We start from the raw sequence: 56,353 nt of genomic DNA, 5'->3' as shown, positions 1-56,353 counted from the left end.
GCTGGGAGTGGGTACCAGGCTAGGGGGCGTTGTCTGGTTATTTGCAAGTTGACAGGAAAAGCCTCTACCGGTGGGTTTTGGGGGTCCTGAGACCACTGAGGCTGGAAATTTTGAGGCTGGCAGCTTTCATTGTCTCTAAGGTTACACAGCTGCTCTGTGGCTGTAAGGCGTGTCTCCACAGGGGGTGGAAGTGCTGCAGGGCTTGGAGGCAGCTGAGGTGGAGGGGGAGGGGAATTTACCTGAGAATTTTTGGAAGCTGTTGAATCTGTTACTGGGCAGTCTGCAGGGTTTTTTTTATCGCTTAAAACCTCTCCTTTATTATTTTCTGGTGTTTGTAAGCTTTCCTCAATCTTAGGTGGGTTTTCTAAGCATTGCTGGATGGCTGGGCGCCAGATATGGGGGCGCAGGGATCTCAGGGTGCCAGCTGCTAGCGTGGCGCCGGTCTCCTGCGCGCACCTGGGAAGCAGCGGGTCCCGCAGCTCATCTGCTCCGTGTTGCTGGTGGGTCCCTGCTTCTCCGCATCTCTGTGGGTCTCTGCTACCGGGGCTGGCCCAGTCGAGTTCCGCTCCAATTTCACCCGTGCACTCTCTCTCTAAGTTCGGGACCCGTCAGCTGCCGGGTCACGAGGAGAGGTGCAGGACGGCTAAAGCTGGATTTCCATGAGTCGATGACGGAAGGATAGCACCCCCCGGGGAGGCTGGATCGTAGGCAGTAAGACACAGAACTCAGCTCAGTCAGTGGTACAGCCCCTTTATTCAGTGACTTAGCTCGGCTCCAAGTCTCGGTGATCCAGCTCCGAGTATTGAGGAAAAACCAGGATACTTTATACTGTGGGGGTGGTAGTAAAAACCTTAGCTGCTAGGTACTTTGTGGGAGACCCTATTTACATGTAGAGGTGGGCTCCTGCCAGGCTGCCAGACTGTCTGAAAATCACACAGGAAAGGCTGGCAGTTTCCAGAGCCGGAGGCCATGTTTCTGTGATGGCTGCTTCCAAAGATGAGTCAGGAAGATGCCGGGAAGGCACCCTGCTGAAAAAGGAATCTCTGTAGATGAGGCCGAGCCCGGGGGCTATCCAGACATGAAGAGACTGCTACTTTACACAACAGGGGTCCCCAACAGGGTGCAGTGTATCTGGAGACACAGTGACCTCGGTGCCATAGTAGGTGGACTTCAGATTACAGCTTCAGTAAGTTGCACTGTCCTCTGTGCAGCCTACCTGGATCCCTTTGTATAGGCAATAGGCTCATCATGGTCCTTTCCAACAAAAGCCATTTCCCACAGTTGTCATCCTCTGTTTCTCCTTAGCTCCTCCCCTTCTGTGTCAGAGGAAAGAATTCTCCTCCTTCCTTCCCAAGCAAATCCCCTCATCCATGCCCTTGTGCTCATGGATGAACTGATTCAATTCTTCAATGTTGTTCTTCCCCAGCCAAAAGTATGTTCAAATCTCCTAGTTAAAATGGGGTTCCCACCTGCTGTGTGAGTGCTCCTTTATTGTTCTCTAGGGGGAAAAAAGTGAGGTTCATTATACCACTCGACTTTCTCATGCTTTTCTGCATCCTGTGCTTCTAATTATCCACCAAGTCCCGTAAATGAATGAAAGGTGTATAAATGCTGCCTGTGTTATGCAATGCTGGGAGGGAGTCTTTTGGGTTAATTCTAGAAACCTCTGTAATTGAGACCTCCTAACTTCACTGAAGCCTTGCCTAAAGTGAAGGTGGTAAGTCGCCTCTAAAATATTAAAACAAGGGGGCACCTGGATTTGAACCAGGGACCTCTTGATCTGCAGTCAAATGCTCTACCCCTGAGCTATACCCCCACTTATGTATAACCTCTCATTAGTACCTTTTCATGCCTGGCACCACACCCAACCTACCTGTGCACTTTTAATCTACTCTACATGTTCCAGGAACTGACAAGTTTTCTCCATTGCAGGCTTTCCTCTTCTGTCCTATTCTCCTCTCCAGCCTTAACAGTTCCCCTTGCCCTCCAACCCCCACCCCAGGTATGATGAGGTAATCAGCCTTTGCACATAGAATGGACACTGAACAGTGATGATTCCTCCAAGCCCATACCTAATTGTTAAGGTAAGAGTTGCTCATCCTAGATGCTCAGTAAAGCTCACACTCGGTCCAGGGAGTCTCCTCCATATGCCAAGCCCTCAGAAAGATGTTCATTTTTTCACTCCACCACTCACCCACTCAACAAACACTCATGGAACTTGTTGGGAGCTAGGCCCTGTCATCCATGTTAAGGACACAGAAACAGCTAAGACATGGTCCTTATTTCTCAAGAGTCTTAGTGTAAATAAGAGACACAACCATGAACCAAAATATTTTTACAAAAGTGGCAGGAGGCTAAGCAGAGGCCTGTGGGAGAGGCTTCAAAAGGGTATTCATCCTGAGGGGGTCAGGAGGGGCTTCCTGAGAGATGACAAGGAAGAGTTCCTAGAGAAAGAAGCTGGTTTCTCGGGCTTCCAGGCTTCCTATGGGATAGATTTCCTGCAGTGAGTAAGCCTCATGGTCATTGCTCAAAGTTCAGTCTGTGCCACAGCATGAGTGACTTGGTGGGCTTTCTCTGCTGGCTACTTCCAGAGAGGACAGTGATGGGCCTGAGCAGACCCCAGAGTACAAGAGAACACAGTTCAGCACATACCTGGAGCACTGTTGGAGGGTAAGGTCAATATGAGAGACAAGGTTATTACTTTGCACTCTGTCTTTGGCTCTTTCAGATGTTTCACTGTCTAGTATCTAAAAGAGACTCTAGCAAGGGGGCACCTGGATTTGAACCAGGGACCTCTTGATCTGCAGTCAAATGCTCTACCCCTGAGCTATACCCCCACTTGTTCATGTGTGCCTAATAAGCATTCTAAACCTGTGTGGCGACTCCCTGACTGTCACAATCCTAACATGTATATTTGCCAGTGCTCTGTCATCATCTGCTTCCTCCTATGACAACCAGTCCTGAGCTACCTCTTCATGCCTGACTGCAACTTCCTTGTGACCAGCACCCTCCTGCCTTAGTTCCCAGCTGAGACAAAGGCATTATCCTGGAGGTATATACTAGTACATCCTTCAGACCCACCCAGAAGAATCAGATTCAAAGGATTGGTGGTTAATTGATGTTTGAGTTAAGTAGGGGGTAAGTCTGGGCAAAAGAAAAAAGAAAAAAAAATGTTCTTACCTGACAATTCCTAAACTAGACACTCAGGAATAGGGACCTAGAAAAGCTATGTGCCTCTGTCAATGTCCATAGACCATCCTGACTGCTGAAAGTTAATGATTTAGAATAGGCCTATGGCCATGTCTCTGAGGCATTTTCTAGATTGTTGAGGGATGTGGGAGGGTTCAGCTCACTGTGGGCAGTGTTCCTCCTGGGTCTGTGCTTCAGTTCCTGCCTTGAGGTTCCTGCCTTGAGCTACTGCCTTGGCTTCCTTCAGTGATGGACTATGGTCAGGACACATAAACCAAGTAAAGCCCTTCGTCCCCAAATTGGTTTTGGCCAGTGTTTTATCACAGCAACAGAGAAGCAAACTAGAACAGTATCCCTCTGTATGTCGGAAAGCAAAAGAAAGCAGAAGATAGGATCCAATCCACAGAGGTTCAGAGAGCTCTGTGGTCCCTGAGCATGACATAGGACAGCAATTGCCAACCTTTGGTCAGCAAGTGACAGAGTCTGCTTGACATGCAGGCAAATGCTCTACCCTGAATGACGTCCTTATAGCTCTATGGAGCATTGCAACTCACACCAGTCTGCTGCTGTTGCCTCACCCAAGGATCCAGGATGTCTGTATGTCTCCTCACTCCTAGGGCACTAGTGGGAATGGACTAAGCTCACAGATAATATCTAGCCTTGAACTTAACTATCCCTCATGTGAAATTGTTTGGTTGCTGCATCTCTGCATCCACTCCTTTGGCACAGGTGAGGCAGGACACCTGGCTGGGCAGATGTGACAGGGATAAGGGACAAAAGCACTTTACTTTGGCTTCTGATACTATAAGTGTTAGGGTCCGTGACTCGGTGGGTCTCTTCTGGAGAACAAATGCACGAGTATTGAGATGCAAAAATCAAGCAGAGTTTTATTAAACCAACTAGCTGGGGCCGACTGTCCTTCCAAGACACGCAGGTCTGGTTAGAGCGATCGACCCTGAGGCAATTTCAGGTAAAGATTATATAGGCTCCCACAACCGTTACACAAAAGCCCGTGTTTATACAACCAATAGTTTCAAAGCAAGCATTTCACAAACCAACAACTTCAAGAAAAATGTTACAACTCCCTTCAGGTGTCCCAATCGGGGAGGGATGAGTGGTATGTGCCTGGCACAGCCCTTCCTTGTTATCTTGTGTAAGCAGACATGGCTACAGACATGACGCAGACCAGACAGGTCAGGTTACGGGGGCTGTAGCACTTGCCCCTATCTCCGGATGCCTGTGTCTCCAGTTGAGTTAATTGGTAAACTCAGACAAGCAGTAAATTCAAACAAGCAGTAAAATTTCTCTTTCCCTAACAATAAGTAAAGTCATTTCTTCATAAGGATCACACCACCAGGGATTCTCAAAATGTGGGCAGAAGATTGATAGGCTAGGGACAAAATAAGAGTCTAAACCTGGGAATTTCCCAACCAAGAAAAATATGACAAGATTCAACAGGACTGAAGAGCTGGTACGTGGAGGTCATGTGGGCAGAAGGACCATGAGGAGGAGGGTATGACTAAGGTACTTTCTTATGATTTCTCTCCTTGCGGGAAGATTCTGAATTTGGGGGCACAGGAGGCAAAGGGCGTCTCTTCTCAAATGCCATGTTCTGTGGGAAAAGCAAGTGTAGCCAGGGAGTGTGGGAATTAGAATCAGGGACTGTGACTATCACCAAAGGCTTTATTCAGAGGCCAATGTTGCTTGATAAGCCCGTGTCCATTCTGAGCTTATTGTAGGGAGTCGAGTCCTTGCCTATGGCTTGCCACCACCCCAGGAGTGCTGTGCTATTGCACCTGGTCATCCTCCTCCCAGCCCACAGCTTCACCATGGCCCTTCTCATGATCTCCCACCTCCCCATTCCTGTACTTTGTCTATGCCAAGGCCCAGCCTCCTGTGTTCCTCCACAGACTAGCATAGTGTTGTACATTCCAGCATGGTTTTACTGATACTTGGAATCATTGGATGTTAAGATGGATGTTAGCAGGGGATTATGGTCCCTATAATCAAAGTTCCAAGATTCCTCTTAAGTTCTGATCAGAATTGAAGAGTTTGCCTGTATTTTTCTAAGTCCAGCCAGTTAGCTTGATACAAATTGGGGTTGTGTAAACCTCAGATTTGGTGCATTCCTCCAAAGTATAGACATTAATGACCAATTAATTAAAAACTTCTGAAATACACACAGGTTATTAATAACAGAACCCTGACTTGTGCCAGATATCCAATGTCACCAGGAGACAATAACACAAGACCTCAGAAGAGTGGCAGTGAGGGTGATAATAATCAAAACACTGAATCCAGGAAGTGTTACTAATGGTTTGGCAACAAAATGAGAGACCAACAGGGAATACCCAGATTTGAATCAGGGACCACTTGAGCTGCAGTCAAATGTTTTACCCCTAAGCTATAGCTCCTTGCCTGATTGGATTTCTTCTTTATCACATTTCACCTGTGTTAGCACTAAAATTCTAGTCATTTTTGGTCTATGCAAACTGTTTTACCCTCCACCAACTGACTAGAGACCTTCCTTCAGGTCATAAACCCACCCTTCTATCCATTACAGGTTCCTCATTTGTCTGATCACCTCTTTTGTATCCTACAGTCACAATCTGAATTTGTTCAATAAACCAAATTCTCCAACTAGTGCTGCAGCTCAGGGGTAAGGCACTTGCCTAGCCTGGTGTGGGAGTCATGGCAGACGTAGTCAGTCACTTCTACAATAATCCACCAGCCAATCATCCAGAAGTTCAAGGGCTTGCAACAATAAACAGTCATTCTCAGTGCTCAGATTTCAGCAGTGTAGGTGTTATCACAGGGATCTGGGCTGAGCTTAGATGACTCTCCTTCAAGCTGTGAGTTCACCTCTGCTTAGGTCCTTCCTGTCAAGTGGGCTTGGCCTGCTCTTTGTATTTTCATCCTGGGGCCCCTGCTGAAGGACAGTGGCTGGCAGGGGGCAACCTCCTTAGCAATGGCAGAAATGCAAACGGACCAGGCCAAGCAGCCATCAGGTTTCTAGCCTCAGTTTGTATCACTATCTCATTGGTTAAATCAAGTCACAGGACAGAGTCCTAACTAAGGGCAGGAAAACACCTTGTGTGTCTAATGGGGAGAGCTGAACAGTCTTGTCCCCAAAAGCCCACACCCAGGAATAAGTAAAGACCTGACTATGATCAACCATGGTCTGCCTGCCCTCTAGGTCAGACCCACATGCAAATACTAGCCTTTACTCCGAGGCTTCTAAAGCCTCATTCTATAAAATCTAGGATAATCCACCTTCAATCTTGATGAAGCTTGTCTTGATTCTGAGATCTACGAACTTAAAAGACAAGATTTCTGTTTCTGTGATACTCCAAATACAGTGCAAGTACAGGAACTGATCGACTGAAAAGAAAGAAGTTGACACTCCGAGATTGGACAACACAGGGAGCAGTCATAGAAACTGGCTCCTAGAAATCCAAAAGCTGGGCAGGCTGCCTGCACTGTACTGTCCTGTCACCTTGTATTACAGCACAAGCCCTTCTAGGTGCCAACTTCAGAAACTTCCAGGCTGTTTGCAATCATATCCCATTAAAAAAAAAAAACAACCTAAACTAAACTAAACTAAGGGCTGGAGAGATGGCTCAACAGTTTAGAGCACTGGTTGTTCTTGCAGAGGACCCAGGTTCAAAACCCAGCACCCACATGGTAACTAACAACCATCCTAACTCCAATTCCAGGGGATCTGCTACCCTCTTCTGACCTTCTCCAGCATTGCATGGCACAGTACACTTACATACATGCAGGCAACACACTCATACACATAAAAAATAATAAATAAAATATTTTTTAAAACCCTAAACTAAAACTCAGCACCACAGAACAGTGGGCACCCCAGGGTTCAGGAGTCCCCTGAGCAGGCTCTGGCTCTGTTGCCTGGGAATAGTCCCATCACTGTTTTGCTCGGCTCTTGGCTCTGCCCTCTGAGAATCTTCCTTTTCTGTCATCGTTTTTTTGTAATTTCTGAAAAAAGTCGTGGTTTCTGGAGGCTGAGCAGCCTCCTCTCCTGCCACCCACCTGTAGAATGTGAGCAAATCAGAGGACTTTATGCTTTATACTTGTGCACAAGTGTCATTTTCAATGCCAGTTTAAGTTTCCTTTTGTCTCAAGATGTGGGTTTCCTATGAATTTGATTTCACCTTCCAAAGGCCATGTTCACAGTCTTCTCACACGGCTTTTTCCCTAGTTCACGAACAAGTCTCGAGCACTTCAGGTTCCTATGGAATCACACTTCATTTTCCCAGAGCACTACTGTCCCATGGACAGGGTTTATTGTCACCACCTTAATTATATTAGTGCCCTCACAAAGGGCATCCAAGTCACACACTTACTGTGGTTTATTCTCCGAGGTCATGAAGGCTTTGGATTTTTTCCTTCTCCTTAAAATGATGTGGTTATAACATCCCTTTTTAAAATTTTTCCATTTGTGTGGTATGTGAGTGTGTGTGTGTGTGTTGTGCATGTGTATATATACATGTTTGTATGTGTGTGGACACATGTGTGTATACACACGCGCCGGAGTGTGTGTGTGTGTGTGTGTGTGTAGAAGCCTGAGGTTGATGTCTAGCATCATTCTCCATGGTTCTTCTACCTTTTTCAATGAGGCAGGATCTCTCAATCGAACCTAAAGTGAGCACTGTCACAGAAGTACTATGTATATAAGACTGTGGGGGGCTTGTGTAACAGAGCAAGCTAGCTGGTGAGACTAGCTACATTGGTGAGCTCTAGGTTTGATTGAAAGATTCTGCTTTGAGTCAGATTCCTGGAGCCAGGAGTCACTGCCAGACCCTGCTGGGAATAGACCTGTCTTGGGGACCATCTCTGTTGTGTCTACAGGATCAGTCTCCCTGAACATTCATCAGGATGAACGTCCAGGCTCCATCCACAGTCTGAGACCTGGCAGTGCAGAGTCTGCGAGGGGTGAGGCCTTGGACATCTCTGACCTGGAGTACTTGCCCAAGAAGTTCTTTCCTCCACTGCTCAAGGAAGCCTTCGCCGGCAGTTACACAGAGCATGAGGGTGATGGTGGCAATCTGGCCCTTCCCCTGCCTCCCCTTGGGAGACCTAATGAAGACTCCTCCCAACATGGAGACCTTCCAGGCTGTGTTGGATGGACTGGATTTATAACTCAGAAGGTTATAACTGATAACTCAGAAGGTTCAACCAAGGAGGTGTAAACTGAAATGCTAGATTTGTGGAATGTGTGGACTAGACTCGTGGATGAGGACTGGTCTCCACAGTTGCTGAATAACACACAAACAGGGGAGGCTCATGAAGAAGCTGGAGCGAAGCAGCCTTTGACGGTGTTGTTTCACTACTACCTACAGTACAAGGGGATACGGATGAGAGACAAGAGTGCTTCGTCAGTAGGCGCAGCATCCATGCTGTCAGAAGCTACAGATTTCTTATGAAATTGACTACAATTTCCTGAGGCTCCTGAGATTATTTGAGCCAGACTGTATAAAGGAGGTGGAAGTGATTATATTCTTGGACCTGAAAATCCTGGCCAGATTTGCCCCTGTCCTGGGCCAGATGAGAAATCTTCGCAAACTCATCCTTAAAGGAATTTGCAAGTCATGGAGGGATGAGTTTGAAGATGAGTATAAGGATCTGGTGAACATGTGGTTCAACATGTTCATTTCTCAGTTCCGCAAACTCCACATTCTTCAGCATCTCTATATGCATAACGCGTCTTTTCTTGAAGGCCACCTGGACCAGGCGCTTAGGTACTTGAAAAAGCCTTTGGAGACCGTCTCACTTTCTTGGTGCAATCTTTCAGTCAGACTGGTGTTATCTTTCCTATTGCCCTAGCATCTGTCAGCTCAAACACCTGAATCTGAGTGCTGTCCGACTTTTTTATTGGCCCCTCCGAGTTCTACTAGAAAGACTGACAACCACCCTGCAGACCATAGAATTGGAAGGCTGTGTTTTGCAGCCCCCCGACTTCAGGGGCCTCCTGCCTGTTCTGAGCCATTGTTCCCAGCTCACCATGGTCACTTCCTATGGGACTTCTATCTCTGTGCATGACCTGAAGAACCTGCCACTACACACCGCCAGTCTGAGCCAGCTGACACTGGAGCTATACTCTGCCTCTCGAGTGTTACGGAGAAGGATGTGATGTCCTCATAGAGAGCGCTAACGGAGTTTGTACTGAGCTCATGGACACACTGAGGGCCTTTAGGCAGCCCAAGACAGTATTCTTTGCATCCTGTATCTGCCCTAGATGTAAATTTGAATGTTTCCTCTATGACCTGGGGTTCAGTCACTGTCGCTGTTTGCAGTAAATAATGAAAGGTTAGTTCTACACACTAAGAAATGAAAGCACTCAGATGTATCATGAGAAGACAGAGCATGTGGATTCAAACAGTATTCAATGTATGCGAGGAAAAATGTTTCCGTGGGAACAGATTAGATGGGGGACAGTTGAGATGGAGAACAACAGGACCCATGGGGACATTTTTACCTGTAGAATTAGACAATTCTGAATTTCCAGATGTGACTCCTGGTAAGACAGGTGAATGATGGGAATCTGCAATGGCAGTGATTGTGTAGAGTCAAATCCTGTACCTGGATGGCCTCACTCTGTTCCCTCTGTGGCCCATTAACCTGCACTCAGCATTCAGAAAGCAATACAGCTTTTCTTGAGAGCGACTTGCAAAGTCTTCATTTTTATTAGTTCTTTGAAGCTTCTTACATGCCTGATGCATTGTGGTTACCCTCTCCCTTTGCAGAAGATATAGAAAAGGAAAAGAAAAGAAAAAAATACAGAAAAAAGAGAGAAAGATCCTGCGCATTGAATAAGGTAATTGCAATGTTGTGGTGTTGAGAATTCTTGCAGCAGTTTTAACCATAGGGGTGTGAGTGTGTGTGTAGGTCTGTCTGCCTGTCTGTGTCTGTGTGTCTCTGTGTCTCTGTGCATCGGTGTGAATGCTTCCTTCATGGCTTCCTCAGTCTACTTTGTTAAGGGTTTAATCTAAGTGACTCTATTTTGGCTCAGACTACTTTTACATTTTCAAGCTGTTAGCCCAGGCTCCTCACTGCCAGATGGATTCAGGTGTGGCCGTGTGTGCTCATTCTGAGGCCAGATTGAAAGGGCCACTAGTGGCTTGACAAATGTGTCTCATGTTGCTGGTGCTGGCAGAAGTGCCAGACTTCAGGTCCTGCCTGCCTGACATTGTCTACTATCCCACTGGCCAGGACAGACATGTACCAGTTATCAGTTTATTGGCCCTCACCTCCAAACAACCCTTCCATTACTGCTTGGCCATGGTACACTGGGTTGGTTGAGTTGCTCCTTCAAGTGAGCAGGGTATTGAAAGTTCTCAGTAGGGGGAGCTGCAGGGATGGTCTGGAGAAGGCCCCCACCTCTAGTTCCCCCAAGTGTACCTGCTTTCCTGTCTCCTGCTGCTGATTGCTCAGTGGTACACACACACACACCTGCTCAGGGCAGGCAAGCACAGGGATAGCTCAGCAAACCAGACACAGCATTCGGCTTTGGCTCTGTGCACACCCTTCTCCTAACAACCTAGGATGCTCATCTGCATCAAACTGCACGTCTGCTCAGCTTCAAGCAACGGACTGAGTCTCTTCTTCCCTAACGACCTTTAGTGTCTCCCCTTTTGGGGTCAGTTCCATTCAAACACGCTCCTGGATATATGAGTGTGGGAGACAAGGAGCCAATCAGGCATGGACTAGTTTGGGGTACAAACTGTGTTTGAATGAATATTTAGAGAAAAACTCCTATTTACCATCTTATGCCTATGCACGATTGGGTGTGTGCATGATTAAAATCAAATGCATCATGGGAAAGGACATTCACATCAAGCAAAGGCTTACATAATCCAAGTCTGTCATTCAAAACCAAAGACCACTACACTCTGCCCCTAACAACCCTAAGCTCTTCCTCTTGGATCATAAAGGGAAGCTCCAAACAGTAGCTGATGCCTTTGGCACCTCTAACTCAAGGCACACTATCATTTCATTTCTGAATAAAGTTTCCTTAGTACTTTGCAATCTGTGTATGCTTTTTTAATTCTTTGAACAAGACACCAAGAAGCTGTTCTAGATGGTGACCCCCCAGTAATGTGTTGGTGCTCTGCCTAAGCATACTCACAGAGAAGGAAGTCCCTTGTGACCTCACAGCCCCAGTCTGTCCTGGGACCACCCCTTGCCTACCAGCCTCAGCCTGTCTCTACCTAGAAGCATGGTTCTCACACCCTTCAGGAGAGAGCCTGCAGACCAGACCTCAATTCCACATGGCTCACCTGAGTCCCTCAGGACTGCTTTCTGCTTAGGTGATGGCTGTGATCAGGTGTGACCAAGGCAAGCTAGTGCGTGGGCTGCAACCACGTGTTCCTCAATGAAGGCTGAACCTTCCCTCTAGAGAGGAGCTGCCTTCCGCAGTTCTCCTCGCCTAGGATCCTCACCTACACAATCCTTTGTTGTTTTACTTGCACTGTTACAGCTACTCTCCTGATACTAGTTCTGTTAGAGGTCTCCTTCACAGTGGGTTCCGCCTCCTGTTTGGCTGGGGAGCTGGCAATTCTGGGCAAGCAAGTAGCTGAGAGGGAATGGAAAGCATGCCTTTGGTGCAGGAAGGGTGGAAATGTGAAGGTGAAGAACTGGGCAGGAGAGTGAACCTGCTCCTCGGTGAGGGCTGAAGGGACTGAAGGCATTTCTACTAAGGAAAACTTGAGTCAGGAAAGCAGAAGAGAAACCAACAGGGGCCCCTGGATTTGAACCAGGGACCTCTTGATCTTCAGGCAAATGCTCTACCTGAGCTGCACCTTAAAAGTGAGGCCATTTGGTTTCTTTCACCTATGTTGTCACATCCAGGACTTCTGTGATCTGTGAATTCCATCCATTCCTTCTTAGTCTGTAGAAACAGACAGGCCCAGAAATGGCAGGCCCACTATCAGTTGCTTAGAGGCCATTCTGGCCATAGGCTCACTCTTCCACAGTCTGAATGCCTCTCCCTCTTGCCTACAACTCCAGTCCTGAGGGATCCTATGGTCTCTTCTGACCTCTGTGGGCAGTAGGCATGCATGCTGTGCACATACATATATGCAAGCAAAACACTCATACACATAAAATAAGAATAAATAGATCTCTAAACAGGTTTTGGAAGGGAAGGGAAGGGAATGAGGGTGAATAAAGACGTGGAAACCTTTGGGAATGGGGGCTTCAAGGGAGCTGAGGCTAAGACAGGGTTTGTTGCCGTGGGTGTGCGTGTGCATGTCTGTGTGTGTGTGTGTGGGTGTGCGTGTGTGGGTGTGTGTGTATAGGCCCAAGGTACTAAACCTTGGGAGTCATTCCTCAGGCACTGCCCATATTATTTTTTAGGACATGCTTTCTCATTCCCCCGGAGCTTGCTGAGTGAGTAGGCTAGGCTGGCTGGCCATCCAGCTCCAAGGACCTGTCTGTCTCAGCCTCTCCAGCACTGGGATTACAAGTGTGCACCACCACTCCTGGATTTCTTACGCGAGCTGTGGGGCCTGAACTTGGGAGGGTCTGACTTACTGCTCTATCCCACTATACAGCACAACAGACGCTTCAACACCAGGCAAAGAAATGAAGGCGATAAACATAAGCCTTATCACTCTGTTTTTCTGGAGAAGGTGAAGTCAGGTGTGGCTTCCACGGGAGAGTGAGAGAGGAAAGGGGAGGGGATTAGAGGAAAGAAGACTGTGAATGCCCCCACCCTTTTATAAAAGATAACAATGACTTTCGCTTTCCTACAGTAATGTGGATGAGAAACAGGAAGTGGCCTCTAAGGAGCAACACTACTGTGCCTGGTAGGTGACTGGCCTCTTCAACTACAATGTCCCACATAATTCCCATCACAACCCAGTAAGGTAGGCTCATGTGGAAATAAACTGAGGTAGAAAAGTGCCTGCTAAGTGAGGCAGCCTCCCTGTGCCAGAGCTCACTCAGCTTGATCTAGATTCTGTGTTCTCTAAGCCATGCCACTCTCCCTTGCCACGACCCACCCGGAACCCAGCAACTCCTTCATCCAGAGCAACCTCCTGTCTTTGGACGTGCTTCTTCCTGGCTGAGTGGGTTTTATTCTTCCTTAGAGGCCAATCTCTCTTCCAGTTCCTAGAGATAGCCTCTTGTCATTACTTTCACTCTAAAAACAATGGAAAGGATTCCAGAGTCTGGTGTGTGGACTCTGGGTCTGGCTGGAGGGTGAGGGTCATTTTGGATCAAGGCCATCCTATTCCAACATGACTCATCTTAACTTGATTACATCTGAGTGACGCTAATTCTAACGAGGTCACATTCACTGGGGGTAGATTTTAATACAGACAGAGATTCAAGACACAACTCAACCCATACCTATGGCTGGGCCTACTCCCCCTTGGATCTGCAGAACCAGCAATAAGTTACTGGACTGTTGGATGTGCTGCCAAGTGTGTTGAAAGTGCCAATTAGTGCATGCTTAATACATAGGGTTATAACTTAGGGCAGCATTTAGCCAGTCAGGAGGTCCTTGGTTCAAAGCCATATCCACTTAGTTTACTTTTTTTTTTTCTCACAAGAAAGTAAAGACCAGCTCAGCAGGTGTAAGTGAAAACTTGCTCAGATTAACACAAGGCAGGAAGAAAGTTAAACCATAAAGTTAACAAGAAAGGCTCTTTCTTCCAAAGACACTCCAAAGTTCTAAAACATCAAAACACTCAAAATCTGTGCTATCAAGCCAAGATCAGAGTATAAAAAGGATTATGCTCCCTCCACAGGCTCCACAGGCTCCGCAGGCTCCACAGGACAATGGTGTCCTTTTGCCTGGAGGATCCAAGTCACTTTGGCAGAGAGCAATACTGTTTCCACCCCTGTGCCAAACCTCAAACAAGGGGTTTCTGTATCATTTATAGTGACCAAGGACACAAAAGCTTGGGTTGGTGGTGCAGCCCACATTTGAGGTGGATCTGTGTTGGCGCTGGCAATGTCACTTCCCCAGGTCCCCAACCAGCCCCCTGGGAGTGAACCCAGCCCACCCTCAGCTCTCATCTCCCCTGTCACCAAGTCAGGTACCGCCTCAGTGCTGCCTGCAGATGTGGGCTTGCACCGTGCCAGCCCCTCCCCTCCAGTACAATCCTGACCTCTCTGTGGAACTGTCTCCTTTCTCACCAGACCCACTCTCTGAGCCTCAGCTTCTGGTGCCCTGCTGCGCTCTAAATTTAGAAGCCATGTAACCATGGTCCTTGGTTACATCCTGCCACTTCACTTGGGCTCTGGATGCTGCTAGAGGATTCTCAGCCTAGTTCCTTCTCACATGTTGCAGACCTCACTTCTTCCTGCAGGGGCCAAAGACAGCTGCTCTAGAGCTGCCACAGGTGTTCCCCCAGGGGGTCTACTGACCATCAGGAGTTTATTCCTGACCTCAGGTGACATCTGTAGCAAAGTCCCAAGGTGGTTCCTAGGGCATGAAATCTGAGGACCGGCCCCTGAGGTGCAATCCAGCACCTGTCAAATCCCCGTCCCCATCAGTCATCCTGACATCTTTGAATTGTGTGGCAGGTTTCCCAAGTATGTGCTCAATCTGCCTTGAGAATGTGTAAATCTTCTCAGACGGCTCCAGGTAGGAAGTCTTTGCACTGCCTGAACTGATAAAAGACTGGGGCAAGAGGAAGATATGAGAGTCATTGGCTTCTCCCAGAGTCCTGAACCCAGTCAGGAGGAATGAACTTAAGTGGTAATGCTGTGTGTGTTGAGAAGAATGTTCATTTTGAATCTCTGTTGTCAGATGCCTGCTGTGAAGGGCACAGACTACTGATGCTGAAGGCCCTTTCAGCTATAAGTGGCTGCATCAGTCCTGTTCAGGAAAGGAAGATGCTACTACAGGGAGGGGAAAGTATTGCTTGTTTTGTACCACAGATGTAAAATTGTAGTGAGGCAGGCTTGGCAGGTTCTAAGACCCACAGCTGAATGAACGCCTGTAAGAACATTTTATAGGCATGTTGGGCATAGCTACACTGCTAAAAGGCAATATTTAGAGCTCTTTGGTCATCAGGGGGTATAGCTCAGCGGTAGAGCATTTGACTGCAGATCAAGAGGTCCCTGGTTCAAATCCAGGTGCCCCCTGCTGACCTACTATTTTGCTTATTAAGGTTAGTGCTGAAAATTCCTTCCCCTTCTCTAAAAAAAAAAATGAAGAACTCAGGGTCTTGCGCTTCCTAAACTCTCAGGGAAAGACAGGGGTGATCTAAAAACTGCGTTATTTAGTACCACGGGCCCAGACTGGCAAGTTCCTCCAATTCTGACTTTTTATTTCACTTACCAAAGATTGTGTTCTACATAGCTTGGTTTGCTTTCACTTTTTCTACATGTTTTCATGACCCCAGATCAGCAGTGCACTGGTAAATATTAGCAACCAGCTGCCTAGGGTAGTACATGATTTGTAGTGTTTTCTAATTTCACAATGGAAGAAATCCTACGACAGCCGATTTTCACCTACGAATATGAGTTCTCTGACCACAGAGTCAGGAAGATATGCTACAAAGAGATCTCTGCTGCTGGGCAGCTTCAGCACACCGTCCCTGACCCATCTCCCCTGTACAGGCATGGTCTCTTCAAAGCACACCGTCCCTGACCCATCTCCCCTGTACAGGCATGGTCTCTTCAAAGCACACCGTCCCTGACCCATCTCCCCTGTACAGCTGTGGTCTCTTCAAAGCACACCGTCCCTGACCCATCTCCCCTGTACAGCCGTGGTCTCTTCAAAGCACACCGTCCCTGACCCATCTCCCCTGTACAGCCGTGGTCTCTTCAGCCTTGCTCTGTCTTCTCAGTGCTTCCTAACAACATAGCAGTGGCTTTCATTCATCCTTGAATCCATGAAATCATTCATTCATTCAGGACATATTTGATTCCTACTCAATACTAGACATAGGAAAGACAGGTGAAGAAAACCAGTATATGGTGAGTATACAGTTAAATGAAGCGGTGATCAAGCAACGGTAAGGACAGTCACAGAAAAAGAAGTGATGTTGATTTTAAAATGAAAAGATTTTTGTTGGCAGCAATGTGCTAGATAATCTAATACTTCCCCTACCTCAAAATAGGCAGAGGAGATATCTCGAGAGGAAATGGGGTGATGAACTAACATCTGAGAGGGGAACTGGGCATGCCTGGGGAGTGGTGACATAGCCTAGTGCTCAAGCTTATACAGCCACGTGGGCCCAGACGTGGACTTCTCCTTTCATAGAAAGCCAGATTCTGAGAGCTACACTGTTAGTAAAAGGATTAGAAAAAAATACATCCACCAGCACATGAAGACATCTTCCTCTTCCCAGAGCAGAGGAGAGCATTCCTCTGAGAATTCATAACCACAGATTTGCTCTTACATCAGAACTATGAGTTTACACTGCCTGCATGGTTCAAACACTCCTCAGCTTGAATGCCAACATTACAGGTGCTCAGGAGGAGACACGGATTCTGAGGCACCAGGAAGAAACAGACAGCTAGACTGCCCTGGATCCCCACTGATCAAACCTGGCTTGAGGTGGGCTTACAATTCAAAATACATGTGGCCCTGCAGGCTCTGCATTTGTGCATTTAACCAACCACAAATAAAAACATTTTCAGAAACGTCTGTGCTGGGCATGTATAGATGTTTTTCATTCCCTCTACATCATACATTATAATAGAGGCTAGAGAGATGGTTCAGCGGTTAAGAGCGCTGGCTGCTCTCTTGCAGAGGACCTGGGTTTGATTCCTAGCACCCACATGGTGGCTAACAACCATCCATAACTCCAATTCCAGGAGAATCCGATGCCCTCTTCTGACCTCTGCAGACATTGCATGACAAAGGTACACTTATGTACATGCAGGCAACACACTCATACACATAAAATAAAAATAATAAAATATTTTTTAAAATACAGTATAATGAATATTTATAGAACATGTATATTATATTAGCTATTATGAATAATGTGGAGACAATTTAAAGTATACAGGAGAATGCATGCAGGTCCTATGAAAATACTACTTCATATAAGGGGCTTGAACTGAACATTGTTGCATTTTTAAGGAGATCTGCCTGCCTCAGCCTCCAGACTTCTGGGGAGTAAAGGGGTGTGCCACCAAGTCCAGCAAGAATATATGACTTTTAAAGGATAAAGGAGATTAATCTAAAATGAAAACATAATCAGAAAAATTGATCATTTAATTAACAAAATAAACAAAGATTATACAAAGGTAAAGAGAAATTTAATAGTGACATGCACACAAATATTTTTATTTGTTTGTTTGTTTGTTTGTTTTGGTCTTTTTGAGACAGGGTCTCCCTGTAGCCTGGAATTCTCAACTCCTCTACACCCTCACACAAGAAAGAAAAGTAAGACATCTGCATATAACTAAAAGTATTTATTTCTAGCAGACTTTGGCTGAAAGAACTTTCAAAAGTTGTGCTTTAGGAAACAGACACTGAACCCTCAAGAAAGGAGAAAAAGACAAAAAAAAAAGAAAAGAAAAAGGATATTGGTGAGCACATTGGCAAATCTAAACAGATAATTGCAAAAAGCAAAAACTTGTGGTTAATAATCACAATGAATACAAATGGACTATTTGACAATTAAAATAAAGGTTGTCATACCGAATTTTACAACAATAACAAAATGTAACTGTTCTTTTTATATGACAAACACCTAAAACAAGTCTATAGACAGTCTGAAAATAAAGGCTGAGAAAAGATGTCAGGAATATATTAACTCAAAAAAAATCTAGCCGGCAATAGCAAGATCAGACAAAAAATAATATAGACAAAAAGTATTTTTAGGGACAGTGTTACTTCCTAAAAATCAAATTAACAATTCTCTGGGAAAATATTACAGTTCTAAATTTTTATGCGCAGAGCCTCCAAATATATAAAACAAAAGAAAACAAATGCATAATCTTGATGTGAGATTTTTAACACAGCTCAATAGCTGATAGTTCAAAAAGGCAAATAAATGATAATATATAAAAGAAAGAAGCATGATCAACATGCTGGATTTAGTATCTCTAAGTAGATCTCTACAACCCACATATGAATATGAATACTCTGTTGAAGCAAACATGAAACATTTCAATGTTTCTTGCATAATTGGCCACAATGTACACGTTGGAAAATTCTAGCAGGTATGTCCAACCCCGACCGACAATAGGTACAAAACACTCAACACAAAATTGTAAACTTACTTAAAACATTATATATATATTTTTTTTTGCAATATTTTTTGTAACTTAATTGTATGGTGAACTTTCTAGATGGCAACATTCTGTCACAATGTCAAAAATTTGACTACAGCTGTTAACACCACAGTCTCTGGCTGTAGGACCAAACTGAAAACCAAACTGATAACTTCACAACTGGAAATTCTCATGTCTTTTTCAAAAATATATTTATTATTTCTATTTTATGTGTGTGAGTGTATTGTCTGCACGTGTGTAAGTGCAGTGCCCACGGAGGTCAGAGGAGGGCACTGGATCTCCTGGAACTGGAGTTATGGATGGTTGTCAGCTGCCATGTGGGTGCTGGGAATCGAACCCAAGTCTTCTGCAAGAGCAGCCAATGCTCTTAACTACTGAGCCATCCCTCCAGCCCCTCAAAAGTCCTTTTAAATAACCTCATGCATGGATGGCAAAAAACATAAATGAAAATCAGAAAGTGTTTTATATTCCATTCATTTTCATAGGAAGGAATGCACCATACAGCTTACCACTGCCAGAAGCTAACTGATCCATTTGGGAAAAACATCTGGCTAGTCTACCAAAAGTCAATTCAGAAAATGGCCAGGTAGCCAACTGCCAAATGTGCAGAAAGCTAGGCATCTGAATATCAATTTTCTGAACAACCAACTGGAATTACTGAGACTTTTGTTTTGCTTTTGTGTTTTGTTTTTTTTGAGATAGGGTCTCCTTATAGCCCCATTTGTCCTGGAACTCGTTACATGGACGACTCTGGCCTTGATTGCACAGAGATCGGCCTGCCTCTGCCTTGAGTGCTGGGATTAAAGGCATTCACCATACACCCTCAAGACTTCTTTTTTAAAAAATGAGTTCCGACGCTCTAATGAGATACGATTTCTTTGGCACCCAACTCAGATGTATTTTGTAAGATGGATGGGGTTTTTCATTTGTTAATAGAGGGCATGAAGTTGGGAAAGGAGGATGGGGTGTGAGGGTGGAGATGGGGGGACGGAGGTCTGAAAACAATAAAAATTCATTGTATGAAATTCTTGAATCAATACAATTTCTCTTAAACTTAAAAAAAATTAAAAATGAGTTACACTTTCACTCCAGCCATTGCCTATATCCAGAGCAGAGCATGAAGCTGTCAGGATCACACTGTAGTCACTTATGTTAGACTCTAAGGGTCACTCAAGTCAATCCCTAACAAAATGGAAGTCAAAAGCCATGGGGGCAGGGGGTGGGGATTTTCTTACACATATTTACTTACAACAAGAACTGTCACAAAAGACAGCCAAGATCACAACCTTGCACAAAGGCCAGATAACCTTGTAGAAAAACAGTATTTCTACCAAGGATTCCCCTACCCAGCAAGGGCCTGTTCAGAGCTGTTCAGAGCAGGATTAACAACACCTTTGTTACTGATGTTTATAGGCAAGGACTATTGTTTCAAAACAACTCTGCAACCTTGCTCATTTTATCTTTAAAAAACCTTTGTTTTCTTTTGCCTCCCTGAGCGTGATGATGGTTTCACCTGGCAGATATATCCCAGATTGCAACCCCTGCCATCTGGAATAAAATTTTGTAGTGTAGAAATGCAAGTCCTGGAGTAGCTCCAGTGACAAAGGGGAATGGGGATGGAAACAGTTTTCTCCATAACTTGGACAACTGACCATTCAGCAAGTTTGAGATGCTAAGTTATTCTTAGTGACAGATGACCCAGTCTACAAAGCTGCACCAAACCTGGGCAGGAGGGTTGCTTGAGGCCAAAAAGACCTAAGACGCTGTATATACTGGAATGTGTCTCTGTTTTGAGTTTTTAAATTGAGAGGCCTTTAAGGTTTGGGGGGAACTGATTCCAACATGGGTCCCTAGCACTGGCTAGCACTTACCCTGAGTCACTTCTGGAGATGAGACTGAACTTTAAGTTCCCTCCACCGAGGGAAACCCTTGGGATAGCTTCTGTTCCAGTCCTGTGCTGAAGGTGTCTTGGGTAGAAGGAAGTAATTCACCCAGTTGTGCTGGGCGGTAATGGAGAGTACTCTCTGCTCCCTTGTTTGCTCAGAGACCACAGTCTTAATTTCTAGCATAACCAGATGGAAAGCTAGTGGACCCAGGGTGGGCCAGTACTGCTAGAGCTGTGCTGGGGTGGTTCAGGAAGCAACTGGCTTTCTTCCAATATTGCAGATAAGGGGCCTTGCTGCAGGCATCTCGACTAGTGTTCCAAGTCCAGGGCATCCTGGCCTCTGCTTCTGCTGTGCATCCACGCTTCTGTTTCAAAAAGCAGTTTAAGCTCCACAGCCTCTCCCCTGAGTTGTTCCAACATGACGGAGTTGGGGAGGCACTCCTCCAGGCAGGAAATTGAGACTCATTGTGCTCAACCCACAGCCTGCACTTGAGCCTCGCCACCACCAGCGACTTAGGAGCATGGGTAGGGCCCACACTTAGTTCATACATCACACATTTATTTAAAGTCTACTGTTTGTCGAGAATTACTGGGGCTAGACCAGGATAGATCAGCAAATAGTCACACAATATAGAATGTGCCACAGGTCAGTGATGCGGTGGGGGATGCGGTCCCTTTTCATCCACGGGAGGATGACGGGTCCCTTTTCATCCACGTATCCCCACCAGGCACCTGCACAGGATGCGCCCACAAAGCGTTAGATGCTGGAGTGGAATGCACAAATGGATGGGTGGATGGATGATGGATGATGGGTTGACAGATGATGGATGATGGGTGGAAGGATGAAAGATAGGTTGCACTTGGGCATGCGCAGCTCCAAGCCTGACCATCTACCTGACGCCAAGCCTGGACCCGCAGCTGAATGAGGTCAAAGTGCGAGGGGTGGTGCAGTAAGGAGCCCCTCCCTCAGCTCCACCATGACGTTGCGAAGCCCTCTGGGAAATGTAGTCCGCGCCTGCGCCGTCCAGGCCTTGAGGCCGGGGGCTGCGGGCGGAAGCGGGACCGCCCCTCCCGGGATGAGAGGTGCGGGGCGGGCTCGCGCGCGCCTCTCCCGGCGCTCCGCGCGCGTCCCGGATCCCCGGCCCCGCCTCCTGCCGCACGCCGCCGGCCGCAGTCGCCGAGGGTCTCGACGGTCTCGGTATAGCCTCCTGCTGGAGCCGCGCCGGAAGCTGGGTGGGCCGAGGAGTGGCGAGGCTGAGTTCCGCCATGGCGCGCCAGGTAAGGCGAACGGTTACCGACCGACGGGCGCCTCGGCGGGGCTGCTCGGTCTGCGGGGCAGCAGGGCCGGGAAGAGCTGGCACCGCCAACTTTGGACCGGACTGAGCCCAGCCAGGCCAGCCCGATGCCCAGGATTCCATGCCCTGAAGTCGAGGTCCCTCCCCTTCTCCCCGGACACTTGGTCCTGGAGCTTTTCTCCACCTGGGGGAACTCATCCCCTTAGCCTTTTCAAGTACAAGTTATCCCCAGAGGTTGAGTACATAGGCCTCAGGGGATTCGGGGAATAACTAAGTCTGACACTTATTTTTGGTAGTATCCGGAATCCTGGGAAGTGGGGAGAAAGAAAACAGGATCCAAGTTTTTATGCTGGTAAGAGGTGACCATCCCTGAGCTGGAAAGGGAACCCATCTGCTGTTGTGGCCTGGGCACAGTGGGCTAGGTTGTGGGCTGCGAAGATGCCAGGGGGGAATTGCTGCGCCGCCTTCTGGGTGGACACTCGGGGTCAGCTGTGCAATTAAATTGTGCCCACGAGCGTTGGCCAGACTCAGGCAGCTGTGTTGGGGTAGTGGCTGTGACAGCATGCGGCTAGGCATCACTAGGAACCCACAAACATCTTGGGGACAAGGATAAGCCAGGTAAATGCGATGTGGTCTGGCCCTGGCAGTGTCCTATGCAGATCTGGCTGACAAGCAGGGACACTTTTGACTCAGATATACTTAGGGCCCCATCCTAAGGCCTTTTATGGGTTTCTTGTTCTGTATATGAGGGAGCTGGACCATGGATCGTTCAGACCTGATGTTCACACTGTGTATTTGCGTGGAGAAGATGGTCAGGAATGGTCTCCTGGAGTGCAAGAGCACAGTCTGATGGAGACGGGTAGAAAAGGCCTGCAGTCTTTGTGTCCAGTGTGACTACCAGAAGCTCAGGGCTCTGTGAGTGCAATCTGTACGATGGGGACAGTGAGCATGGTACAGGGTCTGATCCTGTAGCCTGAGGCATGCCAGGGAAATAGAGCGAGGCTGACAAAGACCATGAGAGACAGACCAGTCTTATGAGGACTGGAACTGCAGTTTCATTCTGGGACTGTGACACAGTAGAAGCAGGGTTGTAGGAGGCCCAGCAGGACAGCCGTGAGCAAGGAGGTTCCCCAGCTACAGCCGTCCTGCTCAGCCCCAGAAGCTTTTCTTCTGTTGGTTGGGGTCAGAGGTCTAGCTGACAAACCAGTGGTGGCTTTCCTCCTCCTGAAGAGGAGCATTTGTGTTCTCACTTGTTTACTCTCTCTCCTTCCCTCCCGCCCCACTCTTCCTCCACTTTCTTCCTCATGTAGCACAAACTGGTTTTGAATTCACTATGTAGCCAAGGATGACCTTGAGCTTCTGATGCTCCTGCTTCCACCCGGGACTACAGGCATGTACAACCATACCTGGGTTATATGGTGCTGAGGATCAAACTCGGGCCTTCATGCATGCCAGGCAAGTGTTTTACCACCTGAGCGAAATCCTCAGTCCTGTTCCCTCCATGGGAAGCCTCTGACAGGAGCACCGACCCTGCCACAGCAAGTTCCCATCCATGTTTTATAAAACCTTGTTGCTGGAGTTCCTTCAGAGGCTAAGATGGTGAGGGGCCTGGAAAGCATTACACACAATGGCCTGAAAGAGCTAGATATATTTAGCCTCGAGATAAAGAGGCCTCCAGAAGTCAGGAGTAGTGTGTGGAAGGGCCTGGGGTGACAGCAGTGCTCTGTAGGTGGGTATTAGGCAGACAGACCAGTCATAACACTAAATATGTCCCAGCATTTATTCTCAGAATTTCCTGTATTAATTCATTTTGTCTTTTCAGCATTCCTATGAAGTATGTTGTGATCCAGTATGATAGATGACTTTGCTAAGGCTCAGATGGATCAGCCATTTGGCTGAAGCCTCGTAACTAATGTGGTATTGTTCAGTGCACCCTTTATGTTACAGTTCTCAGGAGGACCAACTTATACTAAGCAGACTCACAACAAATGAATAAAGTGCTGTGAATTGACATTCCCCCAAATGTCAACTGTTAGAAACTTAATTCCCAGTCATGTGTTAATGCGACCCAGGGAAGGTTATTGGAACATGAGGACTCTATCCTCATGAATGGATTAGTAGATTGACTTGTTGAAGGAGTAACCTCATTTACAGAGTCTTTCTAGCTTGCTTACTTTGTTTTGCTTATGATGCCCTCCATGAAACTGTGATGTAGTACGAGATATAACAAGAAGGTCCTCAGCAAACATGGCCCCTTGACCTTGGACTTCCCAGCATCTGCAGCTGTAAGAAGTCAATTTATTTCCTTTATAAATCATCTTGTCTTGGGTATTCTCCTACAGCAATAGAAATGACTAAGACATAGAGAAAGCCAGTTGCTTTCTTTACAAAGAAAAATAGAGCTGACAAACTGAAAATACATGGTGATATAGCTTTTGAAATTGATGGCCACTCATATTGTTTGTATGCTACTATACTAAAATACCTGAGATGGATAATTTATAAAGAAGAGAGAAGGGGGCTGGAGAGTTGGCTCAGCAGTTAAAAGCATTGGCTGTTTTTGCAGAGGACGCGGGTTCAAATTCCGGCACCCACATGACTAAAAACCATCTTTAATTCCATGGAGTTCCAGGGGATCTGACCGCTTCTGTCCTCTGTGGACATTGCATGACACGGGTGCACTTACACACATGCAGGTATAACACTCAAGTACATAAAATAAAAAATTAGAATAAAAAGATCAGAGATTTCTCTTTCACAGTTCTAGATGCTGAGAAATCCAAGATCAAGGGATCAGCTTCTGGCAAGGTTGCCTTGCTGGGTGGATTGGCTACTTTTCTGCCACTGTGACCAGTGCTTGGCAGAAACGACCTAAGGGAGGATAGATTTGTTTGGGCTCATGGTCATTTGGCCCCTGTGCTTGGACAGAGAATCATAGCAGCAAAGTATCTGTTTTCATCTCTTGAGAGGCAGTGTGACAGGAAGGGCCAGGGATAATACACCCCAAGGACTTTCCTCCAGGTGAGTCCACCTTCTAAAGCTTCTATATCCCCCAAAATAGCTCCACCAGCTGGAGTGCAAGCTTTTAAAACATGAGCCTATGAGAGACATTTCAGATTCGAACCATAATGCTGTCCTCCCATAATGGAAGGCAGAAGGGCAAACGAGCACTAGAGAGAGAGAGAGGAAGAAAGCCGAGCCCATCCTTTAATCGAAAACTACTCCCCAGATACTCATCCACTCCCTTGATAATGGCCTTAATCCATTCTTGACCTCATTACTTCTCAGCACTGTTGTATTGGGGATTAAGTTTCCAGCACATGAACTCTAGGGCACATTTGATCCTAAAGTGAACCCTGTGTGGGAAGCCAGATGTTAATGCAGAGCTATCTCATAAACATAGAGGTTTGCTTGACAGCTGGCAGCATAGAGCTGTGGTAGCCTGAGCCATCACTGAGTTAGAAAGAGCTCTGCAGTGCAGGACCACTCATGTGGTCACAGCCAGGGACATGCAAACCAGTCCTCACGTTCCTGGTGTTCTTTATTGGGCTCAGTAGATTGATGCAGTCTGTGGAAGCACGTTCTCTTTAAACAGGGTAATAGCATAGATAAAGCTCTTCAGGTTCCAGGCCCTGCTGGGTGTGCCTTTCTGTGCCATGGCTCTGGTCACTCTGGTGACTGCATTCCCATGTTCCTTAACTATCACAGTGAGAGGGATGGATTATCAATAGGGGCTTCTATTCTGTTAGTTCTGTGATCCCCCCTTTAGTGTTCTCCAGTTCCACACATAGTTGTCTACTTAGTACATTAGGTAGTAGTTTGTTCACGTATTGTAAATTCATATTACTTTTAAAGGACATATATGTTGCTCATCACAAGAGCATCTGTACATGTTTAAACATAGTAATTAAAATGTGTAAGTAAAACATATGCCCATATGGATTCTGAGCCTGTTATCACAAGCCTGAAGATCTTGGAGATCTACAGCCTACACATGGTTTCTTCCCACTTGGTCAGCCTACATGGTTCCCAGGCCTTGGTTGGTAAGATACCAGAAGGGAGAAAGGAAAGGGGGTGTGGCAGCAGGGAGGACCACAGGGCAGACTTGGGGTAGGGGGGGTGCCCATGGAGAGACTGGGAAGTGACTTGGTCACATGCATTGGGGCATAAGGTGGCTGAGTATAATGGGCTTCTGTGTTGGGGTGTGGGGTCCCCAAGGGCACCTAAAGCTCAGGGGCTCCTATGAGGAGCCTGGGACCACCTGGCCACCAGGTATTTTGAAGGGCAGCAGTGTCAGGCCTGCCCTATTCTTGGTTCAGAACTTAAGATTGACCACATTAATTTTTATGACCAGTTGACTTTTTTTTTTTTTTTTTTTTGAGATAGGGTCTCCCTGTAGACACAGCTGGCCTGGAACTCACTATGTAGACCAGCCTGGTCTCTATCTCACTGAGATCCACCTGCTCTGCCTCTCAAATGCTGGGATTAAAGGTGTGCACCACTGTGCCTGACACAATTGACTTTTTTTTTTTTAAGATTTATTTTGTGTGTGTGTGTGTGTGTGTGTGTGTGTGTATGTATATGCATGCAGGTCCCTGTGGAGACCAGAAGAGGGCATCAGATCCCTTGGAACTAGAGTTACAGGTAGTCGTGAGCCACTTGATGGTGTGTACTAGGAGTCAAACCCAGGTCCTCTACAAGAGCAACAAGTGCTCTCAACCACAGAGCCATCTCTCTCATCACAGTTGGCTACCTTTTGTCTGTCCAAAAGCCAACAAGAAATGCAAATGGATCCCTGGGATGTTTACAGGGGGAGGATCTGAGATGTTCCTGATGGAGAATGGCCATAGGGGATTGGCTCTACAAGTTGAGCTTGGGGAAAGAGGCTTCTAGACTGCCTAGCAGACCCTAGATATGTTTGGAGCTGCTCAGTGAGCCACGAGGCAAAGGGCGCTGCCTCTGCTCTCTTGTGGGCCCCTAGACAGCTGGATGGCAGCAGACAGTACTAGAGATGCTTTAGCCAGATGTGTGACTGGAGCCTAACCACTTCAAAACGTCAGAGCTCTGGGTGTGTGACTACACAGTGGTAGCTGTCAGGGTGGTAGGCAGAGAATGGATGACAAGGCCACCAGTGAGTAGCCGTGACAGCTTTTAAAATCACTGAATTGAGTGGGCGAAGCACATAGTCGACTCTGCTTCACTGGGAGTCGTCATTCCCTTCACAGCTTCTTGCACAGTGTTTGTTTCTAAACCAGAAGGATCCTTCCCATCATTTCATTCTGTTGGTGAAATTTGTGCAAAGTTAGTTTTTGCCATAACTTAAATTCAAGCTTATCACATGCTGGTCACGTCTGGCTTCTCATGACTCTCTTAAAGTGCACTGAATGACGACTTTTAAAGAAACTAGGAGATGTTGCTTTTCTCTTACCACAGAGAGGTGATCATAGAAGGTAAATGTGTGGCGTTGCGGAGGTGAAGAACTTGGGTTCCCAAACTCCCTGGTTTTCTGAGTGTCTTCTGAGATCTCTCAGAACCATACCCCCAGTCTCTCAGTGCTAAAGGATCTGGGAGGAGTGGAGTAGGGAGCATGGTGAGATGGGACGGCTAGACTGCAGCGAGCAGGGCTTTGTGGACATCACCAGCTGCTTGAGCCTCGTGGTGGGTCCACAGCTCACCACAATTGAAGTGATGACACCTGGCCCTTGCTTTGTGGAGAGTTGCAGTCTTTTGAAGGGTGGGCATGACTGGGAAAGTGAAGGTAGGTTCTGCCCAGTAGCTGGGAACTTCCAGAAGTCTGGTAGTGCTGGGCTCACATTGGAGTTTGAAGATCAAGGGCCCTAGGCACAGGGCACAGGTCAAGCCTCTAAGCGCCTGGCTCACCTGCTGCCTGGCCAGTGAGTGAAAAAGGCTCAGACTCTAGGCTTGCAAGGCTGTGTGAGTTGTTCATTCCCCCCACACCCTTTGCTGTTGGGAGCCTACAACATAAAAATTGTGTATGCTTAATTCCTGACCATTATATTTCCCTGCTGAAAAGTATTAAGTGGTATTTTTCTTTGTTACACAGGTTGAACATCCCTAATCCAAAAATCTGAAATGAAAAATGCTCCAAAATCTAAAACTTTTGAGCACCATGATGCCACACGTGGAAGAGTCCACATCTGAGCTCCTGTGAATGATTGCAAAGTGCAGGCGCATTAAAAATACTGTATGAAGCTACCATCAGATTATCCATATAAAGGGCAAAATATAAGTGAATTTTGGTTTAGACTTGGGTCCCATTTATAAAATAGAACTCACTATGTGTATGCAAATATTTCAAAATCAAATATACAAAACACATCCGGTCCCAAGGATTTGGGATAATAGACCTTAGTAACTAGCTGGTTCTCCCTCCCTCCCTCCCTTGAGCGCTCTCTCTCTCTCTCTCTCTCTCTCTCTCTCTCGCTCTCTCGCTCTCTCGCTCTCTCGCTCTCTTGCTCTCTCGCTCTCTCCTATAATGCTAGTGTCCCAGGTCTTCATATATTCACAGGAAGTTTGCTTCTTAACTCAAGTGAATCTAAACTGGCCAAGTTTAGGGCTGGCTGGGCACTTAGGAATGGAGCCTCATTTTTCCTAGTTACATCTACAGTGACATTGTTTCCAAAAAGGTCATATTTACCAGGCGGGCAGTGAGGGCTTCAGCACATCTTCCTGGGCATCCAGCTAACCCTGGGGCTGTCTCTTTAGCCAATACCACTGTGTCCAGAGTCAGGTCCCACTCATGTCTCCACTGCGCCTGCCCGCAGTGCCCACCAAGAGACACATGTGGCTCACTGAGCTGAGGGCCTGCTGGGTGGGCCTTGCTGGCGTGGACGCAGCCAACCTTTCCGGAGACTGTGCCCACAGGTGCCCATCAGCTTCAAGGACCTGGCTGTGCGGTTCTCGGAAGAGGAGTGGCGGCTCCTGCAAGAGGGGCAGCGGGAGTTCTACCGAGACGTGATGAGGGAGAACTACGAGACCTTGGTCTCTGTGGGTGAGGGCCTGAGGACTCTGGAGTATGGGCAACAGGGGCAGGTAGAGGGGAAGGAAAGGGAGGTTGGAGACCATGGCAGGGGGCTCCAGAGTCTCAGTGGGACCCTAGGCCCTTCCAGGACCTGGCTTCCTCATCTGTGACTTGAGAAGTCTCAAGTGTGGAGAGGTTGAGGGCCTCCATTTCTTTTGTTCCCTTGTTTGTTCTGTGAACCAGAATTGTGGTCTAAGTACAGGGCTTTGGTGGGGGGCGGGGAGGGGGTCTGGTTTTCTGAGTTGGATGACTACAGGAACATGCATGGAAAGCCATACATAGATGAGCAGGGATCTGGGCCCTTTTCTGACTGGGGCCCAGGGGCAGGGGAGCTGAAGGAGGCAAAGGATCCCTGGTACTCAGAGTAACTGCCCCCTCTCTCCCCAGGAACAGCTGAACTGCTCCCCCTCTCTGCTTTCCTGTCACCCACAGAGCCTGGAGGAGCCACAGCAGGAGAAAGTCGTCAAGATGAGGGACAAGAACCCCCTTCAGGATATGGTCGCCAAGGTAAGTTCTCCCAGCAGACTTTGGGTACCTCCTCCCAGTTACCCCTCGCTTTGACTTCAGCTGACGCAATCCGGCCTCCCTCTGAGCTAGGGGCATGCAAAGAAAAAACCTGAGGTGTCACCCTCTGCCCCAGGCCCCTCCTGCGACCACTCTGAACCTGCCTGCAGTTCAGATGCTGGAGGTGACCCACAGGGCCCAGAGTGGGCGAGACCAGGGGCTTAGGTGATTTCAGGAAAGGCAGAGGGCCAGATGGTAGATACAGTACGCTTCATTATTGCCCTTGATGGAAAGGAGACGGGATGAACTACTGAGTAACCATGTGGAAGAACCATTCTGTTCCACACCTGCCTGAGCCCAGCCCTCCATGGGCCGTTTGCGTTCTCTGAGGGGTTAGGTGTGAGCCGACAACAAGTGCAGTGCATCCATCCACAGGACAGCCCCAGCATAGCCTGCACCTCACCGCCTTAGTGCAGCTGGTGAAGGAGATCCCAGAGTTCTTGTTTGGAGAAGTCAAAGGCACTGAAGATTGCCCTGAGAGTGGGGGCACTAGTCTGGATGGGGAGCGAGCCAGCCCTAGGGGTAAGTCACACAAGCTGCCAGAGCAGCCTCACTACAGTCTGCAGCGCTGTGTGTGGCTCGATTCTTAACCTCCTTGCTATGTGCCCATTCCCTGAGCTCTTGGGTATAGTGTGGAGCAGCTCATGCCTACTCATGACTGGTGCCCAGGGTTTAGCCACATGACAGTTATTTTCTGTTGCCTTGCACCTTACATGGCGGTGAGCAGCACGTTTGCCCCTACTAGGGGCCTGGAGGGAAGCTGAGCTTTATGGTGCTGGGGACAACTTACCATGTGGTGTCTTCTCCATATCCTTCAGTAGTTGTGGCAGAGGATACTCGCCCTCCCCAAGGCCTACTCAGTTGTCTTCCAGAGAGTCCTGCGAGCCAGCCCAGCCTGACCACCACACCCATGGGCAGCTCATCTTCCAGTGGTTTTCCTGGAGACTGGCCACAGGGGAGCCCTCTGCCTACCAGTGAGTCTGCCCCAGGGAGACCCAGCATTGAAAAGGCCTGGTCCTGGAATCAGGCCTTGGACTCTACACCCTTCTCATGTTCTCTCGAACTTCGTTTCCTCTGTAGCTAAATGGACTCAAAGGTCCCTGAGTAGGGAGAAAGCACACTTGGCCTCTGGTATACAGGCCAGAAGGTGATGCTCAGTGGCCATTCACCCACCCTGATCATTGAGGACTGTGTGTACACACAGAGGGAGGCTTGGACAGTTCCTAATGCATAGGCCTGGCAGGTAACTTACCTGCATACAGCTGGTCTGGTTCTCAGACACTCTCAGCCAAGCAAATAGCAGAACAAGGCTAGCCACTGGAGTTCTCTGGAAGGCTCAATTGTCTGTTCACATTTTTCAGAAGTTTGCACTTGCCTGAATGTCTGTTTGTTTTTAATTAAACATATTTAAAGGAGTACAGATTAAAATGGACATTCCCCAAATCTGAACCCCATGTAGCCTTGTGGTTTCAGGGGCCATCTGTTCACCGGCCCCACGTTAGGAGCATGAGTGGGAGACTAACCTGTGTTGAGGCTGCAGACTTCATTGGCTGAGCCAGGTTCAGAGGTAGGGCCAGGGGAAGGGTCTGGCAACATTCAGGGTCAACAAGTCTTAGTATTTACAGCTAAACCAGAAGGAAACAGGGAAAGGCCTCCAGACCTGCTAGAGCAAGCAAGCCCTCCATATCCAGCCCCCAGCACAAGACCAAGCCTCCAGGATTTAGCTGCCCCTCAAAGAGTTGGGAAGCTAGAAAAGTCTGTCCTCATGGGCACCAGAACTGGGGTGATCCTAGAGTCCAGAGTCCCCACTAAAATGGCCTTCTTTGTTTCCTGCAGTAGTAACTACTGACAAACCACAGCCTACAGAGAAGGAAGGCTCAGGTGCTCCAGGCCAGGATTCCAACTCTCCAACTCATAGCCTGGACCAGATCAAGAACCACCAGAGACAGGATAGGGGGACCATGGGATCAGGTGAAAAGCTTTCCTAAGGGTGGGGTAGCCTGGAGCTGAGCAGGGTCGGTGAAGGTCATAGTGCTCTCTGGTCTAGCCTCATGACAACCCTACAGGACTGGCCATGTCTGTTTGCATGGGTGAGTCTCAGCTGCCCAGAGACGGCAGGGATGGCTGAGGGTCTCCTGCCTGTCAGGACTACACTGACCTTGGCTGCCTTGTACGTGCACAGGAGCCTCTTCTGAGAACAGCCCCTTGCAAGGCCTCATCAACTGTCTGAAGGAAATCCTTGTACCTGGGCCCCAGCACCCTGAAGCAGCTCCAAAGAACTTGCCTCCTCCTCTCCCTGGCTTGAGTGTGTTGAGGCAGACCAGAGTTGAGGTGGAGCTGGGGAGCCTGCCCTGCTCAGGTGAGTCCCTGCTCAGGCCAAGGTCTTCAAAGTCCCTGGAAAGCTCAGGTTGCCATTTGTGGCTGTTTCTGTGCTCTGCACTGAATCATTACTTGAGATCATTACTGACTTGGGTGTGCCCGTGTCCCTAGAGTTGGGTGCCTGAAGCCCAGTAGCTCCTTCAAGGATAGGGACCGCAGGCTTTACCCTGGTTTCCTCACTATTATTTATTCCTCCTGATACGGGACTCCAAGAGAAGGACCGCAGTACTCAAACGTCACTTCCTGTTGGCATGGATGAGGCGTCAGAGTGCACACTGAGGTCTAGGCAGTACAGTGAAGCAGGAACACCACCTGGGGTCACCCTCAAAAAGCTGCTGAAGCTTTCAGCCTTCGTCTTACATCTGTAAAGAGGATAGCTGTTCACCCTTGGGGTTGGAGTGAGCTTAATTACAGAATTCCACTCACATGCATGAATACTGCATGTGTCTGTCACGGCCTGACCCACTTCAAAGTTAAGTTGTACTCAGTCACGGGAACTGCCTAGTGTAGTGATGAGCCAGCCCACTCCCTTTGGTTCGCAACCTATGTGATGCCATGTTCTGATGATGCCTGTAACTGGAAGGTTCACGTGCCCTGGTTTCCGGCCTTGTGGTCTTCTCACTGTACCCCAGGATGGTCTTTGTCTGTCCATCAGGGGGCTAATGATAAGGACTTCAGTGACACCTGTACCTTTTCCTTTAGTGAAGACCGAGGCAGCACTGGGGGATTGTCCCCTCCAGGGCCTGCTGAACTGTCTGAAGGAGATCCCAGAAGCCCCAGACAGGCGTCCCAGCCCCTCGGGAGCAGGGAACCCGCAGCTGCAGGAGGACTCAGGGGCGTGGAAGAGGAGTTCTGGAGGTAAAGGCCCCTTGCTCCGCTGGCCCCAGATGTCGTCCCTTTTGGTGTCCTTGCTTCAAGTAGAGCTATGGGTGACTCTTCACAACAAAATTTATGTGCCCTTGTCAGCATGTTGGTCAGAGAACCCAAAGTTGGGCCTCATTACTGCGTACAAAAGGCGAAACTGAATTAGTGCTTCATAATTTTATGGACTGACTCTTGTTAAGAGAGCTGAAAGTCCTAGAACTTTCCAGAAAGGTTATTGGAAGGGAGGGAGAAATGGAAGAGACGAGTTATAGCTCAGTAGACCATCATTGTGACTGGATTCCTAGCATGCATGTTTGGATAGGCGATGTGACTGAGTTTGGAGTTCCTGTGTCATGTTTGGCCTGGGCTCATTGGACAGCTCCCCATTATACACGAACTCCTCAGAACAGCCTTGAGAGGGTGGGCTTGAGCCACATCTGCTGCATGAGGACCAAGAATTGATTTGTTGCTGGCCACAGAGGGTTCACTTAACACCTCTTAGAACACTCTGGCACTCCCCAGAGGCAGTGGATGGCAGGAGTGTGACCTGGGTCTGTGCATGAGATTGAGAAGTTGTCATACCCAGAGCCAGTGACTGCTGTGGAGACAGAGGAGTCCTTCCTAATCCTTCCTAACCCTATAAAGGCTTCTCAGGATGTGTAGTGTGTGCAAGCCAACTTCCCAGCATCCATCTACCCTGCAGGGACAAAGCGCCCCCAGACTCCTCTTCCCCATACTAGTTATGGAGCCTGCAGTACGCTTGCCACGGTGAAGGTAGAGGATGGCTGGGCCCAGACTCCCCCAGTTTCAGCATCCTGCCAGCTTAGCAGGCAAGGCCACAGCCCCTACTCCAGTGGAGACACCAGAGAAGTCCGTGTGCCCCGCTGGGGCCCCATAGCTCCAGGTAAGTTCTGGGTTGGTTGTTGACCTCCATATCCCAGTGGGAATTGGTCCCCTGCCTTTCTTCAGAAGTTGTGCCCTGGGCCCACGTCCTCAATGCAGGCCCATTCTCAGGTTTCAGGACCTTCCTTTTACAGTGAAATCCTCTATGGAACTTGGCCTCTGTGTGCAGTGCAGGTGGCTCGCCTACTCTTTTCCTTCAAGTTGGGGATAGCTTTCTTTCTCCTGAAGAAGCAGAGAGCAGATCCCAAGTCCTTCATGGGAGGATCTCCTGTTTGCAGGTCCCTGGAACCTGCTGCAGGACTTATCACCCTGTAGAAGTGGGCTGTGGGCCAGCCAGCCAGGGGCCAAGCTGGGGCCTGACAAGCAGGCCAGAGCTCAGCAAGAGAAGGATGATTGGGTGGCCTCTCCTGTCTCAGCCAGCAGGACCTCAAGCTCACCCCTGGAAGCTCTGGAAGCCTGTCTGAAGGGCATTCCATCAGGTGGACCATCACCTGTCCAGCCGCTAGCTACCTCGTCGTCCCGTAGCCCCCAGCCAGGAGATGCTGGTTGTCAGAGGTTTGAGCTACAGCCCCAAGGATCTCACAGTGAAGGTACATGGGCCTGGGCCGACCTTATCTCTGTACACACAGTGGAAGAAGATGCCATGGGCACCATCTGCTCATCCTCTCTGAGCCTCCTGGAGTTTGTGCCTTTCTTCCCTACCTGCTCTGTGCCTTCCCCCAAACAGCTCCCTAGGTTGGCTCAGAGTAAAGTCTTCCCACCCCCTTTCCCGCTCTGAAGACTTCTTATTCACAAGACTATTTGTGGGGGCTTGGACTTCTCATCAGTGCCGTAGGAAACCCCAGAGAGGGAAGGGTTCCCTGGGGCTGGGTCTCCTGGTGCCAAGCACTCTTAAGTCCTCTTCTCCAGCAGCCTCTGCCTTGACCCAATTGTGCTACTCCCTGCAGAAGCTACCAGGGAGCCCCTTCTGCCTCTGGGCCTGCAGGGCTGCATGAGAGAGGGTCCCATTCGACCCCTTGGCTCCCAAGGTACGCCCACCAGCTTCTCCTCAGCCAGCAGCAGTGACGGGGATCTGGATTTCCGGAGCCCCAGGGGGAGCCAGGGGCAGCGGCCTGGAAAAGGTGAGCTGGACCAGCCTAAGGCTGGAGTCCTTTTTGTGAAAGAATGCAAGGGCCTTGCCTGCATCATGTCTGCCCCAGTCAGAAGAGCTGGGAATACCAAGGCAGGAGCAGACACAGGAGGTGGCAGGATGGGAAGAAGTCTAGTGACTTGGCTCCGAAGAGATGGATAATGACTGGTAGTGTGTTCTTTAAAATCTCCCTTTGCATTAAACGCTTCTTGATCCCAGATGCAAAGACGTGTCTGCGATACTAGCTGAGCGTCAACTTAGGGGGAATGGAGTTAGAGTTGTATAAGATCACCTTCAGAATTGTACTTCATAGCCTAGTCCTGCCAGAGTAAGTCACTCCAAGGACTGTGGATCTTGTAGGGCTCTCTAGGCATCCCCTTTTGACCTTTCCCCCCTGGATAATCTGGTCTGTCTTGTCCCATGGGTGGAGACCCAGTGCATCTGCCCCTGTCTGTGTCCTGACTGCGTCTATTGGAAGAAAGACCTGGAAATACAAAATTAACATCTGCCCCAAACTGGGGTGGCACCAACACCCCAGAGAATGACTCATTCTGGTTCATCTCGATGAGTTGAACAAGTTTATTAGGGGATACTTCAGGTATTGTGGACAGCTACATTTTCCCAAAGTCACCATGGCCATACCTACCAAACGCCTATGGCTCTGTCTACAACAGAATCAATATAAACCTTGGCTCAGAGTGCTGCCTAGTGTTAACGCAGCGGAGCTGACTGCAGGCTCAAACAACAGAAGGCATAGACAATACCAGACTCACAGATCTGTGTTTATGTGTTCCCTGTCCTGGTTATCAGATTCTACTGGTCTTGGCAAGCACTTCCTAATCATGGGGAGATGGCTTGTTTCTCTGCAGTCTGGCACATGAACAGCTAAGTGGCAACTTGCTGCAAGATGGAGTTACTCTGGCTGGCATTCAGGAGACTGATTTCACTACAGAAGCACCTAGTCTTCTCCTCCTGAGTACTACTGAGGGACAGCTTCTTGGGCCTGGGGTTTTCCCCTTTATATACAGCTGAAATGCCCTTCAGCTTTGAGGATTTAAAAAATTACATCTATTATTTGTGTGTGTGTGTGTTTGTGTGGTGTCTGTATAGGGTGTTCATGTGCCATGGCCCTTGTGTGGTCAGAGGACAACTTGTAGAAGTTGGCTCTAAACTTCCTTCTGTGTGGGTCCCAGGGATTGAACTTGGGTCCTTGGGATTGGTTGCAAGCACCTTTCCCTACAGTGGCTCACATTCCTGTAGGGCTGCACCAGCCCTACCTGATTGTTTCTTGCTTATAACCTCTGCCTGGGCCCAGAGTTGTTGACAGATGCCTCCTGAAGGAGTGTGGCCCCTGTTGTCTGCTTACCTTATCCCTCTAGAATTTCAGCTTGACTGCCTACTGTTGCTTGCACAAGACCCTGTCATTAGGAGTATCGTTTTTCCAGTGTGTCTGGCTTTTTCCTAGTTGAACCCATGAGAGTTAGCCTCCTGTGGCCTGGTGCATGCTACAAGGCAGGAAGGCCTGCAGGATTGCCCTCCTTGGAGGAGTGAAATCATCTGTAAGCACATGTTTTTATGGGTCATCCTGTGTGCCAAGCAGGCACCCTCACCATGATGACCAGTGTTCTGAGGGAGCCTGAAACCCGTGACTAGACTCCCTCATTCTAGCCTCCCAGGTAGACAACTGTGTAGGCTTCTTCTAGGACAGCCTGAGCTACCAGATCATGTCCTGTAATCTGTGTCTCCTCCCACTGCCCTAGACAGGACAGAAGAGGCAGGCTCTAGGGGCTCACAGCACCGGCCACAGCCATCCAAGACTGTCCATGTCTGATCTTCACAGGATATCCACCAGGAAGCTCCCCACTCCAGGGCCTAGAGAACTGTCTCAGAGAGATCCCTTTGCCCAGGCCTCAGGCTTCCTGGTCCTGTTCCTCAGCTGTGGACAGGGGGCTGAAGAGAGCGGAGCCCAGGAACTGGGCTGCAGCAGACAGAGAAGGTAACCTAGTAGTATCTTCGAGTGCCTGGGAGAATAACCCTCCCCACACTGTCACCTTGTCCACTGCTGCTCCTAGCAAGCCTCAGGCCAGATCACAGCTCAGCCGAGATGCTCTGGAAACTGGCCTAGACCAAGAGGCTTGAGGTCAGAAAGTCAGATGGTCACTTCTCCATACAGGCAGGCAGGCTCATTGGTGAATGAATGATGGCCAGAGTCCAGGATCCAGATGCCCCACCACCACTGGCTGCTGCTCCAAATGCAGAGCTAAGCCAGAGCTTTGCTGACCCAGTGCCTCTGTCATGGCTGTCAGCCCCTGTACCTTGGTGTCTGGGCACTGAGCTATGCAGCCTCTCAAATTCTATGTAGCTTGGGTTGCGAGTAAAGAGTTCCTGGAAGGTGTGGACTGGTGCTAGGGGAAACCTCTAGGCAGGTCATTCTCACACTTGTGTGCTAAAAACCTGGCAGTGGCAGAAATTCTGTGGTAGCATGAGGCCCCACAGGGCTGATGGGACTTTTCTCATTAAAACAGGGCAGAAGAATGAGGCCTGTGAGCCAGCCCATCTTGGACAGGGTGGGGGAAATGTACCCAGCAGGAATCTCCGTCTAGGCAGTCCTCAGATCTTCACCTCAACCTGCATCCCCACCAGCCACCCGGGGACCACCAAGCCAGGAGCATGGAGATGGCTGCCGGACGGTGAGCAGCCCTCCACGTTCACAGGCATGCTTTCCCTCCAGTTAGTTTTTGCCAAGGGAATAGCCTGTCTCTTCTCTTCCCTCCTCTTTCCTTCCCTTCCTTGGAAGATGGAATTGGACTGAAAAGAGGCAGTGTTCACTTCTTCCCCAGGGTTTCTGCAGTATATTCTGCTGGGAGTGATGGGCACCTGTGTACACTGACTATATCATAGCTCCAGCAGGACATTTCTAGTGGAAGGATGACTTAGCTCATCAGTGGGGTTTATCTAATACTCCCATCAGGTGCTAACTGGTCCTCACCAAACTGCTGGTCCTTGCATGGTTGCTGGGTAGAGGGTCTGCTAGGTAGAAGGTTGGTGGCTTATCCAATTGGAAAGGCAACTGGCTTGATTCTGGACCTGGATGGAACCTGACGACAAGTGGCATCTAGGGAGTGGATACTTCCAGAAAGTTCCCAAGCTCACTTAGCTAGGGACGTGGCCAACCTCTGGCTCTGTTTTTCTCAACTGTCCACAATCAGAAAATGAGTTGTCCAGGTACCCTGGAGCACAGGTGGGCTGTGGCTGAGCAGAAAAAAAAACCAAAAAAACCCATCCTGAGTGGCTGGCCATCAAGGCTAAGTCCTCCTGGTGGTATCAGATGATGGGCAGTGGACTCTTTTCTCCTTTGTATAGGGACAGCCACCATGCCTTCCCCGCTTCACCGCCTGGAGAGCTCTCTGAGGGGGATCTTGCCCGTGAGGCCCTTGCGCTTCACCTGTGTGACAGGCCTTGGCCCCAGCCCTAGCCCCAGCCCCTGCTCCAACTCCAGCTTTAGCAGCTCTGATGGAGAAGACCTGAGGCCAGAGCCCGCACTCTGGCAGCCACCCCTCCAGAGTGAGCCTGCTGGGGTGGGGGTGGGGGGTGGCAGTGAGCTGCTCCTGAAGTGCTTATCAGTACTCTGATGCCAGCTTGCTTATGACACAGAGAAAGACCACCTTCCCTCCTGTAAGGGTCCTGTCCCTCTGTCCTTTGTCTCTGGAGCGTTTCCAAGAGACGGCAGTAGCCACAGCAGTCTTGCTGAAGACTCTGAGAGACTAGAATCCAAAGACTGCGGCAACCTCAGTGCAGGTGAGTCTGGCGTCTTCCCTGGATGGTGGCCACACATTCCCCAGAGCGCCAAGGGACCTGATCGTGTTCTCGAATTCCACTGTCACTCTGCTCGCTCTCACCAAAACGTCCTGTATGTACACATGATGATGTGTCCTCTAACGTTTTTAAAACTTGGCAGTCAACAAAAGAAATATCAAAAGTGCTTTTTTTCATTGGTAAAGTACTTGTGTAGCATGCATAAGGCCCTGGGCTTGATTCCCAACATCATACAATTAAAGACCTGACAGAACTTCTTGGAGTTTGCCTAGAAGTCTGGAAATGTTACCTGCTGCTACAAGCCACTTTCACCTGAGCCGTGACCCAGAGTTTGCTCCTAACAGGAAGAGGACAAGGGATGGGAGGCAAGTCTCAGTCACCCAGGAGAGAAGAGGGTGCAAAGCATACCCAGCAGCCCAGCTCTGGCAGTGCCAGAGGAACAGAAGGAGGAGAAGAAAGAGGAGGTAGGGGCCAGGGAAATGGTTTGAAAGACTGGTCCACTTTGCAGGCCTTGGCCTCACCTATGTAGAACCCAGGTTGACCCACGTTCCTCGCCATCCTGGGGCTTCAGTGGGAAGTGGCAGAGTGGGCCCTCACATGCCGCAGCAGGCCAGCCTGCCAGATTTAGGCTCCCTGACATCTTGCACCTGAATTAATCCTTACTTAAAAATTGAAGATTGGGGGTGGTGCATGTCAGAACATCCCTATGTCGGAGGGGTTCTGGCAAAACAGTGTGTGTCCTTGTCCTAAGGGCTCTGTGCTCTTTCTGCAGAGGCAGCTAGGCACATATGGCCTGTCTCTGAGCCAGAAGAAAGCCCTGGGCCCAGGCCCAAGGGTACCGAAGACCACAGGGATGAGGCACCTGGGCATGGACAGCCCAGTGCTGCAGGTGAGCTAGTGGTGTCTCCAGCACTGGCTGTGCTCCAGCTCCCTATGGGGGAATCGGGACCCAGGTCCCAGCCTGGGGAGTTGAACACCCTCCAAGTTCATCTTGTGGGTCATGGGTAGGCAAGTCTCGCCTTTAAGCTACCCAGGTGCACACTTTGCTGCTCTTCCAGCTTTTTATGTACTCGAACAGGCTTTTCTTTCCTCAGATGATGCACCAGGCCACATCTTTGCTTTTATTTTGTGGGGGGTTTTGTTGTTACTGTTGTTTGAGATAAGATCTCACTGAGGAACCCAGGCTGACCTGGAATTTGTGATCTTCCTGCCTCAGCCTAGGTCAAATCTTTGCTTTAATTCAAGAACTTAGTGAGACAGGATGTGGGTCCTTGGGCCACTCAGCCCGTCCCCTGTCTACCACCCCTAGAGGTTGGAAAGGCAAGGACAGAGCCTTGACTAGGGCTCAGGAAACAGCAGCTCCCTCTTCAGCCTGAGCTGATGAGCCCCTGAAGAATGGCTGGGGCCTGAGCAGCAGCCTCCTATATAGTATGCCTGGGGGCGGGTAAGACCAGCTTCAAGAAAGTAGGGCTGTAGAAATCGATGATTTTCAAAAAGTAACATGTTTAAATTCCTCTGCAAGCCAGGCCTTATGGGGGCAGGATGTTGAATACACTAGTTAAAGAGGCTTCTGGGGCCAGAGACAGGGTTGGTACAACCTAAGCACTTTGATCCCATCCTTCCTCTGGTTTTAGCCATGACCCAAGGGAAGCTGCTCTCTGGGGACCCTCTGGAGCCACCCAGCAAGTCTACCCCACCCCCAACCATCTTGTGCAAGTTGCCATCTACCTCTCTCCAGCCACCATGTACCTGTGGCAGGTCCCTGCAGCAAGAGCTGCACAGCCTTGGCACTGCCCTCACAGAGAAGCTGGACCAGCTGGCGGCAGCCTTGGCAGGCCTGACTAAAGAAGTGGCCACCATGAGGACCCAGGTGGATCGGCTGGGGAGGCGCCCTCGGAGCCTGGGACCAAAGGGCCAGGCTTCTTGGCAATGGACCTTCATCCGGGGACCTCGCTGGGCCAACAGACCAGATCATAGACACCTGCCCTATTGGAGGCAGAAAGGCCCTACTAGGCCCAAACCAAAGATCCTGCGGGCACAGCCAGAAGGCTGCAGGACTGGAGACCGCCTGGGACTCTCCAGAGGGAAGAGCAATCTGATTTCTCAGCTGCCTCCGGATGCTTCCCTGGTAGAACCTTCCAGGCCCACCTGCAGTTCATCCCAGCAGACCTCCTTGGCACCCAGCTGCCATACTGTACTAACTGCACACCCCCTTCTGGGACACACTGGATGCCACCAGGGCCGCCTGTCCCCTTCAGTGCCTGCTGCCTTGGCCCCTCTTGTGACCTCACCTGCAACCAGTGCAGACACAGAGCCTCAGGCTGCTGGAGTGGCAATGATCAGCATCCCAAACCAGCCCAAGGAGCCAGGCAGCCTACTAGGGGGAGCCCTCAGGGAGGACCTCTGGGGTGGTGACCACAGGGACCCAAGGTGGGGGGCGCATTAACTGTGGTCCTCATCTGCGCAGCCTTGCTGAGGATGCACGTGGCCAGGATGCCCTGGTGTCCATCCTAGGCTGTCCATCTTCCTCCCCACTGGCTCAGCTAGCCCAGCCACTGCAGCTGCAAGTCTGGCCCTCTGTCCTGGCCAGGTCCCATGGTGTCTGGGCAGAAGCACTGGAAGTATTCCTCAGCCACACCTTGGCTTTCTTGGCTCAGGTTTAGTCAGCTGTTCTTTACCAGACCCATCTAGGTTCCAGGTGGATGCCATATGCACAGAGCCAGCTGCAGAGGGCCTGGAAGGTGCCTCTTCCTGACCCCCCCCCCATCTCAAGAACACTGAAAGGCTAGCCTTTGTCTAGGGTGAATACTTCACAGGTCTCCTGTCAGAAGTGTCTGGTCTGTGTTCTAGGCTGAATTTATCCACATGGATCTAAAACACTGGTTGCTACAGAAAGGCCCTTACTCCTATGGAAAGGTACTCACAGAGGAACACACGGAGGCAGAGCTGACTGGATTGTCATCAGTACATTCGGAACAAGGCAACTCCTGCACCTTCCCACATACGTAACTCAAGAGAATTGAGCAATATGCTGCTAGGTTGGGCACAGAATGCCACAGGACTCCTTGGGAGTGTTGTGTCAGTCTCTAAGAGCTGTTACAAAATATCACAGACTTAACCAGTCTGTACAGCTTGAACCAGGGGTCCAAAGTCCAGGTATTGTCAGGTTGGTTCTGCAGCCTCTGTGAGAGGGATCTGGCTCTGTCAAGGGCTGTCCTCACATTCACATGGTGGCTCCTAGTGCCCCCTTCATGTCAAGCTGTTTTGGGTGGGTACCCTCATCTGAGCTTGGTCTTGATTAAGACTGTCTAAGAAGCATCACATCCCGAAGTGTTAGGGAGCAAACATGGCCAGCCTTTTGACACTGTGACACTGTTGTCATCTACAAAGTTCACATTCAAGAACCATACAATTGACATACCAAAAAAAAAATTTTTTTTAAATCTTGCAGTGTTTTAAGTAAGTTTATGATCTTTGTGTCAGGCCATATTCAAGGGTATCCAGTACATGCAGCCCCAGCCCTTTGGATGCAAGTTGGACATGCCTGTTGGGTTTTGTAGCTCATAATGCATGTAAGGTCTGCCAGTCTGGGGTTTGGCCTGACACAAATAGATGTTACCCAGTCCACTGCTCCCCTGGTCACTGGGCTGTACTTGCCCTCAGCCCTAATAACTGATGGCAGGTCACTGTACCTACCACAGCTGGTCTGCCTACATTTACTCACCTCATGTCCTTCAGAGTTCCACCCGAATTCTGGATTGAACCTGAGGAGTTTTCAGGAATGATGCCTATACCCATGGTAGCTAGGAAGCCTGGGCCTGCTGCAGCCTGGCACAGTAGGCTGCTGTGTGCTGCGGGCTGCCTGCTAAAGCTCAGGCCAGCATGGCTCTGTCTCTGACAACCATGAGCAGTTCCTTATGGCTGCTTTGCCCTGTGCCACCCTAAAGTCATGGTCACTGCATGTGTTTGGAACCTGATGCCCCTCAGTGAGTGAGAGCAGGTGGCTGTGCCAGGGGCTTGGTGAATGGCCTAGGACAGAGATGGCCATAAGTGTTAAAGAGTGTAAGAAATCTACCTAGAAATTAATGTCCATAAGGCTGTGTGTACAGAAGACTAATTGAAACAAGTGGTCTAGCTCACAGCCTGGTTGTGGAGTAGAAAATAAATGACTGCAGCTCTCCACTTACTGAGGAGCAGGGTCTGGCTGCTTTTCCGATTAGAGTGATGCTGGGCACATTCAGTGCCAATAGAAAGGGTGAGACATGGGTTCAGAGTGAAGGAACAGGCCTCATGGACTTTTTTTTGTCCTGCCTGGATAGCAGGTCCTCTCCCTTCTAAGCAAGAGACTGTGTCCATCAGTGGAAAGGGACCTGTCATGCAGCTCTGTGGCACATTAAGCTGCTATGACTGCTTTGCAGACAACCAGCACATGCCTGAGTGGCCGGTACAAGTAAGCCAACAGCATCACATGACTCAGTTGGCAGAGCTGGACCCAGTCAGTGCTGCCCTCTGTGACCTGGCCAGTCGGATGGTATAACAGGTTCAAAGAAAGTTTAGACTGGAATCAGTAACGGTGAACCGTGAGATGTTCCCTGACATGCAGTTCCATGTACACTGTAGGACACTGGTCTTCAGGTCCTGCTGCTGCCATAGCTGTTAACTGAGGAGCTTGCTAGTATATAGGCACTTCCAGTGCTTGCACAGGCTTGTTCCAGAAGGAAATGTGGCCACTCTTGTGGGAGGACCCGTCTAAACTAGATGGAGATCTAGGAACCTTGAGGCGGTGGCCAGAGAAGGTCTGCCTCCCCATTGTCCTGGTACATTGCCTTTGACTACTCTTAGGTGGGGACCTTCTCTCCATCTCTGTGGAGCTTACATTAGGGGTCCATGTTCACCTGTCCTCTATCTGCCCAAATCCCCATGGGGTTGAAAAGCCGGAGGGTCCTGCTCACTGAGCAGACTGATAGAAGGAAGATGGGCGGGCGGTGGAGGGAGCCACAGGGACCACCATTCACTGCCTGCAACATCCTGCAATTCACTTCCACCTTGAAGGAGTGTAGCATGTGGTGACCAGACTTGACTTTTGACTTTCTGGTCTCTGTAATTTAAATGTGGCTCTTATAAATAACCCATGATTGGATTTTATCTTATAATCCATTTTGACAAATTCTGTTCTCGGAGCCCTTAACGCACTTAAATGGTATGATTGCTGACACATTTACTTTTGAACATGCCATCTTATTTTGTGCTTTGTCCCACCAGTTCAGGGGTTTGGGGTTGGTTGGCTGGGTTGCTCCAATGTTTTCCTCCTTTCCTGTCTTACTGTATATTGACTGTATGGTGGGTTCAAATTTGTCTTACTCATTCCACTTCTCCCAGTTTTATCCTTTCAGAGAACCAGAAGGGAAACATCCGAATTCACACTCATGTTAGGAAGATTTGGCATTTTCCCAGAAATTGATAGGACAAACCAAGAAGGAAGCAAAATTTGAACAAGCTAATAAATTTGGCATGGTTGATGAGTGTTAGACACTGCACCTCAGGGGCTGTTTCCAAGCACACAAACAGCATTTGCAAAACTTGTCCTAGTTGACTAAGCCCTTGAGCAAGTTTAAACAACTTTCAAAGTATTGATAGAGCTGGAGAGATGGCTCAGTTATTAAGAGCGCATCCTATTGCAGAGGACCCAAGTTTTAATTCCCAGCACCCACATCAGGCAGCTTAGTAACTGCCTGTAACTCCACCTCTAGGGGCATTGGATGCACCTTCATCTGCAACACGGAGTGCATTCTTTGACCATACTTTACCTTCTAAACTATAGTTAAATAACAAATCATATATACATTCAAAAAGTAATACTGCCAAAATAATCTATGTGTCAATGAAGAAATTATACTGGAAATTGGAAATATTTTGAACTGTAAGAAGGGGCAGGCTGAGAATTCCCACGAAGGCACAAGGAGAACAAGAGAAGTCTGCAGGAGAGGACGTGTGAAGAGGTTGGTGAGACAGTGTGTATGAAGAGCTAAACGCTGATCTAGCAAAGCTAATGGACTCACCTCTGGTGAGGTGCATCCACGAGAGCAGAAAGCACAAGAAACTAGCCTCAGGGATGAAAAGGAGTTGTTATCTCAGAAACCACAGCCATCAGAGACAAGGTGACACAAGGAATATTCACCAAGCTTGAAAGTTGAAGTATAAAACACCACAGTAATACTCAAAAAGAGAGGATGGGGTGGGGCTGGATGGTTCTGTGGTTAAGAGCACTGGCTGCTCTGGCAGAGGACCCAGGTTTGGTTCCCAGCACCCACATGGTAGCTAACAGCTGTTCAAAACTCCAATTCCAGGGCATTTGACACCTTCTGGCCTCTGTGGGCATTGCATGACATGGGTACACTTACATACATGCAGGCAAAACACTCATGCACATAAAATTTTTAAAAGTTTAAAGAAAACCTGAATAGCCTTATGCTACCAAAAAGGTACCAATTGTAAAACACCTTCCCACAAAAGAAACCACAGTCCCCAAGGCCTTGTGGAAAATTTCCACCTCCCACTTAAAAAGAAATTATGAAATTATTTCAGTAATACACAGTCTAACCAGAGAACAGGAATGCTGGGCTCCTTGACTCAAGAGACTCTCTTGACCTTGAAACCAAAATTTGATGAGAAGGAAATTGCCGCCAGCCTCAGAAGATGTATGTGGAAGCAGAAATCCCCAACACAATAGTCCAAAACAACCCATCCAGGCATAGGGAGAACAGAACATCCTGACCACGTTGGGAATGTCTTTAAGGTTCAAGAACGGTCATAACATTTGAAAGTCACCAGTGGTAACTCACCACCATCATAGACTGAAGGGAGAAATCACACTAATAGTAGCTGCAGATAGACCATTTCAACAGAATCTATACCCAGTCATATTCCAATTAGAATTAGAAAGGAAATGACTTGGCAAAAAAAATTACAAAACAGAAAGATGCTTGTAGCAAGTAGGATAACAGTGACACACCCCATTGTCTCCTCAGCTTAGGAACAGGAAAAGGAGGCCACACTGCCATTCATCACTGAAGTTAGACTTCCTTAGAGCTAGCCTGGTGTGGTAGGAAAAGAGCAGAGGGAATGAGATCAGAAAGCAACAAGCCTTTCTCTGCAAGCTGGCCACCATGATGTGGCTGGCGGAGTCCATGATGCCCTCTGTCTTGATGGTCTTAACACCTCTGACTCAAAGTTGAAATACATGATTCCTCCCTTTTAAAAAAAAGAAAAGAAAAACGGAACAAAGGAGTTATTGTGTACAGGTGACTGACTATGCTTAGAAAAATGAGTTTCTAAATTCAAAAAAGTGAGTTTATGCCGGGGTGGTGGCACATGCCTTTAATCCCAGCATTCGGGAGGCAGAGGCAGGGGGATCTCTGTGAGTTTGAGGCCAGCCTGGTCTTAGAGTTCTAGCCAGAGCTACCTAAGGAGGCCCTGTCTCTAAAGTGAGTGTTTATAAGATAACTAATTTTAAAAAGTATTTCCAAGCTGGGCAAGGTAGTGCATGCCTTTAATCCCAGCATTTAGGAAGCAGAGGCAGACGGATCCCTGGGAGTTCAAGGCCAGCCTGGTCTACATAATGAGTTCCAGGCCAGCTGGGGCCACAGGGAGACCCTGTCTCAAAAAGACGAAAAAAAAAAAAAAGCCATTTCCAAAATAACATTCCAATAACAGCAGATAAAAGTTTCAAATTTTCATTTATTCCTAATTTGGAATAAATGCACATTTAAGTGTAGGAAAGTACTGGGTGCTTTCTGGGCTTTCTGGGGTCCCTTAATTCCTCATAACAGCTTAGTATCCTAACTTTGAAGTGAGGAGGCTGCAGCACAGAGAAGGTAAAAAACACACCAAGTCACACAGCTGGTGGCTGGTGGACAAAGTGTGTTTTAATCCATGTGTCTCACTTCAGAGCAAAATGAGGCCCTACAAAATCGAGAGCAAGGGTCAGTGTGAGAAAGCTGGACCTTTGAACTAAATTTGTGGAGTCTGAGGCAATTCAGAGAGAAAGAAAAACAGATTTTTTTTTTTAAGTTACTGACCTATAACATCTCTCTGTTTCTTTGTGGAATGTCTGCTTCCCCTACCCCACCCCCATTACAAGGTTCATGAAGATTACAGACAAATCTCGTGTTTCTGGTACCCACACCAGGTTAGAAGGTCAGTAGACCTGTACAGCTGCCCTCATCCTCAGGGGGACACATGTCAAGGCTGCAGTGGATTCCTGAAACCATGGATAGTACCCACTCTACAACGCAGTGTGGTTTCCAGCTTACCTGCTCTTGGCCCACACTGCGACTGTGATTTCTGCCGTGTGAGGTGAGCCGCACCATGAACCCGGCACCACGAATGTCTTCCTCACTGTCTCACAGAGGATTCATCCTCACCACAGATCTTAGTGTCAGCACAGGGGGAAAGTGCTCTTTCTCCGCTCTCTTTATTAAGTCAAGAACTTTCATGTTTTTCTCCTGAAGCATGTTTCTGAGTCTCTTCTGCATATCTGAATCACCAGTGTCAGAACGCTTGAGTCTCAGGGCCATCATTAAGTAAAACAAGAGCTACTTGAACACAGTTCCTGGGCTACCGACAGTCAGTCTGATAACCAAGATAGGTGTTGTATCCAAGAGAGCAGGGGCTTTGAAGTGGTCCTCAGAGCTGTGTTTAGGGAGAGGAAGGGTGGATTTCACAAAGTCTCCATTTCTCAACACCCTTTGCGCTGCTAGTTAATGACAAGCTGGTGGGTAGAGTGCAGCGGTAGGACACTGGACAAAGGATGACTCAGCCTGGGAGGAGCTGCGTGGGCGTCCTCCATGCCATTTAGAACTCTGTGCTCTTTAAGATTTAGTACATTTGCTTCTGGAGTTTTCAAATGGTTTTGTACCTTGGGTAACTGAAGCCACAGAAAGAAAATCCTCATATAAAGGTTGTGGGGCTTCTGCACTGAATATCTAGATAGCTATTTTAGTTGGGTTGAAGACAACAGAGATCACATGGTGTTGGCATAAATTGAGCAGAATTGTTTTCCAAGTGCATATTGAACCTTTAGAATCTAGCTAAAACCTTGATCTGGGACCATTGGCAGATAGCTGGGGCAGATAGCTTAGGCTGTGTTTCACTTCCACATGTGAGTGGACTGGCCATCACCCATTCAGGAGAAGAACCAAGTTATATTCTTTCCTTGTTCTGGAGCGCCTTTGTCAACCTGGGTGGATCCTAACAGTGTTCTCTCCCTCCACTTAAAATCTTGATATGGGCTGGGAAAATAGCTCAGTCAATAAAATCTTGCAGCACAAGCATGAGGACCTAAATTCAATCCCCAGCACTCACATAAAAGGTGGGTGTGACTATACCTGCCTGTAATTCCAGCACTGGGGAGGTGGGGAGGTGCAGACAGGAGGTTCCCTAGGGCTTACTGGCCAGCCAGTCTAGCTGAATGCATAAGCTCCAAGTTCACTGAAAGACGCTAACTAAAAAAAGAAAGGCAGACAGCCATAGAGGAAGATGCCTCATGTTGAACTCTAGCTCCACATGCATATGTGTACATTCACACCCACAAGCATGTCACATACATGTGCACACACACAAAACTGGTATGACCCTGGCTTAGTGGTAACTGGACTTGGACCTTCAGGATGACGAAGGACAAGTTCCTGGAGCTGTGGTTTCCATCCCTGAGTGCACATTGGGATTACCTGTGAAGAAAAACCAGATTTATTCCCCACACAGATGCTGATTCTAGTGGTGTGAAGTGGGGCCTGGAGTCAGCAGACATCATCTCTTTGGCCATGTGTATGGAAACTCTTACTGAGACATTAAATAAGTGCCTGGAACAGGGCACATTCTCTTGGTCTGGTTTTGAGCTTCCAGACAGTTATAAGGTGCAGCCAGTCTGATTGCCATTCTTGGTGGCAAACTTGAAGGGCAGTCCAGCCTTGTAGTTAGCAATCTCACTTTCAACCCTACTGCCTGCTTTTTGCCACAGAGACCTGCACCTGCCCTCATCAGGCAACATTTCATGTATTTGGTTCAGCCCTGAACATTTCAGAATATTGTTTCTGTGCCATGATCCCTGATTGTCTGTCACAGCCCCAGGTAGGCTTATGACTGTTCACCAGGTGGCAAAAGTTGGACATGGCAGTGAATGAGAGGAACCACAGAGTCCTGTGCAAGGAAGCCCTCCTAAAAATCACACTGGCCTTTTTCTCTTCTTTTTCCAATAACGGAATTCACCAACTCTGAGGTCCAGGCCCTTGGAAACAACTAGGGAGCTAATTGAATTAGTCTAGTGCCTCTCCCAGGAAATGTTTGCCTCTTATCAGAAACTCCTAGTGATTTTCAGGGTTCCATGAGCTGAATAGAAGGATATTCTTAGTCTGGGATGCCTTTCATTGCCCCTCAGACGACAGGAGATGCTTTCTGAACCAGACCTGGGGCAGACAGAGCTGCGGGAGCCTGCATTTCTGGTGTAAGAAAGGGGCTTCAGAACCTGTACTTGGAGCCATGTCCTACGCTTGGAGCCATCTTCATGAAGAGAAGGGAAAGCAATTACAAATTAAAGTTGCAGGTAGCAGTGAAGAAGTTAAAGTGCAAACAGAGACATACAAAGTCCGCCCTGCCTGTCCCAGCAAGCCTTGCTGTCTTGCATAGAAAGTCATGATGGTTAATATTATCAACTTGGCAGGATTTATAATCAGGAAAGGCAAAGTCTCCAGGCATGTCTGAGGGATTGTCTGGATTAGGCTAAATGAGGTGTAAAGACACATCCGAAATGTAGGAAGGTGGCATAAAAAGAAGAAAGTGAGCTGAGCACCAGCACTCATCTCTCTCTGCTTCCTAACTGGATGCTGTGTGACCAGCTGCCTCACACTGCTGCCATGGCTTCTCTATCAGGACGGACTGTGCCTTCAAACTGTGAGCCAAAACACACTGTTCCTAAGTTGCTTTTGCCAGAGCATTTTCTCAAGCAACATGAGAAGGAACTAATACGGAAGTCCTCTGTGTATGTTAATGGACGCGGATGTTTACTAGTGCCAGTCTGTCTTCCCCACCTCAGGCTTGATCCTGCAGGCACCTTGCTGGTATGTGGTCCCGGCAAGCATCCTTTACCTGCAGAATCAAGCAATCTGTCACTCCTGCTGCCTTACTCATTGTGTTCTTTTGTTGAACTTGTCTTTGGTCATTTATGTATTCCTGAGCCCACACGTTCTTCCTTATGTCCCCTTGTAGAAACACCCTTCATCAAATACCCAGTTTTCTCAAAACCCAACTTAATTTCTACCTTGGCCCTGCAGACAGAAGTGATAATAACTAACATTGTGAAGCACTTACTTTTACATCTCAGAATGGTGATAAGGGCTTTGAAGTAATCAAATCTTCACAACAGCATTAAAAGATAAAGTTTGACCCATATTACAGGTCAAAACCTGAGCATACAAGCAGTTTAGTAACTTGTTTCAAATCACATGTCTAAAATTCCAGGTCAAGACTGGACAGAGAGCTTGGTCAGTAAAGTGCTTGCCGTGTAAGTATAATGACCTGAGTTTGATCCCTAGAACCCATGCACAAAGGCTTTGTGGTGGCACACACTTTTAATTTCAGTGCTGGAAAAACAGAGATGGGTGGATCCCTGGGGCTCACAAGACAGCTAGCCTAGCCTTCTCAGAAAGTTCCAGGCCAGTGAGAGATCAGAGATCAGTATTGAGAATTCTAAAAAAAAAGAAAAATTATAACCCAGGTATAACACTCCTGGGCATATACCAAAGGACTCCGTAATTTACTGCAGAGATATTTTCTCACCCATGTTTATTGCTGCTCTATTCACAAGAGCAGGAAAGTGGAATCAGCCTAGGTATCTATTAACTGATGAATGGATCATGAAAATGTGGTACATACGCACAATGAAATTTTATTCAGCCATAAAGAAAAATGAAATTGCATGCAATTTTCAGAAAAATGCATGGAACTGGAAAACATATTAAGTGAGGTAACCCAGACCCAGAAAGACAAATACTGCATATTATCTCTCATGGCTCCTAGCTGATAATTTAGATTTGTATACGTTTGTGGGGGACTGAATATGTGTAGAGGCCAGGATACTTGAAAGGGGCCCATGAAAGGGAAAAATGAGACTTTAAGGGTGTGAAGGTTTGAATGAGAATGTCCTCCATAGGCTCCAAGTATTTGGACATTTTGTCCCCAGTAGATGGTGCTGTTTTGGGAGGTCTTAGAAGGTGTGGCCTTGCTGAAGGAAGTGCGTCACTGGGCGTGGGCCTAGAGAGTTCTTAAAGCCTCACTGAATCTCCAGTCAAGCTCTGCTTCCTGTGCCTGCTTGAAGATGTGAGAGCTTAGCTTCTGCTCCTCCTCCAGCCACCTCTGCCACCATGCCTCTCTGCCATGATGGACTCTTGCCCCTTTGGAACCATAAGCTAAATAAACTCTTATTTTTATAAGTTCCATTGGTCATAGTGTTTCTGTCACAGCAACAGAAAAGTAAGACAAAAAGAATGGGGAGGGGGAATACTGGAGGAAGGAAAGGTTTGTGTGGAAAAGGGATTAGGGAGTTGGGGGAGGGAGGAGGAAAGTCAGCACAAACTAAACTATGAATGGAAAAGCCATACAGAAACACACTGCTTTGTAAGATAATTAAATTGGGCATGGGGGCACATGCCTATAATCCCAGCACTTTGGGAGGTGAAGACAGCAGGATCAGGAGTTTAAAGTCATCATAGACTACATAGCACATTCAAGGCACACACACACACACACATGCAAATACCCCGAGAAAAAATGATTACTGAATATATACATTTTAAAAAAGACATGAACCAGGGTGGTGGCGCACGCCTTTAATTGCAGCACTTGGGGGGCAGAGGCAGGTGGATCTCTGTGAGTTCGAGGCCAGCCTGGTCTACATAGCGAGTTCCAGGTTAGCTGGGGCTACAGGGAGACCCTGTCTCAAAAAGACCAAAATAAAATAAAAAAGACATGAAGACATGAATGGAGAAAGTCAAAGAATTTTATCATTACCATTATATAGCTATGTTAATTTTGATATTATATAATATAATTTTCTTCAATCTTACAGAAAATGTGGAAAAAATAGTATAATGAATATCTAGACATTCTTTGTAACTTACCAGTTTTTACTATTTGATCATAGTTGCTGCTTTCTCTGTATTACACTCTTCCCCATTCCATGTTGTAACTTACCAGTTTTTACTATTTGATCATAGTTGCTGCTTTCTCTGTATCACACTCTTCCCCATTCCATGTAGGGGAGAGAGGGGGAGAGAGAGAGAGAGAGAGAGAGAGAGACAGAGACAGAGACAGAGAGAGACAGAGAGAAGAGAGGGAGAGGAGAGAGGAGAGAGAGGGAGAGAGAGAGAAGAGAGAGGAGGAGAGAGAGAGGAGGAGAGAGAGCTTTATTTGCCAAATCATCTGTAGGTAGGTTGCAAACATGAAGACAGTTTATTGCTCAATACTTACTTCATCACATATATCCCAAGAACAATCTGCCTGATCATATTATTATTAATACCCCAAGACGCTGAACATCAGACACAGTGGAAAGTCTGTATTCAAATTTCCCAGTTGTCATAATGCTGATTTTATAATGTTTTTCTGTCCAAGTACCAGCTAAGGATGATGCATCGCATCTGGTTAGCACATCTGTCCCATCTCTGTCTAGATACATCCTCTATCTTTTTTCCTTTCATGATGTTGACATTGGTATTTCTTAATAGGTCAGAGCAGTGTCCCATACAATGTCCTATTATCTGGGTTTATTTGTTTCTTTATGAATCGATTAAAATGAAACATTTAAGGAAGAATGCTCCATAGGTGACATTGAGCATTTACCATTGTTTCATGCCAAGAAGCATGGGTGCATTTTCCACCTGACTTGCTGTGTGGTTTGATGATAACATGTGATTGTTCAGTTACAATGAGTCTGCCCACTGCGTCCCTTTCTATAAAGACACTCTTTCTCTTTGCAATTGGCGCTCTCTTGATTTGGTGATATTTGAAAATGTGACCATCTGTTCTCCCAAAAGCGTTCACACAGTAGTTTCACCAACTGCTGGTAATTGTTGCCTTAATGATTTACTATATGTTAGCTTCAACATGCAGTTTAAAAATCTATCATTTCCTCTATAGTCATTCCATTTAGTGTAGGAAAAGAAGAGCTCCTAAGCACTCCTGTCCCTCAGTACAACCACGAACCGATGGCTTCTTTTTACTGTCTTTATTCCATTTCATGCTCAGGTTTTCCACGCTTTGGCCAGTTGGATGCTAGACTGGTTTCTCTGTCCTGCCATTTTGAAAAAGAGAAAAAAAATCTTGATTTCTGGCATTTTACTTTCCCTGCCCAGACTTAGAAGTGGTCATTTCCTTGGATTGTTTCATTTCAGCAAGAATGGTATTCAGAAACCAAAATCAATGGTTGGGACCATCAAGACGGCTCAGTGGGTAAAGGTGCTTACAGCCAAGCCTGAAAATTTGAATTCAATCCCCAGGATCCACATGGTGGAAGGAAAGGACTGACTGCCACTAATTGTCCTCTGACCTCCATCCATATGCTGTGGTGTGTGTAAAATAAATAATAAATAAATAGCGCAAAATCAAGTGTTGGGCATATTGACTGGCATGTCGTTGCTTCAAAGTAGACCAATATTTGATCCTCTAAGTTCCAGGTTCTTCATTGCCTTGAGTCTTGGTCTTACTGATTTTTTCCATGGTCCAAAATAACAGCAACAAGGTTTGTGGGTGCTTGAGCACCCTGTAATATCCACAAGGTCTCAGTAAGCCATTTTTATACACCTGTGGTTTACTAAGGACCATGGGCATTTTGAAATCGTGTGTGAACTGCAGGGAAACACCTTCAGAAAGCCATGCTACTTTTATTCATTCGTGCTGTTGAAACTTATTTTGCCCCTAAATGTAAATGTCAGCTTCTTGGTTTAAGGCCTTCCTGACCACCCTACTAAACGGGCCCTACAGCCCTGCATATCCCACCCCAGCTGTACTTTCCTCAGTTGCATTGGCTAGTAAGCTACTGTTGTATTTACCTGTTTGTTATTCTTTTGTTCTCTATACATTGGTATTTCTGTGTCCACTACCTGCTGCCACTACAGTGCCTGGCAGGTGCCCAATAAATATTTTTTATTTATGTGTATGTCTGTGCACCTGCATGAGTTGTGTGCATCACATGTGTGCAGGTACCCATGGAGGCCAAAGGGCATTAAGTCCTCTGGAACCACCTGATGTAGGTGGTGGGAACTGAACCCAGGTACTCTGCAAGAGAATTAAGAGCTCTTAACTGCACAGCTGTCTCTCCTGCCCCCACAACAAACATGTTAAATAAATCCAGTGAGTCTAAATAAAAAGATCCAACCAGTTAAGCGAATAAACCTTTCTCTGAGAGAGAGAGAGAGAGAGAGAGCTGGGTATAGTGACACATACCTGTAATCCCAGCACTTGTGAGTTGGAGGCAGGAGGATCAGGCAGGAGGAGCAAGTCCAGCCTAGGCTATATGAAACATTATGGGAAAAAAAAAGAAAGGAAGGAAATAAAAGAGCCCTCAAGCAGGGACTGTCTTCAGGGCCTGTAGAAGAGGCCAGTAGGGAAATCAGGTGTGTTCGCTAGATGTGGAATGTTTCTAGCAAGGAGGGACTGTGGATAGGGGAGAAATATGAATCAGCCAGAACCTACGACTCTTGATGAAGACAAGTTCATCAAAGCTGGCAAGGCTTTTCCAAGCCTCCTTCCTCATCTGTAAATATGGTGGTCTTTGATCCTAAGATATTGCTGGGTGTCATAAGCAAACTCCATCAGGGCTCCATGAGGTGTCTGGCAGGTACTCCAGAGCCCCAGGTGCTGTTCAGAAAGACATGTTCCCACCTGATTCTCACCCCTGTGCCTGGAAGCTGGAGACAGTAAATTTTAGACAAATTAAGGTCTCTCCGCTGTGAAAGCTGAGCTGAGGCTTAAACTTTGTTTCCCACAGGTATCTCACTGCACAGCCCAGGTTTGCCTCCAACTCACTATCTTTCTGCCTCAGCTTCCCGAGTGCCAGGTTTATGAGTACGTGATATTACACTGGACTGTAATTTAGACTTTCGCATTCCACAGTAGCATGGGAATCCATTAGTTGGGTGTCATGAAGCCTAGCTCAGCTCACCACAATGTGGGCAGTTCTCTGGGTAAATGAAGTACCCTATACCAGTTCCCAAGATGGGCTCCATGGCCCTCGGCTGGGTTCCTTGAGTCTGCAGGCTTCTGGGGTGGGGTCTTGGTGGCACTTTTCCATGATCTTTCCTCCCTGTGACCTTATCCTCCATGCAGGCTGCTCGCCTAGTAAGCCAGCTTTCCCCCTCGGGTCCCACAGCCTCTGACTGCTGGCCAAGAGCTTTGCAAGCTTGATTACATTTGAGGCAGTTAAAAGTGGGTCTCCCGTGGGAGTTAGACTTCATGATCTTCCTGCTTTCGGTGAGCAGAGGCAGGTCAAAGCAGAGTTATGTTCCCAGTGTCTAAGTCTAAGGCTACTCCAATGACATGAGAACTGCCTCGCAGGCTTCAAGTGCCTCACAGGAGTGAAATCCCCCAGAGCCTGTGCCTCTCTCGCTTGATTTTGGGGTGTTTTGTTTTCTCTCTCTCTCTCTCTCTCTCTCTCTCTCCCTGTAGCCCCAGCTGGCCTGGGACTCACTATGTAGACCAGGCTGGCCTGAACTCACAGAGATCTGCCTGCCTCTGTCCTGAGTGCTGGGACTAAAGGCGTGCGCCACCATGCCCAACCTATGCATGTCTCTTAATGGGCAACTTTTCTTCCCTGATGCTCAGTTTGTGCCCCTTCTCGCAGCACCATGGTTCCTTACTTCGGCCCTTCCAGCTTCCCAATGACTTTTGTTCATACAGTAGTCCCAATACGTAGAAGGCAGTGTTCCAGAATAGACACAGAAAAGGCTTTTCTTCTGCTGTGCTCAACAACATGGAAGGAGATGCCTGTGAGCTATGGTTGAAGACAGAAGGATACTCAAGTTCGAATTTGAATACAAAAAATATCAGTTCAGTACCTATCCAGTCTTCGATTAGTTGTGTAGACCTGTCCTTATCCCACTTACCATACAGAGAGAGACAGAGACAGAGACAGAAAGACAGACAGACTCAGTAAACAGCAGTGTTTGAGAACAGGTCATGGAACACTGAGTCAGGTAAGTGATCAGTCACTACAAGTGAAGGTAAAAGCAGGTGACATGGCCAAGGTCAAGTGAAGGTCAAAGAGATGTTGCTGGAAAACACATGAAGTTTGCTACAAGAGTCTTAATTAGAATGCCGTCTTGGCTAAAAGTCACTCTTAACACAGTGACAGAAAGGAAAGGCCACCAAACAAAGAACCGGTAGCAGCGTACCGTTCTAGGCGGAGACATTTAAAAAAAATGTGATTATGTTTTGCTTTTCAAGACTCAGGTCTAACATTTCAAATCCTGAGATCTCTTGGCGTGTGCTCCCAAAGTTCTTTCTGAAAGTGTGCCTCAGACTAAAAAAGGGTGAATACTTGTGACCTAGGTGTGTTACTCCTGATGGTTCCCGACCCTCTCAAAGCTGTCATCACCTTACCAGACTGCTGGAATGGGTAGGCTTGCAAAAGTGCCAGTGTACAGAGAAAGCACACAGCAAACACTAAATGTGAGGGACACATGAGGAGATTTTAATTTTCATCAAACGTTCCCACATTTTTTTCCAAAGATTTATTTTTAATTTTAAAGTTGCCACTAGAGGCCAGAAAGGGGCATCATATCCTGAGTCATCTGACATGAGTGCTGGGAACAGAACTCAGTCCTCTGCAAGAGCAGTACACACTCTTCATCTCTGGGCCAGCTCTTCGGCTCCCTTTCCCAATTAAAAAAAAAGATGTATTTCTTTTATTAATAAAATTAAGTCAGTGTATTATAAGAAGATGGAACATGCATGTGTCGGTGTATGAATTATCTATGGCTATGTAGGAAGCACAAGTTTAGTGGCTT

At 47.8% G+C, this 56,353-nt stretch overlaps 1 protein-coding gene and 3 non-coding genes across 12 annotated transcripts; 2 read left to right on the top strand and 2 right to left on the bottom strand.

Moving 5' to 3' along the window:
- Nucleotides 1–1,744: 1,744 nt before the first annotated feature.
- On the bottom strand, nt 1,745–1,816 carry Trnac-gca. Its single transcript has one exon. It is a non-coding gene; the product is annotated as a tRNA-Cys (tRNA).
- A 949-nt stretch (nt 1,817–2,765) lies between these two features.
- Nucleotides 2,766–2,837, bottom strand: Trnac-gca. Its single transcript has one exon. It is a non-coding gene; the product is annotated as a tRNA-Cys (tRNA).
- A 12,400-nt stretch (nt 2,838–15,237) lies between these two features.
- On the top strand, nt 15,238–15,309 carry Trnac-gca. The gene has a single exon. It is a non-coding gene; the product is annotated as a tRNA-Cys (tRNA).
- A 6,039-nt stretch (nt 15,310–21,348) lies between these two features.
- On the top strand, nt 21,349–43,514 carry Krba1 (KRAB-A domain containing 1). Of its 9 annotated transcripts, none has more exons than XM_008833799.3 (19): nt 21,449–21,583; nt 27,665–27,805; nt 28,486–28,612; nt 29,075–29,149; nt 29,582–29,728; nt 30,025–30,180; nt 31,043–31,177; nt 31,389–31,565; nt 32,288–32,443; nt 33,153–33,353; nt 33,769–33,942; nt 34,300–34,473; nt 36,322–36,477; nt 37,007–37,171; nt 37,845–38,045; nt 38,136–38,279; nt 38,642–38,761; nt 39,070–39,186; nt 39,932–43,514. In XM_008833799.3, exons 2-19 carry the CDS (start codon nt 27,773–27,775, stop codon nt 40,741–40,743), a joined length of 3,270 nt encoding a protein of 1,089 aa, XP_008832021.1. In that variant the 5' UTR covers nt 21,449–21,583; nt 27,665–27,772; the 3' UTR covers nt 40,744–43,514. The 9 variants fall into 9 exon arrangements, with proteins under 9 accessions (XP_029419767.1, XP_008832019.1, XP_008832021.1 ...); XM_029563908.1 differs by having other exon boundaries at nt 29,030–29,149; nt 30,028–30,180; nt 31,046–31,177; XM_008833796.3 differs by having other exon boundaries at nt 29,030–29,149; nt 30,028–30,180.
- The last annotated feature ends 12,839 nt before the right edge of the window (nt 43,515–56,353 follow it).

This window comes from Nannospalax galili, unplaced genomic scaffold (genome assembly GCF_000622305.1).
Source record: "Nannospalax galili isolate Female #2095 unplaced genomic scaffold, S.galili_v1.0 scaffold1217, whole genome shotgun sequence".
Lineage (NCBI taxonomy): Eukaryota > Metazoa > Chordata > Mammalia > Rodentia > Spalacidae > Nannospalax > Nannospalax galili.
The sequence above is the reverse complement of the archived record's forward strand: the minus strand, read 5'-3'. Positions and strand labels throughout refer to the sequence as shown.

Bases quoted from the DNA above. Each gene is read 5' to 3' on its own strand.
- Krba1 (XM_017798361.2), top strand. From the start codon at position 27,773: ATGATTGCAAAGTGCAGGCGCATTAAAAATACT. The intron at 28,613-29,029 runs GTGAGGGCCTGA...CTCTCTCCCCAG, and splicing joins CGAGACCTTGGTCTCTGTGG to GAACAGCTGAACTGCTCCCC. The intron at 38,762-39,069 runs GTAGGGGCCAGG...CTCTTTCTGCAG, and splicing joins AGGAGGAGAAGAAAGAGGAG to AGGCAGCTAGGCACATATGG.